At 39.5% G+C, this 72,089-nt stretch overlaps 2 protein-coding genes across 6 annotated transcripts in view; one reads left to right on the forward strand and one right to left on the reverse strand.

The window, feature by feature from the left end:
• The first annotated feature begins 2,354 nt into the window (after positions 1-2,354).
• On the forward strand, positions 2,355-57,931 carry tcea3 (transcription elongation factor A (SII), 3). Of its 5 annotated transcripts, none has more exons than XM_039739415.1 (16): positions 2,355-2,602; positions 6,638-6,700; positions 7,790-7,895; positions 15,152-15,266; positions 15,674-15,745; positions 20,371-20,433; positions 20,563-20,619; positions 26,118-26,186; positions 31,344-31,421; positions 39,917-39,991; positions 41,185-41,357; positions 44,201-44,262; positions 45,285-45,434; positions 48,753-48,899; positions 52,552-52,623; positions 55,947-57,931. In XM_039739415.1, the coding sequence occupies exons 1-16, from the start codon at positions 2,534-2,536 to the stop codon at positions 55,953-55,955; spliced, it is 1,380 nt and encodes a 459-aa protein (XP_039595349.1). In that variant the 5' UTR covers positions 2,355-2,533; the 3' UTR covers positions 55,956-57,931. The 5 variants fall into 5 exon arrangements, with proteins under 5 accessions (XP_039595349.1, XP_039595348.1, XP_039595350.1 ...); XM_039739414.1 differs by having other exon boundaries at positions 2,356-2,602; positions 44,201-44,257; positions 45,280-45,434; XM_039739417.1 differs by lacking the exon at positions 2,355-2,602 and adding an exon at positions 2,664-3,037 and having other exon boundaries at positions 44,201-44,257; positions 45,280-45,434.
• Positions 57,932-61,164: 3,233 nt separating this feature from the next.
• LOC120517916 (regulator of G-protein signaling 20-like) overlaps positions 61,165-72,089 on the reverse strand; it is an 18,452-nt gene continuing 7,527 nt past the window's right edge. The window contains exons 3-5 of the mRNA XM_039740428.1: positions 70,574-70,663; positions 65,654-65,888; positions 61,165-61,356 (exon numbers count right to left, since the gene is read on the reverse strand). Of these exons, the coding sequence (XP_039596362.1) occupies positions 61,165-61,356; positions 65,654-65,888; positions 70,574-70,663 (517 nt within the window). The remainder of the gene's footprint in view (positions 61,357-65,653; positions 65,889-70,573; positions 70,664-72,089) is intronic.

Raw genomic sequence — 72,089 nt, forward strand, 5'->3', positions numbered from 1 at the left:
GGACACACCGCCAGTCTACCGCAGTGTCCACTGACTTTGGACCAGTTTATAGTCACCAATTATCCTAAACTGTTTGCTTGGGGGAGGAAAGCCAGAATATCCAGGGGAAAGTCCATCTATGAACTGGGAGGAATTGTGAACTCCATATGGATAACCACAGGGCATGGAATATGACCCAGGATGCTGGATCCTTGAAGCAACAGCACTAAGCATTGTGCTACCACGTCAGTCCCTAAACCCTTCATGATTACACTAGCTGTGGTATCCTTCTAAGACAGGCAGACATCTAATAATCAACGTAGACCTCAGCATTAATGTATGCAGTGCACCATCCACTGGAATGTGTTTTGAAACACATGTAGTGATAAAAGGCATTGCATTTGTCATTCCAACAGATGGTGTGTCACAAACATTTATAGTGATTAAATGCATTACTATAAATATTTGTCATGCACCATCTGCTGGAGTGACAAATGCAATGCATATGTCTCTGTTTTATGCCATTTGGTATGGAATTCTTAAAAACAGTGTTAATATTTGTGCTGTGCCATCAGTTGGAATGGTAAATGCAACACATTTTATTACTACAAATGTTGATGATGCACCATCTGTTGGAATGAGAGACATAGCAACTGGGGGAGTACACAGATCCACAGACCGTTATCCTTTTATTATGGTGGATAAGTACAATACAAGCTTATTGTGTAAGCTAAGAACAAATGACTTGATTATCTGGCAGTATTTACTCACCCATCTATTTAGTTTCTGAATTTAATTTTCCCTTATTAATTTCTGAGAAGAAATTGCCTTTCCTGGGCACAAACCAGGAACCAGCCCTGGACTTGGTATCAGTCTATTGTGCCAAACACGGCTGCACAATAAACAAATTTAGGTTTGGCAATGAACTTAGCTGCATGACTTTTGGCTGTAAGAGGAAACCACATAAACGCAGGGAGAGCAAATATTATAAACAAGACATGCCAGCTAAGAATCGATCCAGTGCCAAAGTTCTATAATGTGGCCGGGCTTACCACAGCACTCCAACAGTCCAAATGCAGAGCAGCTGGCACCTTGGTACACTTCTCACTATTTACAGGTCTTAAAACCACCTCCAAAAGTCAGTGTCATTCCTAGGTTTTAAATGATGAAGGTCGAAAAGCTTAGGTGTTGGGTTAAGTACAACTTCTGCACAAAACCAAAACACAGCCACGTCTTGAATAACTCACTATCTATCATTAGACGTGTCTATTGTTTAGTTCTGGCTGGCTGCAGGGGTTGGTGGGGTGGGGGCCGACGTCTTGTCAGGTCCAGGAACCGTTGACATGCGATTGGCCCCTGCCTATGGCAGCAAAAATGTTAGAGTGGCTCTGATTATGAATTTATTTCACAATGTAATTACTCATTCATACACTATATATATATATATATATATATATATATATATATATATATATATAGCTGTACCTTTTCATATGATTAACCTTTTCATAATTGCCGTTTTATGTATTGAATTTTGGCACAAATGATATTCCATTTACTATAACGTATCATGTGATGTATATCAACAAATCCATAAGGCATGAGAGGCTCTAATCCAATGGCGTTGATTTTTTTTTTTGGCTTCCAGAGTCTTAGCCATAGTTCTCAGGCATCCACCTCCTGAATTCCCAAGCTCTGACCCACTTCACCCCGTGCTGCGTTTTGACATCCAAGGACAACTCCAAGGGGAGTCCACTCTTCCAACTGGTATAAATGTGGGACTAACGGTATTACCGGGGTTAGGTGGTGGGGGGCTAATCCACTAATGAGTGGTAAAGCTGGAGACCCATGAGCACACTCACGCACAGTCACTTGATCAGTTTAGATTAACCTGACATACACGTATTTGTGAAGAAAACTGGAAACTCTGAGAACCGCCCACGGAGCCGCTCTAAACACTGAGCCACTATTACAGTGCCACAATTAAAGTGCTCGTAGTTTACGTCAGCTGCAGAATTTGTTTCTCTCTCGCAACACCCTCAAATGCATATTCAACTTAAACCTCAGTAAAGCTCTATGGCAGTTATTCCTTTCGTGCATGTTTGAGGTGGAGACGTGCTCTTTACCTCCTGCTTCGAAATCCAACGGTAAGCCAGCATTTCACCTTATTTCTCGCTCTTGACCCGACCAAGACATTTTCACACTTGCTAAATGACTGACCGGCTTGAGGCAGGTGTCCATAAAGGCGAGAGCCGACTTGTGTACGAACGCTTTATTCACCCAAAATCCAAGTGCTCCGCAGCGCTGCTCTCGGCTGCTAATATTAGCTCGTGGCTGGGCGAAGCGGAGCAGATGGTCCCGTGTTCGCGCTCCTATTGACTGCCGCCGAGAGACACGCCCCCCTCCTGTCAGCACGAGCTACACACAACACAAACAAACCGGGAGCAAACTTCTACACATATCGGGAAAAAAAGTTTAATTTGTTTTTTTGTTTGTCTTTTAACATTTACTCACGTCCCTTTTCAAGAGTCCGATTAATGCCAGAGAAAGCAACATGACCAAAGAAGAGGAGCTGATCCGGATCGCTAAAAAACTGGACAAGATGGTGTCTAGGAGTAACATGGTGAGCGCTGTGGACCAGCTGTCACTAAAGTGACACGTATCAAGGGCTCGAGCGTGCGGGACTGGCATTGTCGATGCGTCTATCTGAAAACTGAAAATCGAAGTTTCTCCGTCGCCGTTCTCGGTGTTCCGATCGTCCATCGCCTTGTATGGGAATGAAGAAGGAAAAAAAAGTTTTACACTCGAGCAGCTTTTCGAGAAGCAAATGCTTCAACAGGTGTTTGGCAGGACCCCGTACCCGGGCTGCAGGGCATGGCGCGCAACCTTCGGACTTTTAAAGGCACAGCGACACTTGACACTGCTCCGTACTCCCGACGCCAACGAGCTGCAAGCGCGGTAGGGCTGTGCTGTGCTGTGCTTTGACCGTCCTCTGTGCAAAGCAAAATCAGTGCCATGCTCTTGTTTTCAGCTAAACTAGGATATGAAAAAGCAGTAGGTGGGTGCGGATTTTCCAGTCGGCGACCTTGGGCTCGCGGCTTTTACTTTCTGTCTGCTTCTGCGCTGAAATAAAAATGGATCTGCCGAGGGGTATAATCTCGGAACTTCGTGCAAACCGATTGACAGCGCTCGAGCACCGGAGGAAAAGCAAAGAAAGAAAGCAATTCATGTCAGGTTGTTATGCCTATGTAAACTTGCTTTAGTTTTCTCTTTCAGTTATACTTCTGCAGCTCGAGTTTTCAATCACGCTGCACCGAAGCGTCAGTTTCGTTCTTTGAGGCTTGCATGTGACGTCACTTTGACGTAGTCGCAGAAAACTGCGCAGATCTGCCTGAGGTGTTGTTACTGTGATTGAAATAAAAAGCAGGCACAATGACACGGATTGAACTAACTGCTTACGTTTTATGAAAGTTACAATGATCTGATCACGTTCGTTTGTAAGTTAAGTGTTACGTTCTAGTAGATAATCAGCTGCACTAGCCGACACTACGTGGCTTGCAAATGCAGAAACACATACTTCCTTGTCTCAGTAGCGCAGAAAATTCTAATTTGTAGCCTGCTCTTTGCTTTTAAATTAAATTCGATAGCTTGTGGAGGTGTCTGAGCTGACATCTGAAACTTGCTATAGTGTAATAAATGAAATGTGCAACCTAGCGCTGCAGTCGCTTGTCGCTATAGCCTTGAGCACGGGAAAGGCGCAATACAAATACAATATATTATTATTATTAGTCCGTGTACCACCCATTTGTGTGCATTTTGGTATTCTCAAGATTCAGCAGCTTGTTTCAATTCTCATTAGATTTTGGCTTTTGATGGGTGTCTGTATGTGTTCGTGTGCTATAAAGTTACCAGCGTTAAATTAACTTTAAAATAGGGTTAATGTAACTTATGGAAGTGTATACTGTATATTGCAGCAATGCGCATTCTACGTTAATTTAACACTGCATGGGATTGCCTGCTTCACTTCACTTTCTGTTCTGTTTTCACGGTCACGGAAGCAACTTGCAGAGCTGTGCAGATCAGGCCAGGCCAGGCCACTTTATCTTAAGCGGCTGTTTAAGTTAGTGTGAAGCGCGCAGAGCGTGTAAAGCTCTGCGAGTATTTATTTTTTACACTCTTTTTTTTGTTTTTGCTGTTTTGTTTGCATCATCTTGTCAAACTGCCTGTTTTAATATTGCTTTATTTCAGTGTAGACCTTCATGGGATTAATGCTGTTGCTGTCTTGACTCTTGTGTTTGCTACTACATCCAGCATGGTGTTTCTCTGGAGATGGCAAAACTGTTTTAGGTCCTGCACATGTAGTAATTAAATTAGCATAAACTGTTGTATTTCGATGAGTCCCTGTTTATCAGCTTTTCTTTTTCTAGCTAATTTTAGACAACCTGGTGCTTGCCAGAATTCTGAAATTATGTTCAAACATGTTTATGAGGACCTGGAATTTCCTTGCACACTAGTGGTGATCTATCTATCTATCTATCTATCTATCTATCTATCTATCTATCTATCTATCTATCTATCTATCTATCTATCTATCTATCTTATTGTGCCTTTCATATCTATCTATCTATCTATCTATCTATCTATCTATCTATCTATCTATCTATCTATCTATCTATCTATCTATCTATCTATCTATTGTGAAAGAATTCACTCGATACACTTAAAAAGGTTTGGGACAGCCACCTGTATATTATTCCTGGCTGCAAAAGAGTCTTTATAAAATACAGTGATGTTCTCTATATCAAGTCCAAAACAAAACTGAAGAAGGGTTGGCAAGATGGTGGCTTTAAGGGATAGGACAGGAAGTGATGTAAGGGGACTGGAAGTGATGATTCTTCATTAGTCAGTCATAAGTGGAAGTGATATTCTTCTAGGCTCCGGAACCGGAAGTGACATCATCTGTTTTAAATCAGACAGGTTTTCCCGCGGCTGGTCTGTAGAGATAACAAGAGAAGGTTTAGTGCACCCCGCCACCCCCTGGCCTGGCGTGGAATTACCTTTGCTTGGTCCATACAACATCTTCCTAGTCGCACGTGTGACACTATCTATCATAAAGAAAGATCACAGAGCAGTGCAAATGTTTGGAATCCAACTTGTGGCTCTGTTTATTGTCATCTGTATACAAAACAAAAAGAAACAAAAATGAAAGTTAACTTAGGACTCTTCTTCTTCTTCTTTCGGCTGCTCCCGTTAGAGGTTGCCACAGCAGATCAAACTTTATCATATCTTCCTGTCTTCTGTATTTTGCTCTGTTTCACCATCACCTGCATGTCCTCTCTCACCACATCCATAAATCTTCTCTTAGGCCTTCCTCTTTTCTTCTTGCCTAGCAGCTCTATCTTTAACATCCTTCTCCCAATATACCCAGTATCTCTCCTCTACACATGTTCAAACCAGCGTAATCTTGCCTCTCTGACTTTGTCTCCCAACCGTCCAACTTGAGCTGATCCTCTAATGTACTCATTTCTAATCCTAGGTCTAACTATAACTTATCTTTAAGTGCTTCCATCACCATCAGTTGCTGTTTTGGCAGTGAACATCAGCTTCTGTGTCCTTAGTTGTTTATCTAGGTCTCTCTGTAAAAGGGTAAGAGCTTCTATAACTGGACCAGAAATTATAGCATTGTTCCTGCCTGAAATCATCCTCCTCTCTGTGTGTGTAAAAAGAAAAAGTGTTTGTCAACTGTGCATCTCCCCTCTCTATTGCTGCACTGCTTACATGTTTAGAGCCTTTAATGTGCTACCGTAGTGCATGCACATCTATCTATCTATCTATCTATCTATCTATCTATCTATCTATCTATCTATCTATCTATCTATCTATCTATTATATAGTGCCTTTCACATTTATATATCTATCTATCTATCTATCTATCTATCTATCTATCTATCTATCTACCTATTATATAGTGCCTTTCACATTTATATATCTATCTATCTATCTATCTATCTATCTATCTATTATATAGTGCCTTTCACATTTATATATCTATCTATCTATCTATCTATCTATCTATCTATCTATCTATCTATTATATAGTGCCTTTCACATCTATCTATCTATCTATCTATCTATCTATCTATCTATCTATCTATCTATCTATCTATCTATCTATTATATAGTGCCTTTCACATTTATATATCTATCTATCTATCTATCTATCTATCTATCTATCTATCTATCTATCTATCTATCTATTATATAGTGCCTTTCACATTTATCTATCTATCTATCTATCTATCTATCTATCTATCTATCTATCTATCTATCTATCTATCTATCTATCTATCTATCTATCTATCTGCCCATCACAAGGGTCATCCTGAAGGTAAGTCATTTATTTAAAAATGTAAGGCTACACAAAATGGTTTATTTCTGCTCTTCTGCTCTCTTGGGTCACTGACAACAGCTAGCTTTTCTTTCAAGATAATTGTTATGTCTAGTCTTCTCCAAGCACAATCAGAGACCTTCATTTTGGCTGGCTCTAGTGTATAATTGTAGACTACACATTCATATTTGTTTTGGTTTGTTTTTTTATTTTTCTGCATATTCTCTGCTTTTCAGTTTTTATGTAAATTTACAGTGTTTCTACTTGCAGGATGGGGCCCTAGATCTTTTAAAAGAGCTCAAAGGATACAATATGACATTAAAGCTGTTACAGGTACACATTTAGCTTATTTTTATTGTTGTATGTTTTTAACTGGATGGCTCCATTGTAAAGTGGTCACTTAGCACTGCTGCCTTCACACCTTGGATTCAGTTCTCGGTGCACCCGCTGTCAGTGTGGAGTTTGCTTGCTGTCCCTGTATCAGAGTGGATGTTCCTGCTTTTTCTGGTTAACTTCATATTTTTTGAAGATGTTTATGAATTATTGATTGTAAATTGGAGTGTTGCAGTATAATATGTCAGGTAGTAATACCCTGCAGTGTAAGGGTGTCCGTCCATGGTTGGTTCCCCCATTGTGTTTAATGCTGCTAGGATTCTGGTCCTCACAACCTGAGAATGAAAAAGCTTGTTAAAAATGTACGTATGCATGAGTGGATATTGTTAGCCTTACTTAGTTAAAGAGCAGACAGTAAAATGTTAATGTTGTCTTAGATTTTAGCAACTAAGTGAGGCTTCAAGAAGAAACATGTTCATGTGTATGGGCCTAACCAAGGGCATATCCCAGGGTTTCATTGAATGGTGTGTTTCATTTATTGCATGTTTAAACACCGTTGTAAGCAAAACTCCTTTTAACTTACATGGAAAATCGTTACCAAATCTGAAGGGCACATCTTCTAAGGAGAATCTGAGAATGCTGCTTCCTCCATAAGGACTTCAAAGAATAGAGGCCTTTAGTAAATCCGGCAACACAGCTCAGTCACAGAAAATTAAACTCTTTGTTTCAAAAAACACTTTTAAGTAAAGTTAGTAATGAGAAGTCAAGCAAAATGACACCTTGTGTTGGCTAATTAAAAAGATTACAATATGCAAACATTCAAGGCAACTCAGGCCTGTAGAGAAGGGGCCTGAGTTGCCTCAAAAGCTTGCATATTGTAATCTGTTCAGGTAGCCCATAAAAGGTGTCATTTTGCTTGTCTTCTCATTACATTCATACACCCTAGTACTATAGTGAAGTTAGTGAAACGCCATCTTGTTAAATGAATTGAAATATAGTGTAAAGTATATACTGACAAGCCCAGCTTTTATTCTGTATTTGTTGTCATGGATGTATAACGATGGTTATTTATTTCGCTGTTGTTTGTAGAGTACTCGGATCGGCATGTCTGTGAATGCAGTCCGAAAGCACTGCACAGATGAAGAAGTCATCACCTTGGCCAAAATGCTCATCAAGAACTGGAAGAGGCTCATAGGTGAGGTTTAGTACACTGTAGATTTGTAAAATGAAGTGGAGTCTTTCACTACTGGAGACATTTGTTTGTCTTTTTCCCTACTAGCAACAACAACATTTATTTCGAAAGCCCGCTTTCATACTTATGATGCAGCTCAAACTTGGCTAAGGTTCAGATCCTTCTTTTTCTTTTTGTTCATTTTTTGAGTTATTTATTTCTGTTAATGTTGGGTTTTTTTTTTTGCATTATTCCTTGTTTTTTATTTTATCTCACAACCTTTGTTATGCACCTTGTGTTTTCATGTGTGGTTCCTAAAGAGGCAGGACCACCTGGCCATTCTTCCCAGGAACTACCCTCTGCCCTATAAAGGCAAGGGTTTCCCACAGTTTCTGGCGGTTCATTCGATTGCACCAGTGCAGAGCTCCTTAAACTATGGCTGCCACTGTCTGAACTTGGGTCACACTGAGTCATGACTTACAATAGCACAGAATGAGAAACGGTCGCAAACAATTTGTGGAATGCCTTGTGATGGATCACCACTTGCAAGGGGAAAATAATCCCAAAAAACATTAAAGTTGGTGATTTTCCAAAGGGAACACCCCCCTCCCCCCATTTATGACAATCAGTGGTGATTCTCCAAGGGGGATGGACAATAATCTGTGCCAGTTCCACAACAGGGACAGATGAATCCCCTGGAGGGGGATGTCCTGTGCCTGTTTTCTCTTTGCCTTTCTCACTTAAAGCCGTGATTGGTGAAGCACTCAGAGACACACTGTTGTCTGCACAGTCTCACCAATCTGTGTCACTGTAGCTTGCAAAGTTCTCAGAGGTCTTCCTCACCAGTCTTCTTGGACAACCACTCAGTTTTTAAGGATGGCCTGCTCTTGCAGATTTACAGCTTTGTCATACTCTTTCTATTTCTTAAAGATTCATTTATATCTATCTATCTATCTATCTATCTATCTATCTATCTATCTATCTATCTAGTGCCTTTCCTATCTATCTATCTTATAGTGCATTTCATGTCATTCTATCCATCTATTATATAGTGCCTTTCATATCTATCTCTCTATCTATCTATCTATCTATCTATCTATCTATCTATCTATCTATCTATCTATCTATCTATCTATCTATCTATCTATCTATCTATCTATCTATCTATCTATCTAACTTGATTCCAAAGGGTATTCGGTCACTTGGATATTTTCTCTTCTCCATCCCCTGACTTGTGCTTTTCAATCACCTTTTCATGGATTTGTTTGGAATGTTATTTTGTCCTACTGTGGCCCTGGATGGTCAAATCTATGCTAAGGGACATAGGGGCAGCAACCAATTTTGGTCAGTGCACTCGCCCTCAGATAAACTGAGCACACACTCTCCCAGAACCATTTAGAGGTACCAGCAAACCTAACCTGCACATCTTTGGGATGTGAGAGGAGACCAGAGCATCTGGAGAAAAGCCCATATGGACACAGGGAGAACATGCAAACTTTACAGTGGTCAGTGAAGCTGTAACTCTGGAGGTGTGAGGCAGGAGCAATAATGACTGGGTCACTTCACACCTTAGTTTTAGGCTGTTATTAAAGTATCAGTCTTCATCCATCCATTATCCAATCTGCTATATCCTAATTTCAGGGTCAAGGGGGTCTGCTGGAGCCAATCCCAGCCAACACAGCATGCAAGGCAGGAAACAAACCCCGGGCAGGGGGCCAGCCCACCCCAGGGCACACACACACACACCCCCACACACCAAGCACACACTTTTGCTTCTATAATTTCTTACAATCGAGAGTCACCTAGAAAATAATGTAGTGGGCATTTCCTTCATGTCTTAGGCAGTGGCAGACACTTTCTTTCATCTGCTATTCTTTCATGCTAATCAATGCTGCTGTCTAAATTTTCAGCAGATAAAATGCATATTTGTTTTTATGTTGTAAAGAAGTGGATTAGAAAGAGTGGACATTGGACTCTCTTAGAGTGGCACTGGTACGTTGAGTTTCCATGGTTGCAGGACATTTGGGTCAGGGTCTTTGTTAGGCTAATTTCTAAGCACAGAGCGGCCTTTTCTTATTGATGCTTGATTGTTTGTTGAAAACAATGAATTTTAATGTTTCTGCCCTAAGGCGATACGGTTTCACAAGCTTTTCTAAAAAGAAAAATAAAAGAAAAGAGATGTATTTTAAGTGAGTAAGAAATAAGCAAAGTTGGTTTTACCAGTTTTAAATCAAATGAGTCATCTTTAGGAATTATAGAAACTTCATTACAATTCATCCATTTTCAATGTCTATTTTATCTATCTGTAGGACTGTGGTGGTGTTTTATCTTACCGCCGACAGCTCTGGGCATAAGGCATAAAACACCCTTGGGCACAGGGCACAATAGCACACACACACCCACAGTCCCTCACAGTTTAGAATTGTCAATTATTCAAACACATGTATCTTTATTTTCTATCTATATAAATGAACCCATTTCCTATTAAAAAATTACTAGGGGGCTCTGCCCCCTGCTCGCTTCACTCACCAACCCCCAGCCAAGCCACTTCATGGTTCTGCCGATCGCATATGGGTCAGCAGATGTACAATTTAAACAGATTGTTATTTTCATGAACTGTTACATACAGTATGCATAATAGAACTATTTTACATTATAGAGAGTAATTAGCAATAGTAAAAAATAGTCAAACATCATAAATTGAAAGAAAACGTATATGCTTTTGCATTTACATCATTTTTATTAAGTTCAAAATAAGCCAATTATTTTTTTTTTTTTTCCGCTACCTGTAAAGCTTGTGCTTTTACGCCTTCTTTAAATTGAATCATATTCTGATCTGGTAAATGATTAGGTAATAATTCAACAGAATGACTTCGACCATGCATTGGCAATTCCATTAAATGCCACCCGCTTTCCATTGCACTGACATAGCGAGTGTCTAAATATACTTCAGCTTTATCCTGAGACTGTTCTTTCGATAAAGTTACACGTACTCTGTCATGCCCTTTATGAATTTACTTGTAGATGTACTTAATATGGGAGGCATGGTGGCGCAGTGGTAGGCCTGGGTTCGCTTCCCTGCGTGGAGTTTGCATGTTCTCCCCGTGTCTGCGTGGGTTTCCTCCGGGCGCTCCGGTTTCCTCCCACAGTCCAAAGACATGCAGGTTAGGTGGATTGGCGATTCTAAATTGGCCCTAGTGTATGCTTGGTGTGTGTTTGTGTGTGTCCTGCGGTGGGTTGGCACCCTGCCCAGGATTGGTTCCTGCCTTGTGCCCTGTGTTGGCTGAGATTGGCTCCAGCAGACCCCCGTGACCCTGTGTTCGGATTCAGCAGGTTGGAAAATGGATGGATGGATGGATGTACTTAAAACTGATGCACAATACTTGACATTAATATGACCATCGGTACAATCATTGAATTATCGATCATCACAATTATAACAACTTTCTTTCCAGATAAGTGTGTTGTTCGTGACGATTATCTCTGCATCGATAATCAGGAAAAACAGCCTTAGTCATATCTATTGAATTAATGAAAGCTTTAAGATCTTTTTTAAACACTTTGTTATTTTTGGAGTCCCAACATACTGAATCTTTTTAATGAGGTCAGTGAGACATGTGTTTAATAACTTTGTACCATAATTCAGGATAAGTTTATCTGTTTGGAATATCAGCACAGACAAAACAATCTACATCATCAGCAGTTAATAATTTATTTTGCAAAGTAACCAATAAATGCATGTGAGGGTTTTTCAGATAAATTTTGTGTAAAGTGCAATGCTTTTTGGACTTATGGATTTGTATCCATTATTGGCTGTAGAATTTCCAATACGTCCGGTCATTTAACTTTTTCGATTCTATTTTGCATCGCGTCTCCGTGATCATAATGTTAAAATTTATAAGAGCTGAGAGAGAAGAAAGTGTGTCTGTCAAAAGCATTCCCACAAATGAGATGAGAGGACCGTGTGCGTGGTTGTATATGATTGAGAAGAGTGCGTGACTTGAAAAAAATCTCAAGGCCAAGGTCTCAACTCGCAGGACTTGAGAAAATCTTCCAAAAAGTGTTGTCTTGTCTTCCACACAGTCTCATCTTGTCACAGGTTAATTTTATTATAATAGAGAAATTTGTGCCAAAATTAAGTGCAATCCAACATGTTGACTGCATTGTAATACAGTGCATATGCACATGGTGCATTTCATTTTGGCCCAGTTTTATCGTGTCGTAATTAAAAACATTGATCCAAATGATTGTTTGGTTTCACTGTGGTCCACAATTTATGTGTCAGTTTAAAATGCAACACAAAAACATATTGCATTTTAATTCATTCATGACCATAGATTGGGTGTCCTAACTAAAAGCAAAGTAAATGTATTGCATTTCACTCAGTGGCTTCTCCGAGTGCATTCCATTTCGATTCATGACCACACATCAATCAGCTAAAACTGAATGGAATCAAATGACCAATCGGTGTCAAAAGGTGGGGCGGGGTGCGTCCACCGTTGGGTTACGAGGTGTTCCAGTCATGAGTGTATTCATCCAGTGCTAAAGATGGTGAACAGGGAATTGACAAGGCAGCAAATTCACCTTGTCATTAAACAGATGGAAGCTGCCGATGTAAATGGTGATCTCATTCTCTTCTCTGTCGACTGGTTGCTCAAAAGGGCTGAAGTAATAGAAGCAGAAACAGAAGAATTTCCAAATGCTACAGTAACATCCATAGAATGCATTCCAAAACTAACGAGTCAAAGATTTATAGCATACAATCATGTAGGTCATCAACTAGGGTGTCCATACACCAAATCCCCTAAATATGGGGTGTATTGCACGTAGGAAGTAAAAATGTTGGGTTTGAATAAAAAATGGGAGGTCTGAAAAATGAGAGTACACCTTATGAGAAAGTCTAAGAAGTCATAGTGGACTTGACATAATCAACTGCCTGATAGTGTTCAGAAGCCATTAAGAAGGCTAATAGAATTATAGGTTAGATAGCACCTTGATGTGTAGCGTACAAGTCTGAGGAGGTTCTGCTAAAGCTTTATAACTCACTGGTGAGGCCTTATCTGGAGTACTGTGTGCAGTTTTGGTCTCCAGACTACAAAAAAAGGACATAACAGCGCTAGAAAAGTCAAGAGGAGAGCGACTAGGCTGATTCCAGGACTACAGAAGATGAGTTACGAGGAAAGATTAAAAGAGCTGAGCCTTTACAGTTTGAGCAAAAGTAGATGAAGAGGAGACCTGATTGAAGTATTTAAATTATGAAGGGAATTAGTGCAGTGGATCGAGACTGTCATTTTAAAATGAGCTCATCAAGAACACATTTGTAAACTTGTTAAGAGTAAATTCTGCACAGACCTTAGGAGGGTTTTCTTTACCCAGAGAACCATAAACACTTGGAAGAAGCTACCAGGTAGTGTGGTAGACATTAGGACTTTAGGGGCTTTCAAAACTCAACTTGATGTTATTTCAGGAGAATTAAGTGAATAGGACTGACGAGCCTTGTTGGGCTGAATGGCCCGTTCTTGTCTGGAGTGTTCTAATGTTCTAAAATACCTGCAGATGGAGATGACATTATGGGCTTTTGCTAAACTTCTTGATGTATTAGTCAGGACTATCACAAGAAGAATGGAACAATGTGATAGAAAGCAAGCATAGCACATTATTTCAATAACGTAAGACTAAACTTTTTCAGTGAGATCTTAAAAGTACTTTTCACCATTTTGATTAATCAGTCCACATTAAGGACAAAACACAGAAATGTTTAGAAGTGGAATGCCTCTTACCACAACTGCTGATGTCCCCTGCCCCGCCTTTTGACACTGATTGGTCATTTGTGCTACACTACATTCAGTGCTTTACTTTTAGTTCTGACACTCAAACTGAATTACATGAATGTAATGCAATATGAAAACGGACATGAACATTATATACCATAGTGGAAATCAATCAAACTTTTGGTTGATATATTTTTAATCATGACATGATATAACCATGCCAAAATTAATCTTCCATAGTTTCAAACCTGCTTATCAAATTCAGGCTCAGAGAGGGTGGTGGGTATTCTAACAGAAATGGGTGTAAGACCAACCGTGGATGGGGCACTAGTCCAGTGCAAGACACCCTCACACTCACTCTGGTCCATTTTAGAATTGCTACTTAACCTACCACACACATTTTTGTGTTGTTGGAGACACAACCAGCATACCTGGAGGAAAAAAAAAAAATAACCAAACATGTGAAGGAAAGGTGAATGTGCAGATGTCACATAGACATTGCCCAGGCTGATGCCCAAACCCAGGACTCCAGAGCTATGAGACAGCAGCATTAGCTACCATGCCATTCTTTTATAGAGTACAGAAACCTAATTGTTAGCCACCAGTTTAAAATCTTCCTAATCGATTTATAAGGCCACTGGCTGTGCTATCCATCTGGGTTTAACTCTAAGTAATCAACGTAGACTTCAGCATTAGCGTTTACAGTGCAGCAAGCAATGACCAGATGTTTCTATTATATGCTACATGGTATGGAATTTGTGAAAAGCAGTGCCATTTATTGGAATGCTAAATACAATTTATTACTGAAAATGTTTTGTAGGGTGCCATCTGTTGGTAAGGCAGAGACATAGCAGCCAGATGGACACACAATAACATCCAACTGCAGAACAGCAGAGTCATACATCACTGCAGGTTATGACCACAGTTTATTGGTGGAAATCACGAAATATGGAGAGTGTAGAGTAGCATTTATAGACCAGCAGATTTTGGACGGAAGTTAAGGTTAGAGGTTAGTGTGGTTAGTGTCTAGTATAGACTACCAAGATTAGGGTTAACTTAAGGTTAGAGGTTAGTGTAGTTAGTGTGTACTAGGAATGTGATATAACTGCACTTTCATCCTGAAACTGCTGATCAAGCACTGCTGGTGTAGACCTGTGGTGGCGTATGGCTCTACGGCTCTGCAGTTAGTTGCTTCCCCACAGACAGACACCCAGATGCTTATTATTTTATTAAGATGTATGATGGTCATAGCCTCTTCTTGTAGCATGATGACCATAGGTCATGAGCCCTATATATGATACTAGCAAGTTGGTGGGCACATTCAGTTGCACAATCACACATTCACTTAATTTAGAGCAGCAAATTTCAGAGGTTGGGGGATAATTCTTAATGGAATTTCTGATAGAACTATAACAAATGAAATAGCTGTTATCCTGGTGACACTTGCAATGAACATTTCATTCAGGTAACACGAACCAGAGTGTCAGCTGAATTCTGATTGAATTACAGAGTTAACACATCCACCAAAGGAGGAACGAGAAAAAGACAAAGAGGAAGAAGAAAAGAGGAATGAATCGCACGCTCCTCACAAGCTGCCACCTCATTCTTCGGATAAAGAGACAAGGTAAGGTATGGGCTCCACCTAAAGCATGAATACTATTTTTCACCAATGATTACCAAAGGAGTATTCTTAGAGGCAGCAGGATTGTTCCTGGAAGCACCAGGGAATGACAGACCCCATTTCTGGAGTAGTGTTGGGTATTGTTTGGTTGCTAACACTATTTGGCCAGTATTGTGATGGAGTGGCACTCTTTCCTGTCCTGTGCTCACTGCTTCTCGAATAGGCTTTAGACCCCTGTGATCCTAAATTGGATTAAGCAGGTTGAATGATGCACTGTTCTTTTTATTGACTCGCATGTCATATATATTTATATATATATATATATTTTCTTATTTTTATTTTGTTTGACTAATGTGTTCTCCAGAAAATGAAATATATTCATAATATCTGCATTTTCTCATGTACTGTAGGCGAGAGTCTTCTCAGATTAAATTGGACTCGGATTCCCCCAAGAAGCATGCAGGCCATCATGAGAGTAAAAGGTAAAAATCTGAAATTTGTTCTTTGATTTACAAGTGTATTGTGGATCACTACATTTATTTTAGTTTCATCTTTGCTTTTTGTCAAAAATAAATAAATTGATAAATAGTTGGGCCCAGAAGCATTGATTCAGTTTGCATCAAAACCAGCACACCAAACTGGTGACATGTGAGTCGGAAATGATTACAAGAGCTGAGCAAAGCAACGTTGTATTGATATGTTAATAGGGGCTACAGCTGCCATTGTTGTTGATGCCAGTATCTTTACATTATGGCCTCAAGTCCCAAAGGTGGTGAATGTGGTCCACACAAGAGTGGTGTTTGGGGACGGCAAGTGGGGCGACCACCCCAGGCCCCAACCTCTTTTGAGGTCTGCATGTCCATTTCGAGCTGATTTGTCAAGTTATATTCTCCAGTTATGTTTTGATAAAGTCCACATATTATCTTGCAAAAATTTAGCTGAATTCTGTAATGAGAAAATCCGGTGAATGTTAACATTATTTTTATTAAATTTGTGCGCAAGTTTATACAGTCCACACACACCAGTAACAGCATTTGACGTAACCAGCCCCGGATGGGGTTGGTCAGCCCCAGGCCCCCACACACCCCTAAGGCCGCTTTTGGGTCCACATCTGTCCAAGCATTGCAGACAAGAGTTTATTTTCAGTTCAGCATAAATACTGAGCATATAATTGTTCACTCCCTGCGGTTGGCTGGCGCCCTGCCCGGGGTTTGTTTCCTGCCTTGCGCCCTGTGTTGGCTGGAATTGGCTCCAGCAGACCCCCGTGACCCTGTAGTTAGGATATAGCGGGTTGGGTAATGGATGGATATTTGTTCACTGTATTCTCACAGAGTGATTCCTACATTCCTTTCCTCTGACATTAATTTGTAGATAACTAACTTTGTGCATTTTTCTGGTGTTTTTTTACATTTATGGTTAACTTACCTCAAGCCATTAGGGCAAGTGAGGTGGTGTGGCTTACGTGCGTAATCCATTGTGCTGTCAGAAGTGGCTGCCAGCTGAGTAAAAGAGGAAAATATGCAAAATGTACTGTACACGCTGATGTGCCCTGTCTCAAGATAAATTCAAAATGGCAAACTAATGCATAATTAGGCACACAGATTCTGAAATTTCAAATGTTTGCCCAAAATGTTGTATTTGAGATATCCTAACAAAAATGCAACTTGTACAACAAATATCCTTAAAGAAGGTGCCAGAATTGTTTCATTTAGACAAGCAGATATATGCGAATGCACCCAAAAATTGATTTTAAGCCTTGGTTTAAGTGTTAAATGTTGTCGCTTGATCTTGTTTTCTCTATGAACTGCAGGAGCAATTTAGCAGAAAAGTATATTTTCTTGTGTACCTGTAAGCAGGATTAAGTATAAAAACACCAAAAGCTTAAACCTTACATATGTAAGCTTCATCTTTAGTCATGATCTCCCATGACAGTTCTCATGAAGAATGAACAGTTAGTTAATTTTGAGTACAGCCTTTCTTTCTTTTTTTTCTTTCTTTCTTTTAAAAAACAATCAATTAAAAAATTGCAAATATTACTTTTTTATGATTTCTGCCAAAACTCTTCAAGTTAGTGCGATCACTTTGAAGTTTCCCACATAATATACCACACTTTTCAGAAAGTTTTCAGACCCCTTCAACTTCTGCACATGTCATCATGTTCGTTGTAAGTAGACACATTTGTCATTTTACCCAGTGGCTCGTCCACTGAGGGCATTCCGGGATTTGTCCTGAAGCCACTCCAGTCTTTTCTTGGCTGCACGTTTTGCGTCATTGTCGTACTGAAAGGTGAATTCTCACTCCAGCTGGATGTCAGGTGCACTCTGGATGATGTGATCTTCAAGCACCTTTCTGTATTTGCCTGCTGTCTTCATATTATTATAAGCGTCCTGACTTACTATGCACTAATACCTGGTCCATTTCAAATTATCAAAAGGATGCTGGAGAATCAGCCCAGTTGGAGACAACAGAGGACTTTATTTTATTTGGCTCTGATTTTAACAGTCAGGAGTCTGCTGAGTTGAAAGGACAGAATACTCCACTAGATGGAGCTCTGGATCAAGGGATAAATTAGCTCCTGGGCCTGAAGAAGATTTTCCAAGAAGATTGTAATTGAGTCTGCAAACATTGAAGATTGTGGCTAAAACAAGCCAAGAGCTTGGAGTAGGGTAGAAGAATATTAGCAGAGCTTGGCTGGTAGTGAAATAGGGTTAGGGAGGCCTAAAGGGTTTGAATTCAGACTATATAGGCACCCCTAGGGGTTAGCTGGGAGCACTAGTCTCTCTAGAAAGCCATTTTTAGACCGTAGATTATTGGCTTTCTTCTTACCTTTGTACTTTGTATTTGTTCTTTATTTGTTTATCCTCCCTTGCATGCCTTATGTTTATAATGAAAAATCTTCTACTTAATCTTATGGAATCTCTGATCCTGTTTGGATTTGGGGACACCTCATTTGACTACATTGGCCAAAACTAGATTTGAATGTTAAATATTTTACTAATTTCTTTGATATTTAACCCTTTAAATCCTTTAAACTCAGCCTGATTGTTTTGGACCCACTGGTGGGACTGAACAATAATACAATTAAAAAAAAAAAAAAATTACATAAAATCATTCACTTCCTCATTGCTGTAATTTATGTAGTGTATTTGCTGTTAAAATGCTGTATTGTATACCCAATACCATGTTGCAATGTTCTTCTGTCAAAGATATCCGAATTGCTCTGTCACAGGAACACCAGCCTCCAAACCCAAAAACATGGCTTTCGTGATTTAATTGTGTACAATTTGACGCATCGATTATTATCTAATAAACTAGGGGGCTTTGCCCCCTGCTTGCCTCGCTCGTCAACCCCTGGGCCTGTGCTACGCGCTAGCCTCTTTGCGGTTCTGCTGCTTGTGTATGGGGAAGCAGATGTACAATTTTAAACAGATTTTTATTTTCATTGGAATTGTTACATATGCATCATAAAACTAACTATTTTACATTACAGCAAGTAATTAACCATAGTAAAAAATAGCAAAATGTAATAATTTGAAAGTAATTTTGTAAAACTGTAAAATTTCAGTAAACATTTTTTTTAATTAAATTTTCGTCAATATCGCATTGAATTTTGATTCTGTGTTTGGACTTACATCGTGACAGTGCAACGTATAACTTCCCGTGAGAGAATTTTGTTTCTTTCCCTCTAATAAATAAATAATAGTTTTTCAAATATTTGTCTTTGTGATTTATTAATTGTCTTTGCAAAAGCAATTATAATGGGAAATGGTTAACATTTTAACGCGAATGACATATCAAGATCTCCTTTGTTGTCTAATGTTATCTGCGGAAGATGTACTACATTACTTTTCTTGGATACATCCTTCTTTCAACAGTAATTCGGGTGGTCGATGACCAGACAGTGTTAATGGTTGTAGATATTCTTCAGAATATTGTAAGTTGATGTTTTCATCTTCTGCACAATCACCACCAACTGTTCTATAGTCTATTGATACGCATTTAACTAATTTGCCGTGTAACCGATCGACAGTTTTCGTGTTAATTCGTTTGACTTCGTTTCTTGGTGCTAGGATTGCCCGTGTACTCATTTCTTCTGTTGATAACCCTTCAGGATGAAATTCATTAATAAGATTTGGATATAATATATCTTCTTTAATTGGGAACTTAAAGTGAGAAAAACATTAAAATTTATAAGAGCTGAGAGAGCAGGAACTGTGTCTGTCAAACGCATTCACGCAAATGAGATGTGAGTGGACCGTGTGTGTGTTTGAATATGGTTGAGAGGAGGGCGGGACTTGAAACAATCTCATAACAAAAGTCTTGTCTCGCGGGACTTGAAAAAATCTCTTTAAAAAAGTCTCGTCTCGCAGGATTTTTTTATATAATAGAGAGATGGGAGAGATGTTTCAACTTCAAAATTACATCACATTCCAATTTCTGTGATTTCCACCTTCTATATTCCAGTTTCTGCTTCTTTTTTTTTGTAAAGATGTTTTTGAATCTTGTGTAATTTGATTACACAGTACCATTTCTTTTCTAACTATATACATTCTGACAGAGTAAGATCTGCCCTTCAAAATGATATGTAGGCCATGGGTGTTCAATAATGGATATGTATGCTATGGATACTTATTTGAAAAAAGTAAAAGAGGAGAAAAAGAACCCTGTTCTTTGTACTTTTTCAAAACAGTAAAACTAGAAAAATTACTTGCAATATATTTTCTTGATAATATAGGTGTTCTTGATGCATTCCGTGACACTTTTGTAGTGTTTGAAAGCTTATTGCAAGTAAAAATACTGTTAAAAGTACATTTCTTGGTATAAACGTTACTGAATTTTGCATCTTATTCTTCTTCAAAATGTGCGTACAACACAAATAATTCAAACCAGATGTAAAGATTCCGAAAGAGAAAGTGCCTGACCTTTATTCTGAGGGTTGGAGCACATATATTGAGTGTGAGATAATGATGTTATGGCCACGTAAATCAAATTATCAAAAAACAGATGTGAATGGGGCTGAGTTTAAAGGGTACAACTGAGTTCTTTAAATGTTCATATTCTGCCCAACAATTCTAAATGAATCTGTTTCTGTTCTGTTTTGTTTCAGAAAACCGTCACATGATTCCAAGTCCTCCTCAAAGTGTCCTCAGACAGATACCAAAAAGCAAAGGTTGGAAGGACAACAGAAATCTTGTTGCATGTTTTATTGACGTTTATGAATGTCAAAAATCTTGGATCTTGATTGTCTCCCTTCAGATCTGTAGTTTTCTCAGTGATGTTTTACATTCCTTATTTACAGAAAAGACGTGGATTCCAAATCATTGTCTTCAAAACTCCCCAGTACCAAAAAGGAAAGGTTAGGAAATGAAAGAAACGGTTTGGTAGTGCATGTGCTTGATCATGTATGGCTATCACCGTTAGTGATCTGCTTGAAACACTGAACACAAGCACACAGCTTTTCTCTTATGTAACATTTTTTTATGATGAGTACCATCACAAAGAACTGCAGACGTGTACAAAAGTATACAACTGAAGGACCAAGATAGATGCATTTAAATATTGGCTAAGTTCCACAGAGTCATTTAGTCGGTCAAGCCCCTGTTCCAGGGTTACCAGGAATTGAACACTGCATGCATTAACATATGTTTATCATCCACATAGGTGTGCCCACTTATCTTTTGGGAAATACTCTGGCCACCCTGATATGTCTGACGTTAGCTCAGCTGGGAGTAAAGGACTTGTTCTGAGAAGGTGGATCTGATTCAGTGGCCCATCCCATAGAGTTTGTTCTTGCAGGATCACATTTTGATTTCACCTCTGGTTATGTTTGTCTTAGTGAGGACAAACTGAACTGGTGAAGCAATTCTCCTGTTGATACAGAGAAGGTTCTGGAATCGGCACCCATGGAATATGTATAAAGATTTTTTCAATGATACTGACTTTATGTTCTTTTGTAATGGGCTGATGGCAAATGGAATGGGACTACGAATCCCAAAGTCCCTAGTCAGAAATCTATATTTAAGCAGCAGCTACTCTTTGGTTGCTCTACACTCTTAAAAATAAAAGGTTCCAAAATGTTTCTTCAGAGCAATGATTCCCAAACTAATCATCCATATGAATCGTCCAGAAAGATCATTTATTTATTTAGATCCATAACATGTTCCACAGATAGCCATGATGACAGCTTGTTTTCACTCTTGCTGCATACAACAACACATTCTAAGTTCACGTTTTCTTGCTCTGTCACTCACCTGATAGTTGCGTTAAAGATTTTTGTTTTGTCCGTATATTAAAAATCTTTTTAAAACACAAAGAACCAATTTCATGTTACCAGAATGAAATGGCTCTTTGTCAAGCAATAGCTGTATAAGGAAGCACATGACCCAGTAAAGTACCGTTAAGGAATCATTATTTTTAAGAGTGTAGCCATGTGCTGGATGGAACGAGCCCACTTATTGTGAGGATGTATTGAACCCAAAAAATGAGTATCACTTGATGCATTACTATAACTTGATCTCAGCACGCCATCGGTAAGAAGCATGGGTGTAATGAGCCCTGCCACACATTTGAAGCTAAATGAGAAGTAGGCAGCCATGAAGAAATTAGCAGACCAACAAAACAGAAGGTGGCACCCGATGGCCTGCGGTGTGGGGTGACTATTAGTATATCTTGAATTCTTAAAGCAAAAATATGATTCTTCTAACAATTCATGTGCAATTATTAAAAAATATTATTGAAAATCCTCTTTTCCACTGGAACCCTGAGACAGTGTTGGGCACAGTTCATTGACACACTCATTATGTCCTTTTCAAGAAAAGAAAAGCAGAGATTAGGTGATGATCCACTGCCCTTTCAAAGCTGTTTAAGGCTTTCACATCGGGAGAAATGGCAGCCACCATTCTTTTTAAAGTCTCGGGGGATAAGTCAAAACTTTCCTTTAATCAGTAACGAATCTTTGAATTAAAGGTCAAGATGTGGAGATGAGATACCATGACTGGTCATTTATCCTTTAAATAGCCACAGTACAATCGCAGGTGATGAAACTTTAAAGCAAACCTCAAGGACTGGTAAGGTTTAGTCCTATCCTCAGAAAGATTTTAAAGTTTACGAAACAAATCAGCAAAGTTATGTGAATTAAAAAAAGGAAAAAATGAGATACTTGTTTCCTTACTGATGAATTTAACTTCCATGGCCATGTGTGTGGCACAGTGGTTAGCGTTGTTGTATCACAGTACCAGTGACCTGAGTCCAAGTCCATGCCCAGTCACTGTGTTCACCCTCAGGTCCCTCTGACATGCAGGGTACGTTAACTGGCTCTGTGGAAGTGATGGTGCCTTGTGAAGGACTGGTATCCTATTCAGGGTCGGTTGGTTCTTGAAGTAAGAATAGAGTCCTGCCGCACTCAATGTATATGGAAAAGAGATGGTTAATATAAATTTTCTTGTCACTTTAGATGATGTGTAATTTACTTTTCTGCTAATGTTATATTAGTGAACACAGGGAAGGGACTGACAAGGTGTTGTAGTGGTGCCTCACAGTAAACAGACCAGGGCTTGAGCAGGTCCTCCATGCATGGAGCTTGTACTTGTCCGACCTATAATGGATTGGCATCCTGTTCAGAGTTTGTTCCTGCCTTGTGCCCTTTGCCAGCTGGTATTGAACTCCATGCCCCACCAACAACCCAACCCCCGGCAAACCTGGCCTAGCCTAAGTGGATTAGAAAATGATATGGCATAGAGAAGGCATTTTTAGAAGCGCACAATGGATCCTGTTTAAATAAATGGGGGAAAGTGTCAGGAAGGGTCTGTGAAAAAATTTCTGAAAGCACCCAAAGCAAGGGTCTCACACATAAATCAACATAAATTATCAGTTGCTGGGTGCTGTGGCCACCAGTTCATAGTCTCTTATGGCTCGAGACACTAACGGGCGGCATGAAGGCTGGTAGGAACGCGTGGAAGGATGGCTACCAGGCTGTCTTCACATGATGGGGTTGGGGACGACAGCAGCAGTTGCGGTCACAGCACAACGCTATCTAGTTTGTACCTCATGTTATTATGAGTGGCGGTCTTCATCTACACAAACTTGTTCGGCACCACGATTAGCTGGAGATCGATCAACGAATGCCAGTACCTCACTTTCGTTTTCGATCTCGATCTCCAGATCACTTGCAACAGGTCAGAGTCCAATTCAGCGATAATATACAAAACATCATCCTCGGAGTAGTTTGCTTTGTGCTTTCTCTTCGATCTCTCACCAGATGTTGATGCCATTTTTGTCTTTGTTTGCTCTTCACTGCTCCCTCAAGCGCAAGGAATCTTGGTCAAACCAATGAAGCTAACTTTCCTTCTAGAAAAGAGAGTCGAAATAAAACATAATGGCAGGTTTTGTCACCATTTGCAGTTGCTTACTGCTCTCAACCCTTCCCTGCTGCGAAAAGTCAACATCCGCCCTGAAAGAGTTAATTTTGAGGAGTTGAAATTGCTGGGCATGGCCAAAGACGGTGAAAAATGTGTTGCATGTCTGTCTGGGACATAACAGACATTTTCAAACTGAAAGAACTGGGAGTTCAGGGTGTTGTGGGTAGATGGGCGGAGATTTTGGCTCAGACACAGGAAGCAGTGGATTATAATGAGGAGACCCTTATCAGAATCAGGGTAAATTAAGAGTGGTATCCTTCAGGGGTCATTGCTAGGGCTACTGCAATTTTTAATATATATAAATGATCTAGCTAGGAATATAAGTAACAAGCTGGTTAAGTTTGCAGATGATACCAAGCTATATGGATTGGCAGATAATCGTGAATCCATTAAATCAGCACAGAGGGACTTGGACGGCATACAGCCTTGAGCAGATTTGTGGCAGATGAAATTTAATGTCAATAAATATATACGGTATTACACGTAGGAAGTAAAAATATTAGATTTCAATACCCAGTGGGATGTCCGAAAATCGAAAGTACACCTTATGAGAAGGAATAAAGAATATTAGTAGACTAACGACTATCAGCTTCCAGGCAGAAGCTATTCAGAAGGCTTACAGAATGTCAAAACCGTTAGCTCTCATAACATTAAGGCCCTGCTACACTACATGATTCTTCCAGCAGCATTCATTTGCAGATTTTTTGAACCAGTTGTTCAGCCTGACATCCCCAACGACTCAGTCAAACTTGTCTGTCATGTGCGCTGTCTTAAGTCATAGGGACAGACTTGGTGTAGGCTAAAGCTGAAAACCAATATGCACTCACCCAGAAATACAATACATATAATGCAGCAACAAAGAACTAGGAATAACCAACATGGGTATTTTAGACGTCGCAAACAGAACAGAGGCTTGTCTGCCTGTTGTCTCGTGTTTTATGTTAGAATGGAAACAGATAGAAGGATTGAGACTGTGGATAAATTCGCCATACCTGCAAAGTCTTCTCGTGGGCACCAGCACTGTCAGGCAACACGTTATTGGCTGTCAGAAGAAGGGGTGATTTAGAAATGTGAAACAGTGCTGCAAAGTTGTCGTGCAGTCACATAATTTGACATCGTCAGTGATTTCTAGTCTTGTAAATTGATGTGAACTGGACAGGAGAATAGCAACTGCAGTCATCAGGTTTGACATTCTTTCGACTAGTAGTCCTGTTCTGTCATGTGACATCATGGCCGTCGAGTAGACGTGTCTTGAAGTTGGTGTATTGTAGTGCTGGGTGTTTGCTGTGTAAATCCTGTGACATAAACGTCCAATCCAATTGCATGTTCAGTGGCTCTCCTGTATTGCAGAGCTCTGGAAATCTACAGTTAGACAGACCCTGTGACAGTTGATGGTGCTATACCAGCGCTTAACCTGACACAGACACGGGAGGCACACTTAGAAAAACACAAGCTGTTTGTTATTTTTCTTCACTCATGGTGAATGTCTTCCCCATCCCCAAGAGCCCACAACACTGTCCAAGCACTAAACACAATAATTTACTTTCTCTTTGTTTCTTATTCTTTCTCCTCCACTCCTCCTCGGCAAGCTTTGTCTCCATCTTCTCGACTCTCGCTTCTGGAGTGGTGACTGCTACCTCCTTTTATAACACCCCTGGAAGTGTTCCAGGTGCTCCGGGTGTGGTGGAAAACCCACCCAAGAGGGCTCAGCAGCTTTTGCAGCACCCCCAGACCACACCAGGGCTGTAGATAACTCCAACTCCCATGAAACCCTGCGGGAATCCGAGGCTCCACTGCAACTCATGTGGGCTGCTATTTAATGTCCTGGGGGAGGTACTGTTCTGCCCACGCTTGCTACCCCGGTCCTCTCAGTGAAGAGGTGTCCCGGCCGTCTGTGACAACCCTTAATTGTCACTAAAACCCATCCTTTTATGTTTGCGTTGGTTAGCTGAAGCCCTGGTGAAAGTCTTATTTTATTTATGTATTTATTTCAACTCAATTGCTTGCATCGTAATTGTAGTAATAATAAATAGTGCTGTGACATATACAGGGTACACTGGAATTCTTACCTGCTTGTCTGACCAACATGCAACACATCATCACTTTCCAGCACCATGACAGACAAGAAGTTATTAAAGTACATAACTGCATTTTTTATGTTGTTGCATGGAATTCCTGAGGAACAGAAAAATATTTCTACTTTGCATAATGTGAATATCATGAAGCCAACAGAGGCCCTGGTTAAAGTGAGCCATATGTATAATCTATCAGTCCATGCATGCAGAGTAACAAGGCCTTGGCTACTGTGCTGAGCTCTTATTTGCACTTTTATTTGCATGTCTGACCAATCAGCACAGCTTCTGAGACATTTTGTAAAGGATTTAGGACATGTTGTTACATTATTTTTACAATGTGGTATTTATTTCTTCTTCTGTAGAAAGGAATCTTCTGATAGCAAATCCAGTTCCAGCTCCAGGAGGCTGTCTTTGGACACCAAGGCAGAAAAGTAAGTGTCAGTGTTGAAGGTTAACGGTGTGAATTAATCCTGTGTAAAAAAAAAAAGAAGATGAAGATGACTGGGGATCCAATGTGGAAAACATTTTACTGAAATTGGCAAAAAGAAAAATAATGAGACAAGCAAACATCCTCAGCAAGTTCAGGTGGTCAAATGACTCTTGACTTCCTGGGATGAGTATTTATGCATGAGTTAACTGGAAAGAGCGTAGCTCCATGATCTTTAGTCAGTGGATGATCCTGTGAGCTGTAGGAAAATAATTCCCTGATTCCAAGTGTAGCTGCATTTTCCCTAAAATTACCAAAGTTCTGCAGCTTCAGTTTGCTTCATGATATTCTGGCAAAAGCTTGATGTGTTGAAATGATTCCACAGACAAAATATCTTCATTTTAAAAACCTTTAGTAAAAATTCAGAGTAAAACAGTTGACACAAAAATAGAGAAAAAATGGATATAACAAGGAAAAGTTTTTAAGAAAAGTTCTGTTTAAAGCTTATTTATCTTGTTTCAATTCTTTAAGTTTGCTTATACAGTTGAATCATTTCTAAACTGTCAGAAAACTGTATGCCTATCCCATCATCATGCTGTAAATGGCTATTTCAGTTCCTGCTAGCACTATTCTACATAACAATTGACTCAATTAACACACCGTCTCTCAGATATAGAAAGAAAGTTCTGTCTCATATTAACTTACAGGGGTAGAAGACCATATCATTGTCAATGGCTATGAAAGAAAATTATATTCCGTTCAAATTGAGCCCCTATTAAAATGAGTTTAACTTTCTAAGATTGGCTCTTACACCAACATTCTAATGTTTAAAAAAAATCATAAAATGACAATTCAAAAAAGACAAAACCAGTCCAAAAACAGAGCTAACATTCTTCTTCTTCTTCTTCTTTCGGCTGCTCCCATTAGGGGTAGCCACAGCGGATCATCTTCTTCCATATGTTTCTGTCCTCTGCATCTTGTTCTGTTACACCCATCACCTGCATGTCCTCTCCCACCACATCCACAAACCTTCGCTTAGGATTCCTCTTTTCCTCTTCCCTGGCAGCTCTATCCTTAGCATCCTTCTCCCAATATACCCAGCATCTCTTCTCTGCACATGTCCAAACCAATGTAATTTCGCCTCTCTGACGTTGTCTCCCAACCGTTCAACCTGAGCTGACCTTCTAATGTCCACCTTTCTAGTCCTGTCCATCCTTGTCATACCCAATGCAAATCTTAGCATGTTTAACTCTGCCACCTCCAGCTCTGTCTCCAGCTTTCTAGTCAGTGCCACCGTCTCCAACCCATATAACATAGCTGGTCTCACTACCGTCCTGTAGACCTTCCCTTTCACTCATGCTGATGCCCGTTTGTCACAAATCACTCCTGACATTCATCTCCACCAATTCCCCCCTTCCTGTACTCTCTTCTTCACTTCTCTTCCACAATATCCGTTACTCTGTACTGTTGATCCCAAGAATTTAAACTCATCCACCATCACCATTCCTCTGACCTCCCTCTCATTCACACACACTTGTATTCTGTGTTCTTCCTGCTGACCTTCATTCCTCTCCTCTCTAGAGCATATCTCCACCTCTCCAGGGTCTCCTCAACCCACTCCCTACTCTCCCTACAGATCACAATGTCATCAGCAAACATCATGGTCCATGGGAACTCCTGTCTAATCTCATCTGTTAACCTGTCCATCACCATTGCAAATAAGAAAAACAGAGCTAACATAAAATGAACAGTTAATATGGAATGGTTCATGCAGTACTTTCACACCTATTTCACTTAAGTGATACTGCAGAAAATCGCTCAGTGGAAGATGTTGCAATATAATGCAACCAACTGTACTCTACAATGATATAGAATTAAGTATTTTAAATTTTATTATGTACACAAATAAATGGAGAGTATAATGAACAGGAAATTTGAAACTAAAAACCAAATTGATTAAAATGAAGTAAACAAGCTACATAGATAGTTTGGTACAGGGGGTCTTAATGCCTCTGTGCACTTTGACCTTTACAGATCTAGGTGTGTGTTTGTGTGTTCATTTCTTTCTATTTGACATCCAGCAGAAGTTCTGGTATCGTGTTGTCCGGTTCATTGTTTTCTTGCCCAATTGGGCATCGTCTGTGGGAAAAATTGGACTTTCACGGGTTGTGTTTGTTTAGGACCCTTTTTTAAAAACATTGCTATTTTTCATATTACAACCACCTCCATGTTCTTTATCCATCTGGTCCACCTTCTCCTGCTATTCATACTTGTTTTTTTTTTAAATTGTGTGATGGTATGTACCCATTCTATCACTCAGACGTATCTTTGAGGAGACCCCTCCACCCCCTTATGCTTTGATGGTATGTACCTGACCCTCTTACTCTGACAGTGCCCCCCTTTTCTGGTGTGTCAGTTTATCTACCTTAGGCACTGAGCTAATTTTCTGGGCAAATTTGCAATTTTTAAGCTGTCCTTGGGCTATACATATTTCAAGCACCTGATAACCCTGCTCTGGTTGGCCAAACAAGCCATAACAACATAAGAAATTTGACAAAAGAGAGGAGACCATCTAGTCCATCGAGCCCGTTTGTTAAGCTGGTAGCTGAGCTGTCCTAATTAGACATTTAGATTCTTCTTAAAGGTTGGCAAGGTTTCTACTTCAACTCCATGTCTCAGTAGTTTGTTCCAGATTCCCACAAGTCTTTGCGTTAAAAAGTGCCTCCAGGCTTTTGTTTTAAATGCACTTCCCCATAATTTCCATTGATAGTCCTCAATTATGTGATTCCTCCTTAAGTTGAAAGAATTCTGCTGGATTTCCTTGATTTTGAAGACTTGGATTAGGTCCTCATATGGTTTCCTCTACTTGAGACTAAAAGGTTTAATTCCCTGAGTGCGTCAGAGCCGTCAGCTATCTTCACTTACATAATTCTTTGAGTGTGGAGAGTGTGTGTGCCTCAGTGTGAGCATACATGTAAAATTTAAATAAATAATGTATCTCCAAAACTATCTGTGCAAAAATTTTGCCTGGTCCTATGATTAAGCAGAGCAGACTGCAAAACTAATGGTTAAATGAAATGATTTCTGTGGCATTTTTCCATTGGTAACAAACCAAATTGTTCGTGGAGGATGTGGGAATATGAACTGCACCAAAGTGGATCAAAAACAATAAGTCGGAACCTGTAAAAAAGACAAAACGATGCAACTGCTCTGAAGAACATAGCTCAGTTTTTTCCAATATTATCGTGGTACAAAAGTTTTCACTGACACACAGAGACAATCAACTTTTCTCAACGTTTTGATCATAGAATCAAAATCTGAACTTAACTCGATAATGAATTTTGGAACCTGTCACTACATTTACATTTACATGGAAGTAAACATTGGAAAAAGCTTGTAGAATTGTAGAATGTTTGCCATATGGTATTTAATTTCTTTAAAAAAATTGACATTTTCTTTTACTTTTTTATGAGATACCAAAATGATTCACCATTTGCTCTCTTTTTGCTTGTGATGCACTTTATATTTTTATTTGATAGATAAAAAATAACACATTCATGCAAACGTATACAACCTTTAAAAATGTTTCCCAATTTTTTTTTTATCCTAGTGGCACGCTGTTTAGCCTTATAGATTGAGACGTGTCCAGCTGCAGTTGGGCCAGTTTTAGGCCTCGGACAGATCCGAGCACTATGAGGTCCATAAACTGACATCCCCTTCTGGAGTCACTACTCCCCTGTGTCGCCGGTGAACTGACGCCTCATGACGATTTCAATTCCCTTTAGTTCCTGCACTCAAATTTGGATTCAGCATTTATTAAACTTTTAAACTATCGCAGTCTTTCAGTTCTGCATCCGAAGCAGTTGTTTTGGTGTCATATATTAGAAACAAAATGAACAAAAAGTCTTTACATTTTGTATTTTATAGTATACGTTTTACATCTGCGTTTTCCATGTCTCATTCATGAAACTGCACTTTTTAATACATTAGTTATACAGTATGTTGCAACTCAATAGAGTAGTGGCTCGGTGGCTAAGGATCTACACTGGTAATCAGAAGGCTGACCCCGTAAAAAAATGGGAAATGCTAAGGAAGAAGACCAAGAAGAAAAAAGGATTTGCTGCACTTAGTTACGATTAACACTACATATTCTTATAGACTCTGAATTGAATAAATCATATAATTTGTGTAAACACTCAAAATATGTAGTACTACATGCCAGATGTCTAGGAGCTCTTTAGAGTTCTGTCTTAGTGGTCCTCTATGTGTTATATCATTATTACTATATTATTACTGCGGTGGGCTGGCGCCCTGCCCAGGGTTTGTTTACTGCCTTGCGCCCTGTGCTGGCTGGGATTGGCTCCAGCAGACCCCCGTGACCCTGTGTTAGGATATACCGGGTTGGAAAATGACTGACTGACTGACTGTATTATTACTGGTGTACAAAATGTTAATATTAGAATGACGCACTCGCCCTCAGAAGCACGAAGAGGTATAAAGTAGTCTTCTGAGTTGCCCAGCTAAGACCATCTCTGTTAGCCGAGCAGCTTTGCAAAGAGACGTTTATTACATTAGCATGACAGTTTATCCTGGTGAAGCTTTTTTATTAATAATAAATATTTTTTTGCACACACGTTCAGTTTGTCACCATTACTATAATAGTACATTTAGCACAAACGTGTACCGCTAACAAGGGGGTGGGGTGGAGGCGTGGAAAGTGGGCGGAGTCAAAAGAGATGCAGCTAAACAAGGGCGTCGTCGTCTTACGGACCTCAGAATGCCTTAGGTCGCTGAATCTGTCCGAGGCCTAAAACTGTCCTGACTGCAGCTGGACTCTGTTGTATGGATCTGCTACCTTAAGTGCTAATCCTGTGCTCATCTGCCGTCTCCAGACACCGGCTGGATTAGCAAATCCAAACTGGGCCCAGTGTGTGTGTGTGTGTGTGTGTGTGTGTGTGTGTGTGTGTGTGCCCTAAGGTAGACTGGCATTCCAGTCTTGTGCCCTGTGCTGCCAGTGTAGGCCACCCTGAAATGGATTGTGAATGTATGCTTGTATGTCTTTTAGTCTGCTAGTCTATAAAGCATTGTATTGCATTTTATTATCCAACTAACTATTTCCCCTTACTTTCTGTTTTATTAAAGCTCCTTTTTTTATTTACAGGATGGACTCCCCTGAACCAAAGACCAGCAGTAGCCCTATTTTGCCCAAAAAGCTGTTTGTTGATTGCAAAGCAGAAAGGTAAATTTTATTAAGATGCCACTGCTGAGTTAGTTGGTTAGCCTTCTTTACATTTTAACCTGAGAGAACAGAAAGTTGAAATCCAAATTATTTTATCACACCATTTCTTTACTGATGAGGAGTAGAGTTAGGAGGAAGCCAATGTTCAGTCCCCAAATATCTGTTCTGAGGGAACCATGGTAAAACTAGTACTAGAACTAAGTAAACCTTAATATTGTCAAGTATAAACTTGAATAAGAAAGTAGTACAAGAGCCTGCAATACATGTATGCATAGCCAGACAAAAACATAAAAACAGTTCTGAGATTATCAGCAATTTATAAATTGTGACCACTAGAGGGCCTTGCAGCACCCCAAACTCCACACACAACTGCACAGACTCCATTCTTGGTACAGGACGAAGGTTTATTTGTTTAAATACCTTATAAAGACGGCTTTTAATTTACAAATAATACAATTCTTTCTCGCCCTCTCTTTCTTTCTTCTCCTCCACACCTCTCAGGGAAGCTTTGTCCTTCCTTTACATCTGACTCCAACTGGCCTGGATGAAGTCAAATGGCTTCTTTTATGCTGAATGCAGGAGTACTTCCGGTGCAAGGGCATAGCCTGCTGGAAGCGCTTCCGGGTCAAACAGAAGCCCCATAAAGTAGGGATTACTAATCCCGACAGCTCCCCCAGAGTGTCCATGTGGGGAGCCTAGCCCAGGGATATAGTGATAAATAATCAAGTCTTGACACACAAAGAGGTTTGGGTCAGCCTCCCGTATACTTGAAAATTGGCTGCAAAATTTGAAAAGTGATAGAGAAAATGGTTTTTACAGACAAGAGTCCAAAACAGAACTGCCCAGGTTACTAAACATGGTGGATATATAGTGGAATGGCAGGAAGAGGAGGGATCTTGGGACTGGAACCAGAAATGAGGTCATCTGGTTGCAACTTCTTGGAAGACGTCTACTGGGGTGGAACCAGGCAGAATTTCCTGCATTTGTTCTGTGGGGAGATAAGAGAAAGGATTAATGTACTCTGCCACCCCATGATCTAATTGGGAATTACCTTCTTTTGGGCCATTTAGCTGCCTCCCATGTGCACGTATGTGACAATAAATATAAATAGAGAAAGAATGTAGTGTCAATACGTACAAGTTTACCTGCTAACCATCAGTGTATGGCACGTCACATATTAAAAACATAGAGAATATCATTCTTAATTAAACTATTTTGAGAGAGAAAGAGAAAAACTTTAAAAACATTATTTTGGCACCAAATAATTTTCAATATATCAGGTATTTTCTGCTGCTAAGATAAAACTAAGTGAAAAAAGAAAAATTAAAATAAAAACACATCGGTAAGTTAACAATTTGCAGACTCTGGAGACTAATGTCAAGCTACCAGTAAACTTTTTCTGTTGTTCAATAGACATATTGCTAACTTGGTAACTGTACGATGTTTGCCTGGCTTTATTACCAAGCAACCTTTTCAAGTCATAAGTGAGAAGCCACAATCCAAAAACCAGATCCTTAATACAAAATACAAAATACAGTAATCCCTCCTCGATCGCGGGGGTTGCGTTCCAGACCCCCCCGCGATAGGTGAAAATCCGCGAAGTAGAAACCATATGTTTGTATGGTTATTTTTAAATATTTTAAGCCCTTATAAACTCTCCCACCCTGTTAACATTATTAGAGCCCTCTAGACATGACGTAACACCCTTTAGTCAAAAGTTTAAACTGTGCTCCATGACAAAACAGAGATGACAGTTCTTTCTCACAATTACAAGAATGCAAACATATCTTCTCTTCAAACAAGCACCGTCGGGAGCAGAGAATGTCCGAGAGATAGAGAGAGCGTGACAGAAAAACAAACAATCAAAAAATCAATACGTGCTGTTGGGCTTTTAAGTATGAGCACCGCGATAAAGCAGCCGCAAAGAAGGGAGCAATGTGAAGGTAATCTTTCAGCATTTTTTAAGAGTAGCCTCCGTATCTTCTAAACAAACAGCCTCTGTGCAAACAGCCCCTCTGCTCACACCCCCTCCGTCAGGAGCAGAGAACGTCAGAGAGAGAGCGAGATTAAAGCAAACAATCAAAAAATCAATACGTGCTTTTGGGCCACCGCGATAAAGCGGCATTTCTTAGAGTAGCGTCCATATCTTCTAGGCAAACAGCCCCTCTGCTCACACACCCTCCGTCAGGCGCAGAGAATGTCAGAGAAAGACAGAGAAAAGCAAACAATCCTCTCGGGGAAGCACATCGTATATCATTGAGGAGTTTTAGTTAATATGTAATACATGCTCTGATTGGGTAGCTTCTAAGCCATCCGCCAATAGCGTCCCTTGTATGAAATCAACTGGGCAAACAAACTGAGGAAGCATGTACCATAAATTAAAAGACCCATTGTCTGCAGAAATCCGCGAATCAGCGAAAAATCCATTATATATATTTAGATATGCTTACATTTAAAATCTGCGATGGAGTGAAGCCACGAAAGTCGAAGCGCGATATAGCGAGGGATTACTGTATTCAACAACTTAAAGGAACAGGACTAAAATATCTTGTGGTGAAAAACCACAAAACTATTAACAATACCAGGGGCAAAAGAGAGCAGACAAACACTTACACAAGGTTAATGCCACCGCAATTAGACAGTGGCAAGAGGCGCCCATCAGTTCCTACATAAAGCCTAAAGACAGCACCTTAGCTACGTAAAGGTCTCACTCCATATCCAATCAAGAAGACATCATTGGCTACATATATTAGAGAGTTAATACAGCTAAGAAAAGTAACTAGGTGGAGGTAAGGCACAAATATAAAACATTCTGCACAGATAAAAGTAAGACAAAACATGACAGAACAGAACAAAAAGTAAAATAAAACGTGAGAAATAAATAAAACCTCAGGGTTAGGCTCAGGGCAGACCACAACAGTAGCATCTTCAGGGAGATGTCTGAACTTTGAATTTTCAAAAGCAAGATTTTGCAAAAAAAAACTTACAGTATTTGTTGCTTTGAAAGACATATTAGGGTTTTGACAAGTTTTTGCTATACTTTTATATTTTAAAAATGATTTTTGGAACTAGTTTGCTTTTGCTTAATAGGCATTTGATGTACCCATGTTTCGAACTCTGCCAAACCCCTGCCTATCCTTCTGACCCTGGCTTTAAACTTAGACCTTTATCTCTGATGCTCTATTATGGCTACTGGCGCACGTAACATTGAATTGAATACTACTTAAGGATGTAGCAGGTTTATTTTTTTATTGCAGGATGTAGCAGGTTTATTTTTTTTCCTTTGAGTATGTTTTATAATGCACTTTGCACATTTTGAGTTCTGCATAAAATGTTTTAAGTGAATATTCCTGTTGTGTTTCTAAGCATTTTCTTCCATCCCATTGCATTAGTTGAACTCCCAGTGTTTTTCCTGCCATGAGCCCACAGCTTTTAAGGTGTGATTCAGCGCCTCACAATCCGGTAACAGAAAAACAGATTGATAAGGTGGTTTAAATGGTAGGATTGACCAGAGGTTTACTTATCAGCATCAGTTATGCATATATCTACAATCTTACAAAGAAAAGAAAAATTACAATCTAAACCTTAATAAAAGTACAAAAAAACACTACTAACTATAAAATTTACACCCCTGGCCTAGAAAAGGAGGATAAAGTGATTAGCTTATATAGAATCCACCTTTAAAAATGGACAAGTATCTGTGTGTCCGTCTAGTTACTATGCTTCTGTCATTCCAACAGGTAATGACACAGATGATGACACATCCCAAACATTTGTAATAATGCATTTTATTACTACAAACGTTTGTGATGCGCCATCTGTTGGAATGACACATGCAATGCATTTTATGGCTACATGAATTACAAAATGTATTCCAATATGTGGTGCACTGCAATTGTTAACATTGAAGTCTGTGTTGATTACTTAGATTTAAACCTGTCCTAGTCAGGCAGCACAGCTAGTACTGTTACTTCTTCTACTTCTTTTGACTGCTGCTGTTAGAGGTTGCCACAGCAGATCATCTTTCTCCATATCTTCCTGTGTTCTGCATCTTGTTCTGTCACACCCATCACCTGCATGTCCTGTCTCACCACATCCATAAAATTCCGCTTAGGTCTTCCTCTTTTCCTTTTGCCTGACAGCTCTATCTTTAACATCCTTCTCCCAATATACCCAGCATCTCTCATCAAATCAACGCAATCTCGCCCCTCTGACTTTGTCTCCCAACCATCAGGTATCATATCATTATCAAGCCCCCTTAATTCAAAACAGAGCCTCTCCTAGTAGCAATGTGTGCAATGCAGATGGCAACCCTGATTCCAAGTCTACCAGCAAGCCTAGCAGCACTCACATCTACACTCACACTTGAGCCAATTTGGAATCACCACTCAGCCTAAACAACATGTCTATAGGGATATGAAAAGAAAGCCCTAATGCAAACTGTGCAAACTCTACCTGGGCAATGTCGGGGCATGAGATTCAAATCCAGGATGCTGAGCGGAGAGCAGTAAAACATTCCAGTCCTGTGTCACCCAGCACCGTGTGTTTAATTCAAATATTCTTTACAATGATGGGCCTAGTGATCTCCCTTGAATGTATATACTGTACATACTTTCAGCGGAATTGGTCTTATGTCCTAAACAGACACATACATTTAAACTAATAAAAAGTATTTTCCTACATAAGTTACACAGGACAGTAAAACAAATCTATTCTGCTTTTCTGCATCACACATGATAAGCATCTTTTGGAAGTGTATGTCTGCTTTCAGTGGTTCCAGTCCAGGTTTTTCAACCATTATTGCACTTTTACCCAGAAATGACTTCTCTTTCATCCATTTGTGAGCCATTTTCCTTATGTCTGTTGTTGATGGGCACAAGATATTCAGCCAGCACAGCTCAACAATTGAAGTGGGCCACTACTTCCCTATTTTTTTATTTCTTTTTTTTGCTTTTGATCACAGGCGCTCTTAGATGCATACCACCTCTTATCAATGTTATCCATTCCACTCTGTTTACCTCAAGACCCCAGATGTACTGTTGGTAACTCTAAAGGGGACATTCTTTCCAATCTCTCTTCAATCTCAATGCTTACCTTACACAACATCCCAGCAGCAGTCTTAGATTGTGACACTTGAATTTCTAATGGGGAAGCTAAAGAAATTGTGCCGTACTGCTCTGTGCTGTTCATGTTAATAAATCATGTAACACAAAGGGTACCGGCCCTTACTGTATGTATATCCACTTCAAGTACTACTTTGCATATACATTCACATCTGGGCACATTAGAGGGGGACTACATGCAGCTAAATCAAAACACAAAAACAAATACTGTACTTGAGTGAACGATGTAAGCAAATGAAAATCGAAAACATCTAACAATGATAATAATATCAATTCCAATTTCACATTTCAATTCAAAAGAATACACTTCTCTGTAAAATTGTGTTTTGTAATGACCATCAACAAAATCCAATGTCACTAGGAAAAGCAGGAACTGATCTAATGTAGCATGTACCCCATGACCCTACTCAGGATTAAGTGGGCTTAGAAAATATTATGGCAAGTTCAAGAGTAAGGCGATCCAGTGGCCTAATAATATCATTATTATTTATTTCACTGAGGCCATTATCCAAGGCAACTTACAACATCTCTCGCTCTCTCTCTCTCTATATATATATATATATATATACAGTGGTGTGAAAAACTATTTGCCCCCTTCCTGATTTCTTATTCTTTTGCATGTTTGTCACACAAAATGTTTCTGATCATCAAACACATTTAACCACACAACACAAAATGCAGTTTTTAAATGATGGTTTTTATTATTTAGGGAGAAAAAAAATCCAAACCTACATGGCCCGTGTGAAAAAGGAATTGCCCCCTGAACCTAATAACTGGTTGGGCCACCCTTAGCAGCAATAACTGCAATCAAGCGTTTGCAATAACTTGCAATGAGTCTTTACAGCTCTGAAGGAATTTTGGCCCACTCATCTTTGCAGAATTGTTGTAATTCAGCTTTATTTGAGGGTTTTCTAGCATGAACCGCCTTTTTAAGGTCATGCCATAGCATCTCAATTGGATTCAGGTCAGGACTGACTAGGCCACTCCAAAGTCCTTATTTTGTTTTTCTTCAGCCATTCAGAGGTGGATTTGCTGGTGTGTTTTGGGTCATTGTCCTGTTGCAGCACCCAAGATCACTTCAGCTTGAGTTGATGAACAGATGGCCGGACATTCTCCTTCAGGATTTTTTGGTAGACAGTAGAATTCATGGTTCCATCTATCACAGCAAGCCTTCCAGGTCCTGAAGCAGCAAAACAACCCCAGACCATCACACTACCACCACCATATTTTACTGTTGGTATGATGTTCTTTTTCTGAAATGCTGTGTTCCTTTTACGCCAGATGTAACGGGACATTTGCCTTCCAAAAAGTTCAACTTTTGTCTCATCAGTCCACAAGGTATTTTCCCAAAAGTCTTGGCAATCATTTAGATGTTTCTTAGCAAAATTGAGACGAGCCCTAATGTTCTTTTTGCTTAACAGTGGTTTGCGTCTTGGAAATCTGCCATGCAGGCCGTTTTGCCCAGTCTCTCTCTTATGGTGGAGTCGTGAACACTGACCTTAATTGAGGCAAGTGAGGCCTGCAGTTCTTTAGACGTTGTCCTGGGGTCTTTTGTGACCTCTCGGGTGAGTCGTCTCTGCGCTCTTGGGGTAATTTTGGTCGGCCGGCCACTCCTGGGAAGGTTCACCACTGTTCCATGTTTTTTGCCATTTGTGGATAATGGCTCTCACTGTGGTTCGCTGGAGTCCCAAAGCTTTAGAAATGGCTTTATAACCTTTACCAGACTGATAGATCTCAATTACTTCTGTTCTCATTTGTTCCTGAATTTCTTTGGATCTTGGCATGATGTCTAGCTTTTGAGGTGCTTTTGGTCTACTTCTCTGTGTCAGGCAGCTCCTATTTAAGTGATTTCTTGATTGAAACAGGTGTGGCAGTAATCAGGCCTGGGGGTGGCTACGGAAATTGAACTCAGGTGTGATACACCACAGTTAGGTGATTTTTTAACAAGGGGCAATTACTTTTTCACACAGGGCCATGTAGGTTTGGATTTTTTTCTCCTAAATAATAAAAACCATCATTTAAAAACTGCATTTTGCGTTTACTTGTGTTATATTTGACTAATGGTTAAATGTGTTTGATGATCAGAAACATTTTGTGTGACAAACATGCAAAAGAATAAGAAATCAGGAAGGGGGCAAATAGTTTTTCACACCACTGTATATATATATATATATATATATATAATCTGTCTGCCTGTCCACTTTTCACGAGAGAACAGATTTAGATTTTTGTGTTTAACTATAATTTGCTTGAACATTCCGGTTGATTTTGTGACCTCTCTCTCTCATTGCACTAAGTATCATAGTTTGCTTGCAGTACGGATTTATTTGCGCAAATACAAGAGAGACGCAGCGGGCCGAGGGGAGGGGAGCGGATTCCTCCTCACTCACACGCCAGCCTCAGGGCGTTCCTTACCCCGGTTACCTAGTGAACGAGAGAACTACTTATTGGATTTACATCGGGCTTTCTTCTATAATTTGCTTGAACATTCCGGTTGATTTTGTGACTCTCTCTCATCACGGTAAGTATCATAGTTTGCTTGCGGTACCGAGTCATTTGTGTAAATCCAAGAGAGACACAGCGGGCCAAGGGGAGGGGGACGGATCCCTCCTTACTCACACATCAGCTTTAGGGCGTTCCTTATCCCCGCTTACCTAGCGAATGAGAGAACTACTTAACAGATTTAGATCGGGCTTTTTTGTTAGAATTTGCTTGAACATTCCGGTTGATTTTGTGTCTTCTCTCATCGCGCTAAGAATCATAGTTCACTTGTAGGAGTGATATATTCACGCTAATCCAAGACAGAGGCTGCGGGCTGAGGGGAGGGGGAAGCGTGACATCAGGAATAGGGAGCCGGGCAGGGTCTTCCTCACTGTCTTGTTTTACTTCCGTGGGGGATAACTAGTCTGAGGTACACCTAGTTACATTTCTTTTGTGTTTCCATTTGAAACACAGGGAGGTAAATTGATTTGCTTATGGTCACATGGTGTCAGTAGTGGGATTTTAATCCACAACCTCAGGATTTAAAGTCAAAGCCTTAATGACTACACCAAACTGAAAACTACAAATTTTGTATACAAAAAGTGCTTAATACTTCTGAAGCACCCAATTAACCAATGGCACTACAACTGACATCAATTGTCTTACAGAATTTCCTGGGTGAAGCCAGGTAACACTGCTAGTTATGACATAAATGCTTATGAACAGAGCTTACAGTTAAGTTAGTGCTGAATGTATCTAATATTTAACTAGGTTACTGGGTAAGTGTATTTCTGCATTTGATCTAGTCTATAAATACCTTATATTATTATATTATACAGCACCATTATGAATACCCCTCAATATTCATTAGTGCACTTGTCTTTTGCTTAGGAGAGATTCCCAGAGCTCTCAATCAGAAGCCCAATCTCCTCAGCCAAGGAAGCTGTCTACAGAGAGCAAAGAACGGTATGTATGAGTGGGTGGGCAATCCCTTCAAAGGATATCATCATGCACGGTAAATAAGAGGAATGGACAAAAACTGAATTCCCACTTACCACAGGTAGGAGAAAAGAAAAGATATAGAATTAAGAGAAGTATTGTCCTTAAATATATATATATTTTTATAAGTTTCTAAATGACAGTCCACCGATAAGGTCAGGTGACCAATGAAAAAAGAACACAAAAAACAAAATCTGTAGGGGTTCCAGGCCAAAAGTCCACCCAGTCCCCAGTGGGCAATCTACCTAACATAAATGCTCCTAAGTTGTAGTTTATTGGTTTTTTGATGCTTCGTCTTAAAGCAGTGATTCTTGACCCTTTTTTGAGTCACGGACCCCTTAAAGAATCTGTTGAAAGCTATGGACCTCTTTCCCCAGACATATTCACATAAACACAACTTTGCATGCAATGAATATAATGTACTTTATTTATCAAGATTTGAATGTCTCAGGCATATATGAGAGACACAAAGTATTATTAAACTTTAAAGTAAACAATCTAAAAGTAAATGCTCCTTTTTTATGCAAAAAGTAAAGGCCACTCATTATAATTATTAAATACAATCCTCTTGTGCAAATTCAAACAGATCTACTACTACTGCCATTACTGCTACTCTGAGGTGGGCTGGCACCTTGCCCGGGGATTTGTTCCTGCCTTGCGCCCTGTGTTGGCTGGCAGCAGACCCCCGTGACCCTGTGTTAGGATATAGTGGGTTGGATGATGACTGACGAACTGATTATTTCTACTACTACTACATCTATTCTAACGGGCTGTTTAGTGAATACAAATATTAACATTAATTAATTAATTATTTAATATTGACACTCATTGACCCCCTAAAACCCATCCATGGACCCCCCCTAGGGGTCCACGGACCTCAGATTAAGAACCCCTGTCTAAGAAGATTCAACGCACTGTGTCTTGTGATAAATTGTATCAGATAAGTATCTGCTTTACAAGACATCAATATTTATGCAAAAAGTCTAAGATTCTGTTTATGCTTTGTCACTCTGAGATATTGAGAGTTGCTTGATGTGGGAAAAACATTCATTTCAACCTATTTAAAATATGGCTGGAACATAATAAAATGAGAAAAAATAAGTGAGGGGGTCTGACTATTTTCTGAATCCACTGTATGTTTAACTTTTTAACTTCTGCAGAACAAGCAATGAAAAGAGCAAACCAGAGACCCCAAAGTCACCCACAACACCTACCAGCCCTGGTTCACCACCATTCAGCCCTCTTGGAGGAGCCATCTCACCTCACTTGCTCACTGGAAACAGTATCCGTGACAAATGCATCGAGATGTTGGCTGCCGCTCTGAAAACTGAAGGTGAGAAAAAACTCTGTCCTGGTATTAAAGATATAATAAAAATGGGAGCGATCTGGTACAAATTCGTGCAAAGAAAACTTTACAAGAAAAATGTGATTAAGCATTAATGGAAAAATAATATGATATTTTAAAAGAAGGTAACTTGAGATACATGCAGTCCTTCTTATTTTAGAGGTTTAAGTCTCACTTTGTCATTTCTGCATCCATCCATTTTCCAGCCCGCTTCTCACTCCCTTCATTGGGAGTGGTGCCTATCCCAGCAGCTTTGGGTGCAAGGCTGGACCTGTTTAGAACTGTCATCAGGAACTTAGTAAATATTGTCCTTTATTATTATTATTTTTAAAAAGTTATTATTGTTATTCTAAATGTTTATAAGACAGAACAGATCAAAAAGGAGTTTAGCTTCTTGATGGTAACCCCACTTTATTTATGGCAAGCAGGAATGATTCTACAGACAAGACAGGTTTGACCAATGGTGGTCTAAGGCAGACTGATGCAATGTGTAGGTTTGGATTTTTTTTCTCCCTAAATAATAAAAACCATCATTTAAAAACTGCATTTTGTGTTTACTTGTGTTATATTTGACTAATGGTAAAATGTGTTTGATGATCAGAAACATTTTGTGTGACAAACATGCAAAAGAATAAGGAATCAGGAAGGGGGCAAATAGTTTTTCACACCACTGTAGATGCCTCGCAGTTAGGAGACCCGGGCTCGCTTCCCGGGTACTCCCTGTGTGGAGTTAGCATGTTCTCCCCATGTCTGTGTGGTTTTCCTCCAGGTACTCCGGTTTCCTCCCACAGTTCAAAGACATGCAGGTTAGGTTCATTGGCAATTCCAAATTGTCCCTAGTGTCTGCTTGGTCTATGTGCGTGCGCTCTGCGGTGGGCTGGCGCCCTGCCTGGGGTTTGTTTCCTGCCTTGTGCCCTGTGTTGGCTGCGATTGTCTCCAGCAGACCCCCAGACCCTGTAGTTAGGATATAGCGGGTTGGATAATGGATGGATGGATGGACATGCCCAGCAATTTTCATCAGTCATTTCAACTGACCTTGTCATGATCAGGGATGAATTTTTTGGTCTTCTTGCCTTTTTCTTTATTAGACACCATTTTTCGTACCATCACTAGGGTCGCATCCTGTGTTTCTAGTGGTGTGGTCTCCAGGGTTGTGAACTCAAGTTTATCGCACAATATGTTAAAAGGTCAGCATCTGCAGCAGCAATTTTGACATTTTTGTGTTTGCCCGTTTATCTACCCTGAGTTTGGTGGTTTATCCCCCTCTCCTGGACTTCATTGGAAGTGCTTTTGTAATTTTTGGGACTTAACGTTCTTTGGAGCTCCTAGTTCACGACAGAAATAATATGTTTTTTGCATTTGGTTTGTCATCATTAAAACTGATGGACAAGTTGGCAGTTGTTTGAAATCTCTACTTGTAGATGATCTTCCAAACCAGTGTTTCTTAAAATATGGGTTTTGATCCAGCTTTTGTCAAAAGATATCTATAATTGTGTTGCACTTTAATTAGAATTAAAGTTAATGAGAAAGGGTTACTACAAATGGTTTGTGGCAAACCTTTCTAATTCTGCAGCGTTTCACCAGGGTGAATATCGTAGGTCGTGGGAATTCTAAAGAGGGACCCTTAGCGTCTGTTCCACAGCGATTAAAGGGCACAAAAACGTGCAGTAGGCAAAATTATGTTACATGACTAAAAAGCTTAAGAACCAATGTTCCAGAGAGTAGAATGGTTGATTTCCATTTATGTAGAGATATTTTTAAATTCCTTCCCGGACTCATAATCATCATTAAACTTCTTTCTGAAGGCTTCAGAGAGCTCATTCAAACTAGGAATGCTTATAAGACACATTTCAGCAAACCATACTACATGTCTGAGGTTTAAATATGACAGTCTTCCTAATGACGTGCTAATCATTCGCACCGCATCTGGTGCACCTGTTTCTAATTATAGGTATTTGGGGTACTGATAAATGTAGGAGCGCAATTACTATTTCCATATGTAAAATTTGCATTCAGTTTATTTAAATTATACTATAGACTACAAAATATAAATGTGTTATATTATGCTATGTTTGCCTAAAGATTCTTTTAAATGAAGATCAGATCTTGATATCTCCACATGTACTGAAGAAAAAAAAACATTTCACAGGGTGTGTTTACTTTTCATATGACTATCTATCTATCTATCTATCTATCTATCTATCTATCTATCTATCTATCTATCTATCTATCTATCTATCTATCTATCTATCTATCAAATAGTGCCTTTAATATCTATCTATCTATTTACGGAAAATTTTAAATTGTTCAGCGAAATGTGGGGGACACGACAGGTACTGTGTGCTGTGGAGGGACATGAACTGGTGCTCAACTGGGAATGAAAAGTATTGGTGGGCATCAACAACATGTTCTTATTATTGTGTGAAGTAGGAGGAGTGTAAAGGGAGAGTAGTGGTGGTCTTTGTGTTATATTGAATTGTTAACTTTTTGATTTTCTTATTTATGTGCAGAGTAGGAGGAATGTAAAGAGGAAGTAGTGGTAGTCTGATATACAGTATCTATCTATCTATCTATCTATCTATCTATCTATCTATCTATCTATCTATCTATCTATCAAATAGTGTCTTTCATATCTATCTATCTATCTATCTATCTATCTATCTATCTATCTATCTATCTATCTATCTATCTATCTAAACAAATATTGGATATAAAAACTAGAATTATCTGTTTATTTATCTCTCTATCTTCCTCCACAAATCCATAATTTCACATTAATTACTTGGATAGTCTTTCTTTTATTAAGCCATTGTTTTCTTTTTTCTTACCAGATACCTACAAGGAATATGGAAGCAATTGTGATTCTATGGCATCTGAAATTGAAGATTATATCCTTTCTGATTTGGCCAATGTTACTGGCACATACTTCAGCTTCTGTGACCTTGAACTGGAATAGTTCAATTGTAAATAAATTCATCAGGAAAAAAAAAAGAAAATGAAAAAAACAGGTGTAGCTGTGTGTATCCAAAGTTACCAAAGTTCTGCAGCTTTTAGTTTGTTTCATAGGCAGTTTCAAGCTGCAGTGTGACACGTGATCAAATAATTCCACAGACAAAATGTTGTCATTTTAAAAGTCAAAACAGGTCACGAAGAAATAGAGAAATATTTGATTTAGCAAAGAAATGAAAAGTTCTTTTAGAAAGTTCTGTTAAAGGCTTATAAATGAATTTCTCTAAGTTTGGCCATACAGTCGTACATGAGGCACTTTAGACACGGTCAGAAAACTGAATTCCAATCTCCTTCTTGCAAACATATCTAACAGTCCATGCTAGCAGTAAGACTACAGTATATCCTAACAGGCCTAAGTAACACTCTGCTCTACAGACATAGCTAAGAAAGTTCTATCTCATTTTAACTTACAGGGGTAAAAGGCAATACCATATTCTAGGAAGCTATAAGAAACTAATGTTATATAGGAATCAAGTGAACACTATACGAATTTAACATCAAACATAAACTTTCTAAGATTGGCTCTTACAAAAGAGAAACTGTCCTTTTCCCCTGATATAAATGCTTGTTCTTTTATTTTATTAATTAAATCTTGCCACATTTAAAAAAAAAAAGTTTTAAACAGTTTCTTTAAAAATTTGGCCCATCCAATCACAATTTTTTCCTTAGTGGAGTAGTTCAGTTCCAAATTAATTCATAGAGCAATGTAGTGATGTTCCTTGAAAGGGAATCCTTTCAAAGTGTGTTGTTTCTAGAAGTCACCAGAGGCAATAATCCAAATGTCCAGTTGCTCGATCTTGATGCCTTTAAATAGTATTAAAAATCTGTCTAATATCTGATTGCCTATTCGTCCTTTGAAATTATTTTTATTGGCTGATTGGCCTTCCTTAACCAAACTTACATATCTACCAGGAAATTAAAGCAATTGACATGAAGTATAAGAATCGAGTCAGAAGTCGGATCAGCAATTTGAAGGACGCCAAGAACCCAAATTTACGTAGGAATGTGCTTAGTGGAGCCATTGAGCTCAGCAAGTTTGCCAACATGACAGCTGAGGTGAGACATAGAAAAGCTTTGATATCCTTCAACATGAATGTAAACCTTGATCTACCTCTTTCCCAAAATATCCTAAATAAAAATGCACCCTTCCTTTAAAATCAGACAGCTTACTAAAGATTACCAGTTAAGGAAACATGACTGTCAAAAGAATGTGTCGTCCCGGGTGGCCTGTTTAAATTCAGCATGATCAGCAGCTTCGATATGCAGGAGAGTGGAGTTCCTCTCATAGAATGGAGTCTCTCTCTGTCTGTCCGACGTCCCTTCTCCCTCTGATATATCTTCTCGTCTCATGTTATGTCATAAAGCCACATGGGCTTCTGGACGTCATGATGTTACACACAAAAGATTGGTTAGCTGTTCTGCTGATCGACAGCTCTGCTGGAAAGCTTAGATACTTGGTGCATTATCTGTGCTGCTGTCTCCTGCTTCTTTCACTGGTAGGTTGTATACTGTCTGGACTTTCTAAAATAAGATTACATACTTAAAAAAAATTAAAGAAAGTTTGCATAGATTTAGATAAAATTCAACAGCATTACTCTGTATAACACAATCCCAAAGAGAGCATTTATAGGTCATCACAGTCCATCTGAGAAAGCACTTGTATCCGAGGCAGCTTGCAGTTTGATTTTTTAATATAGTGCCTGCCATTCCAAAATGATGATTTTTATCCCACTAGGACACCATGTCTACATAGGGTTCCTCTAGCTATTCCAGTCCATACACCCCAGTGACGTGCATGTTAGGTTAATTAGCAATGCCAGCCTAGCCCTGTGTGTAGGTCTGTGCGTAGTACATGAACCTTGCAGTGGATTATCTTCTTGTCCAAGTATGTTTCATGCCTTGGGCCCGGTGCTACTAAGAAAAGTTGTCCATGACTCTGAATTGGATTGAATGTTGTCTGAATATGCTCCATTTACATTTTCAACTAGTAATACAGTAATCCCTCCACGATCGCGGGGGTTGCGTTCCAGACCCCCCCGCGATAGGTGAAAATCCGCGAAGTAGAAACCATATGTTTGTATGGTTGTTTTTAAATATTTTAAGCCCTTATAAACTCTCCCACCCTGTTAACATTATTAGAGCCCTCTAGACATGAAATAACACCCTTTAGTCAAAAGTTTAAACTGTGCTCCATGACAAGACAGAGATGACAGTTCTTTCTCACAATTAAAAGAATGCAAACATATCTTCTCTTCAAAGGAGCGCCGTCAGGAGCAGAGAATGTCAGAGAGAGAGAGAGAGAGAGAGAGAAAAGCAAACAATCAAAAAATCAATACGTGCTGTTGGGCTTTTAAGTATGCCGAAGCACCGCGATAAAGCAGCCGCAAAGAAGGGAGCAATGTGAAGGTAGTCCTTCAGCATTTTTTAGAGTAGCCTCCGTATCTTCTAAACAAACAGCCTTTGTGCAAACAGCCCCTCTGCTCACACCCCCTCCGTCAGGCGCAGAGAATGTCAGAGAGAGACCGAGAAAAGCAAACAATCCGCTCGGTATGGGGGGGAAAGCACATCGTATATCATTGAGGAGTTTTAGTTAATACGTAATACATGCTCTGATTGGGTAGCTTCTAAGCCATCCGCCAATAGCGTCCCTTGTATGAAATCAACTGGGCAAACAAACTGAGGAAGCATGTACTTTAAATTAAAAGACCCATTGTCCGCAGAAATCCGTGAACCAGCGAAAAATCCGTGATATATATATAGATATGCTTACATTTAAAATCCGTGATGGAGTGAAGCCGCGAAAGTCGAAGCGCGATATAGCGAGGGATTACTGTAATCACACCAAAACTTTCCTGGCTACATTACTAAAACTGAGCAAGTATCAAGAACTCCTGCCACATCACTCCAAGAGACTGGGTTACAATGTTGGCCTGATCAACATCAGTGTGGAGTTTGCTTAGTCTCCCCCATGTTTTACATGGGATTTGCATAAATGTTCTGATTTTTCTCCAAAATCCCAAAGATTTGTGAGTAATTTATGTGTAGTGTTGATCGGCGAAATTCATGAAAGCGTTTCTCGCAATAAATATGCTGTGTTCACCGGAGACCTCGTTTACCGAATATTTTCCTAGGAAATTTGTCATGCGGCTGGTTTAGGCAAACGTTTTTTCCAAGCACTCCATGATGCTTTGCAAGGCCAGGGTGACATCACAGAATGAACAAGGGGAAAAAAAAAGACTTGGATCTTTTCTTCTCCCTATCCACTGACTTGTGTTTTTCAATCACCTTTTTACGGAGTTGAATGGAGTTTTCTTTTGTTTTCCATATGTAGATTAGGCCGCCACAAGTTGAACCTTCCACGTTTAGATGCATTTATACTACAATCAGTTGAAACCCTAGACAGGTGGTCTCCTCTGATCTAAGTCTGTGACTTTAAAAAACGTCTTTAAAAAAAGACTTTAAAAAGACTAGTCAATACTTATGCCATCAATAATTTTGTTTTTAACATTTGTTTGCAGGGATCTGTTTTCATTTTGACATTAAAGAGATTTTTTTGTGTTGGTCAGTGTCAAAAAAAGTCAAATTAATTCCATTGTGGTTCAATGTTGTGTAACAATAAAATATGAAAACATCCAAGGAGGTGAATACTTTATATAGGCACTGTATATTGTGATATTTTCCATACAATCACAAATTTCTCTATCTTTTCGTTAATTGTAATTTTTTATTGTATCAGTAGCATCCTTAGAAATGGAATTTTAAATGTGTTGGTAGAATTAGAAGAAATCTTCTATGTAATAACAGGGTAAGATCTGTGTGCGTATCCAGTAACTCAGAGAAACCTGATTGGTCAGTTTGGCTTCGGTGACACAATCGAAACAGGAAGTGCAAGTGTGAGACACACAAGGAGGAATAAAGACGTACAAAGCATGCTGAGAGTCACCTTTAAATACGGGAAGTATAAAAGTGGACAGAAGGCAAACAAGATGCCTTGAAATGACAGAATTTGAAAAGGAGGCTTTATGGGAAAGCGCTCAAGAAAGGGAGTATGGATCAAGATAAGTTCAGGCACACAATGATGCAGTGGAACGGACCTGAAGGTACATGTAGGGCAAGAGATACACATTTTTAAAAATGTATTCTCTTACCTTTCTTTAACTAATCTGGCTAATCAGAGGATAACACACCAACATGTGTCAGATCTTTCCTGCTCTTGAATCTTGAGTTGAATTTCCCTTTTCTCACTGCATAGCAAAACCTAAAATACTGTGACATAACATTTTCAAACCTGCTTAATACAGACATCTCTTTGGAGTTCTGTTTATTTGCGGAAGTGTTTAGTTTACATCCATTGTGGGTTGCTGTTCTTCACAGGAAATGGCCAGTGATGAGATGAAGAATCTCCGTAACATGCTGACCCAAGAAGCAATTCGAGAGCATCAGATGGCCAAAACGGGTGGAACGGCCACTGACCTTTTCCAGTGTGCCAAATGCAAGAAGAAAAACTGTACATATAATCAGGTGAGTCCCTTTGGAAGAGTTTGGCCTCTTTAGTGCAAATGTCTTGGGGGATAATGACGATTTTAAAGCAGGTGGGATCTTAAAAGATGTTGATCAGGTACAATCAAATGACCCATGTATGATTCATGACGTTATTGGCATTGTCTGTTTGAATATATAGATTTTTTTATTTATTAATTTTATTTCACGAAAAAAATAATATTGTATACCAGGGGTGTCGAACTCCAGTCCTGGAGGGCCGCAGTAACTGCAGGTTTTCATTCTAACCCTTTTCCTAATCAGTGACCAGTTTTCACTGCTAATTAACTTCTTTTTCCTTCATCTTAATAGCCCTGTTTTTAAGGATTCAGTCCTCTAAATTGATTAATTTTCTCCTTTAAATGGCAGCCAAACAGAAATGAGACATGAAATGAGCCGACAGATGACCGGGTAAATGGAGGCATTAAACTCCAACCAGTTTCACTTCAACCAGTTTCACTCCAATCAGTTTCTTAATGAAAAGCCAATTTTTGCTGGTAATTAAAGCCGTTATTTAATTCCATAGCTTGATGCTGCTCGCATTCCACCACAGCAGACATTTCCAAAACTGTGGATGTTCTGTTTTTTCTAAGAACATCGTCAAAATGTTTTGGTGACCTGAGCAGATTAACCTTACTGAGACCTTCACCTTTCTTTATTTTCAGATACTGTGGTTAGCTGGTTACACGGCAGCTTGTTTTGCGTCTCATAATCGTTAGGCTGCTAATTAAGGGAAAATGAGCAACTAGGAGGTCCAAGTTAAGTTAATTAAAACTAAGGTGAAAGAAGTTAATTAGCACCAAAAACTGGTCACTAATTAAGAAGAAGATTAGAATGAAAACCTGTAGCCACTGTGGCCCTCCAGGACTGGAGTTCGACACCCATATTGTATACAATCAAGGCAAACTTGTACAATAAATGAGTTTATAGTCAAACTAGACAAATAAAATCAGAAAATTAGAAAAAGAAAGCAGGAACAAATAAAAAGACAAAGCCTAACAAAACAGCATTTAGCCCCAACCCAAGAGAAAAGAGGACAGCCAAGAGAATGGGCAAAAATAATCCATCCATCCATCCATCCATCCATTATCCAACCCGCTATATCCTAACTACAGGGTCACGAGGGTCTGCTGGAGCCAATCCCAGCCAACACAGGGCGCAAGGCAGGAAACAAACCCCGGGCAGGGCGCCAGCCCACCACAGGGCACAAACACACACACACACATACCAAGCACACACTAGGGACGATTTAGGATCGCCAATGCACCTAACCAGCATGTCTTTGGACTGCGGGAGCAAACCGATGGAAACCCATGCAGACACGGGGAGAACATGCAAACTCCACGCAGGGAGGACCTGGGAAGCGAACCCGGGTCTCCTAACTGTGAGGTAGCAGCGCTACCCACTGGGCAAAAATAATCAGAAAACAAAAAATCTGGACGTGAGCATAAGCAGGTTTTGCAACGCTGGAACCAAATTACCTGAACTATTCTATAACATGTCAGTAATTATTTCCACTGTGATACTAATCTTTCTGATCATAAAATAAGTCATTATGATAGCAATTGATTAGAAGAATTCATCATTAATTGCATAATTACGGTACTTGAGGGTTCCTCTAGAGTGCCTCTGTCTTTTGTACGATTTGACTCAAAAACTAATCAGCACATCGTCATCTCATAACAGGCTTAAGTTTCTCATAACAGGTATTTTTCCGTCATGCCGTTTTAGCTCAAGGAATTGTGACACACAGACACACACACACAGACAGACACACGCCCATCCTTGATGTTTTCTATATCAGGGGACCCTAAAACTTCTGGATCTGTTGAAAACCGGAGATCAAAATTTTTGATAAATCTAAAGCTTTCGCTCCTCCCCCATAGACTATGGGTTATTATGGGGGAGGGCATAAAGCAAAGAAAAAAAATGTTCTTTTCCCCTGATATTACTGCTTTTTCTATCATTTTCTTAATTAAATCTTGCCATATTTTAAGAAGATTTGTAAGTTATTCTAAAAATTTGGCTGACTGAATCTCTTTTCAATTGAAAACTGTTCTTTACTTGTTAAGTGAGTCTTAGCATTTAGGCCTCTGAGGTGGAAGAATACATTATTTTCTCTTTAGATCATGATTGAGACCATTCACATTCCATCTTACAAAGTTCAGTGTTTTGTCAGAGAGATACTGCTTCTGAATGTTTGAGGATATTTTGTAGTCTTAAGTAAAAGTAGTGTTGTTTCATAATTATCAATGTAGTAATGTGGCATGGTGGTGCAGTGGTTAGCAATGCCATCTCATAGCATCCTGCATTTGAATCTTTGTCTCCAGAAATGCTGTATGGAGTTTGCATGTGTTTTTCTCAGGTACTCCAGTTTCCCTTGTATATCACCAATGATGTGTGTGTGTGTGTGTGTGTTAGGCTAATTGTCGATGGTGAATTGGCATCTTATGAGAGTGAGCGCATGTGATGGGTTGGTACCTTATTCAGTAGTGTTTCCTGCCAGGATAGACCCCCGTCATACTCAGCAAGACTGAGCTTTTTTGAAAATGTACGCATGTATACATTTGGCAGATGACCCAAGCACAATATCTCTCCATTTGTTCTCTGCTACCTCCTGGCCAGTATTATATGTTGCTGGAGCCCAGCAGCACCAAATAGCTTAAGGCAGGAGCCAGCCATGCATAGGATGCCAAAAAGGTACACATGAACATAAACTTGTAAATTGATGATGAGTGAAATAGCCAAGTTTTGTTTCAAATGCATTTTTAGTAACATTGACACTAAACGTCATTTTATATGTGACTTCACAATCACAAAACACAACTCAGCTCAAAGGAACGTTTGGGGTTTTGCAATATTGCCCCCCAAAAGCTCATTCAAACTTTTGCTTTTACATTCATGTTTTCTGCAGCTGCCAAAAAATCTGAATGCAGAAATGTCAGGTTTCCAGGAAAAAGAATAAACCACTGGAGTCATTTCTAGTCACGAGCAGTCAGTGTGTTGGGCCGTGTGATTGGAGTTGTGCCCCTTTGCCAGTTATGATGGCAGTCATGGTGATTGCAGTCTAAAAGATGCACAGAAAGCAGAGAGATATTGAGAAAATTCCTCTGTGGCAGTTGGAGTGTGCATGTGCTCAGCCTCATCTGCAGGGAACAGGAAACACGACAGAGCAGTTGTTAGGGAATGGCAAGGAGCGGGTATTAGTGCTATGCATGTTCCACAACAAAAATACACTAATGTGCACAATGCCACATCTTTGTGTAGGAAATATGCTGATATGGAAGTGGGAACATGAAATCTAATTGATATTACCATTTTGCTACAGGATTACGCAGCTGAAGAAGTCTTGTATACTCGTACATCTGTGTGTGTTTTGGCTGATTTATTTTTTGACTTTTGTGTCTAGTTCAGTACCCTGAGCCACCTAACAATGCAAAGAGTGCTACATAAATGAAATATTATTACAGATTTTTTTCATGGCCAGACCCATTAACCTTAGCCATTTGCCCGAATTTTTACCTTTGAATGTGGCAATAACATAAAGCTTAATGTGATGAAGAGCTCTGGATTTTTGAATGACTACAGATAGTGACGGATGACCTCATTTTCTTTTTTCTGTTCCTATAAATAGGTGCAGACCCGCAGTGCTGATGAGCCAATGACCACCTTTGTACTCTGCAACGAGTGTGGGAACCGCTGGAAGGTATGTCAGTTAGACTGTACAGTAGTTTTGAGATACTGGGAGCCAGAAAATTTTCAGATTCACAAGTGACATCACCAATTGCCACTCTGGCTGGAATGAATGTCCTTTAAGAACTGCAGACAAATTCTATGGTGCTTCCTGTGTGATATGCCTGTTTGCATACCAAGGTTATTATAGTTAATGAAAACTAAAATCAAAACTGAAACTATTATTAAAAAAACATTTTCATAAACTGAAATAAAATAATTAACAAAACCGAAATGAAAAACTAAAACTAAACGAAACTATTAAAGTAGATGGAAAGACTAACTGAAATAAAATAATAATTTACTAAAAAATAATTTTAGATTTCATTTTCGAATGACTGCGTTGGGCTGGCACCCTGCCCAGGGTTTGTTTCCTGCCTTGCGCCCTGTGTTGGCTGGGATTGGCTCCAGCAGACCCCCGTGACCCTGTAGTTAGGATATAGCGGGTTGGATAATGGATGGATGGATTTTTGAATTAATATTCTTGCCGTTACTTTTTAACACTTTTAACTTTTAACTCTAAAACTGAAAGTCATCCACCATGAGTCGTCCGCACATATTTATCCAGTGATTTTCATGGTCACACCCGTCAGTACACAGTAGATTCTGTTTTCTAATTTTTTATATCTTTTCAGGCCTGCAGGTGGCAAAATTGTGTCTATAAATTGTTTGTACCTGAGATGGAATCAGAGATCAATATGGCTGGTTGAAAAAAAAAGCCCAACATTTGACATTTTTGAATGCAATGTTGAAGGCATTCATTATAAGCACATTGTCGTTGGAGCAGGATATTGTTCTGTTCAGTTATAGTTTCAGCTAGAACACTAGGGGGAGTTTTTAAAAAATGTGTTACCTGTTAAAAGGATAGCAAAGGAGTCTTGAATAAAAGAATGTTCTTCTTGATTGAAGATCAGTGAGTGCCTGTCGTAAAATAAAGAAGTTAACGTTCCATGGCTGGCTAATTATTTTACCCTGCTCTGGTCACAACAGATATGTTGTTTGCTGTAGACATTTAGAGTAAAAAACCTCACACCTTAAAATTCACCTAAATTTCATTACAAATTGGCCCATTCTAGGCAATTAAAGCAAAAGAAAAAAAAAGTGCCAACAGTCAGCTCAGATTTGTTCAGCACAAATAATGTAGAAAATATTTAAAAAAATGGAAAATTGTGTAAAATTGTTCATATTCGGTATCTGGTTTTGATTATGGTTGTTTTTATCAGACAAAACCAAAACTAAATAGTAAACTGTGTCAAGTAGTGTAGTAAGCTTCCACTGACATTAAACTCATATTATACCCAAACCCATTAAGTGTACAGTTCTGTGTCATTGTGTCAAAAACTAAACTCCATAGTAGCTCTTTAACCATACCATAATTACTAAAACTAAAACTGAAACTAATATATATAAAAATAGAATAGAAATATCTTTGTAAAATAAAAACTAAATTAAAACTACAAATACACAATGAAGGAAAACTAAAACTAAACTGAATTTCCAAGTAAGGTCAGAAAAAATATAGAAATAAAAACTAATATAAAAAGGCAAAACTATAATAACCTTGTTGCATACTCAGCCCAATGATAAGCATCTAGGAAGTTCCTGAAAAAGCCCACCATAATATTGCAGGGTGAATTTCTTATAGTTATACAATACTGATGTTAAAAGATTTAAAATCCACTGCCCCTTCACTTTTGACGAGTTCTGTTGTATTACAGCCTTGTGTTAAAATGATGTAAATTTTTTTTCCCTCATCAAGCAACATTCAATACCTGAGAATGACCAAGCAAAAAACGGAATTTGAGGATTGCTTGCTCATTTATTAAAAATAAAAAGCTGAAATATTCCACTGTCAAAGGCCTTCAAACCCTTTGCTCAATGCATAGATGAAAGATCTTTGGCAGCCACTCGGGCCTCCTTGGGTATGACAAGCCTCGCACACCTAGATTTGGGGATTTTCTAGCCATTCTTCTGTACAGATCCCCTCAAGCTCTGTTGGATGAAGGCCATCAGTAAACAGCTATTTTCAGGTCTCTCCAGAAATGTGCAATTGTGTTCAAGTCTGGGCACTGGCCGGACAACTCAAGAACATTCCCAGTGTTGACACTAAGCCACTCCTGTGTTGTCTTTACTTTGTGCTTAGTGTCATTGATCTGTTGGAAGGTGAACCATTAGCCCAGTTGGAGGTCCAGAGTGTTCTGGAGCAGATTTTCATTAATGATATCGCTGTACTCTACTTCATTCTAGTCTCCAAGTCTCTGTCGCTGAAAAACAACCCCATAGCATGATGCTTCCACCATCATGCTTCAGTGTTGGAATGGTATTAATCAAGTGATAAGCAGTGCCTGGTTTTCTCCAGACATGAAGCTTTCATCAGACTAGAGAATCATGTTTATCTCAGTCTGAGAGCTCTTTAAGTGTCTTTTTGTAAACTGCTAAGCTTTCAGGTTTTGTTTGCACATTCTGCTATAAAGCCCAGATTAGTGGAATGGTGAAGAGGAGGCTATTCTTCTGGAAACTCTTCCCATCTCGACATAGCTTTTCCGCAGCTCACCAGAGTGACCTTTGGGTTCTTGGCCACCTGTCTTACCATGGTCTTTCTCCCATGATTGCTCCAGCTCTTAGAAGAGTCTTAGTGGTTCCAAATGTCTTCCACTTAAGAATTCTGGAGGCTTCTGTACTGCTGGGAACCTTTGATGTGGCAGTAATTTTTTAGTAGCCTTCTCCAGATCTGTGTGGGACACAATCCCATATTTAAGCTTTACAGACAATTCCTTCAACCTCGTGGCTTCATTTTTGCTCAGCTGTGGGACCTTCTGTGGACAGGTGTGTGCCTGTTCCCTGATCAGGTCCAATCTATTGCATTGAGTGCAGGTGGACTCCAGACAAGGTGTTGAAACATCTCAACAACGCTCAATGTAATCGGAGATGCACTAAAGTCAATTTCATGTGTCATAGCAAAGGGTTTGAATACTTGTGTCAATGTGATTTTTCAATTGTCTTATTTTTTTTAATAAATTTACTAAATCATCTAACATCCTGTTTTTCACTTTGTCATTCTGGGGTATTGAATATTGCTTGATGAAGGGATAAAATGAATTTAACTGACTTTAAAACAAGGCTCCAACATAACAAAATACAACAAAGTAAAGGGGTCTGCACACTTTCTGAATGCACTGTTCAGTATATCTGTATATCCATTTATAACGTACAGTATGTTGAATCCTGAAAAATTGAAAGTAGTCTTTCATGTAGTTGGTACAATGATGGTGAAGGCCTTCTCTGTTTTCATTTCAGTTTTGCTAAGAAGAAACTGAAGGCTGGATCCCAGTGAATCATTTCAGAACAAAATACTTCCAGTATCACTTTTATATAAAAAGAATTGAAAGAAAAAAGAAGTTTTAATTTATACTTGTTATTTTGTTTCCTTTTTCTAAAACAAAGGAGAGCTTTCGTAACACTGCCACTTTCAGTTCAATGTTTTCAATATAATGAAAAAGAAAAAAAATTTTTAGCCAGCATTTTTATAGTTTAAATTTCATATTCAAATTGTATCTGACAGTAATGGTTTGATAAATTTAGATTTTAAATCTTAATAAAGTTGAAAAGATAAAAGTAATGGAGGAAGAAAGTAAAGTGTACAGTAGAGTTCTCTCAGAACAGGTTGATCTTTTTGTGCCGAGCCTCCTTTGGCCCCATAGTGCCCCCTGCACATGTTGTTCAGGACCCTAACAGCAGCCCTGCTTGTGTGTTCAAGGTAATTGTCAAAATGAATGATGTACGATTTAATTTTTAATTTTTGTGTTAATAGCAACAGTACTTTTTCACATTTTGGTATTTTTATTTTCTTAGCTTTAACATCTGATGACTATTTTAGACATTCTACCCAAAAATGGAAATTGTGTATGTGTACTTAGAGATTTCTGGAATACAGGGGCTTATGTGTGCATTTTGAGTACTAAAGTGTGAAGAGAACAGGTGGGATTTGCATGTAAATACTGAAATAGTCCATGGACAATGAATGAATAATTAAACAGAAAGTCTTACAAACCAATGCAGTTTAAATACAAATATTCAAGAAAGAAAAGGATGAATCTCTTCTTTTTAATACTTAATGCTCACAATAAACACTTAAATGAGATTTGCGTCTGGAAATACCGTCTATAGTCATCATATTGGTAAGAATGCAAGGCGGCTGTACACGTTAGCTCTGGTGCTCATGTCAGATGATGCTTGGGTTGGAATCCCAGAATCTCAGTTCTCTCCTTGTCATCCAGGCTCCACCCACAGGCCCATGATGTGCAGGTTAATCCTATATTGCCCCAAATTAGTGTGTTTACCCTATTAATGGGCTGGCACACTGTGCTCAGTTGGTTTCTGACTTGTGTCAGATGCTTCTAGGACACAATTCTGTACTCCAAGACCATAATTTGAAAAAGTGGGGTTAGAAAAATCATAATGTGAAGAAACTTGAACATTTTTTTATGAGAAGTAACTAAAAATGTATAGCAATGTAGTTCTTAGTGTGTATCAAGTAAACTTTCATTTTCCAAAGTTCGATTGGTAACTCGCACGGTGTCTGTGTGGACTTTACACATTCTGCCTGTGTCCATTAGAGTGTTCTACCTGCAACATCCCAAGGACAGGATTAGGTTATCTGGTGTCGGGGGCAGGTCTCCATCAGGACTTTCTGGGTGAATGCCCAGGGCTTAGTCTCCATGCACTAAGTGCAAGAGTGGCAAACTACCAGGTGTCCACATGCTACTTTGTTAAAAGTATGATCAGCTCTCTGTTAAGGAGCTATGTTACTTAGACGCCTGAGGGGATCTTGTGCTGCATTCGACTAAAACTCTGAGCTCGGAATTTCTGATCTCTGACTTGAAAGATGGAGAGAAAATGTGCCCCAAACTTGGAAGTCCTATCTGCAAGATCGGGCCTGGTCTCTCAAGTTGGCCTGAATTCAGATTATAACGTCAGTCTAAAATGGCGACATACACCTTGATCAGCAAGTATAGTAAAAAGATTAATTTGTTTATTAGAAGAATTTTCTTTAAATGATTCACCTCAATTTATAATACTGAATATTGAGAGGGTAAGCCTTAACTTTACCAGAACGAGAAATAACAAACAATCCGATGTTAGCTTGATACACACTCGCTACTGTTCATACATTGCATTCAATGGTTGCTTTGTGCTGTTTTTTAACTGTAGCTTCTAAGCAGAAATAGTGCAATTCATCATGGCCAAGACAATAAAAATCTTTTTTTTTAGACATGACAACATACTTTTTGCAACTGTCTTGCTCATCAGTTTGTTGTTAGAAATATTAGTTAATGTTGATTGCTGAAACACCAGCTTCATGGGGGCATCCATGTTTAATTTCTCACTTGGTTAGCACAAACACACAGAAAGTGCAATTGGGACCTTCAGTTTCTCAGGTCCGCCATATGATGAATGCATTGTTAACCCGGACTTGTCTTCTGTCTTTAAAGGAACAATCCAGCAAAAAATTATATATTGTTAAAAAAAATGTTTAATCTCATTTTTGCAGAGAAATTACTTATTCAATATTAACACTCAACAGAGACCTGTGGTAATCATTTCTGGACAACAGCAAATGATGTGAAAAATGTCAATGGAAAACTGAAAAACTCTGAAATCTGTTCATATGGTCAATACATGCAAAATGTGTGGATTGTTTCTAAAATATTATTAATATTTACTTCCTGAAAAAGAGGTGTTCATATTAAACAGGATAGATGTCTTTCCCATAATGCTGTGCAACTGAACTGAAGATCTGCCTGTCCCACTCATTCATTGGTCAGAAGTCCTGTATTTAATTCAAACATGATTTATAGAAGTCCCTTTAGCAGCAATAACAGCTTTGAGTTATTAGGATAAGTCTCTGCCAGCTTTGCTCACCTGGAAATTAGTCAGGTGATTCAGTTCTTACTGGGAGATTCTCTCAAGCTCTAATAGACTGGATTGGAAGTGTCTGCAAACTGTCATCTTCAGCTCTCTCAGCAGATGTTCTATGACATTTTAGTCTGGGCCACTTGACGACAGACTTGTCCCAAAGCCATTTCAGTGTCATCTTGCCTGTATGCTTTGGGTTGTTGTTGTGCTAAAAGATGAACCATCTCCGAAGTCTGCACTCTGGAGTAGCTTTTCTTCAATAACTTCCCTGTGTTTGGCTGAATTCATCATTCCCTCAGTTCTGACTAGTCTCCCTGTGCCTGGCACCGATAAACACCCCAATAGGATGATACTCTCACCACCATGCTTCACTGTAGGAATTGATTAGGCAGGAGATGAGCAGCATCTGATCTTCACCAGACATGGTGCTTAGAGTTTTACCCAAAGGGTTCAATTTTGTTTTCATCAGACCAGAGGATTTTTCTCGTTATGCTCTGAGAGTCCAAGCGGGCTGTCATATGTCTTTTTCTCAAGAATGGCTACTCTTTCATGAACCCCTGATTGATGAAGTGCTGCTGAGATGGTCATCCATCTGACAGGTTCTCACATCTCAGCAGAGGACTGCTGAAGCTCCGTTACAGTGACTGTGTCTATATAATCAATGGAGACATCAGCCTTAACATTTGCAATCCACCACACAATGCTCAAGTCTCTGTTTTGTGCCATTTAGTATGGGATTCATAAAAGCAGTGTTAATGTTTGTGATGAACCATCGGTTGGAATTTCAAATGGTCACCTCCCTGACTAAGGTCCTTTTTGCTTGATTATTCAGTTTGGCCAGACAGTTAACTTTTGGATAAGTCCTGATGGTTCCAAGCTTCTTCTATTCCACAATTATCATGGCCATAATGTTTCTGGAAATACTCAAAGCTTTAGAAATGTTTTTTCCCCATCATCTGAACCTCACCACAATTTGATCAAATGGGGCTACAGAGAGTTCCTTGGACTTCATGTCTCTGTTTTTGTATTGACATGCAGTGTGCATTGTGGGACCTTTTGTTCATGGGTGTATACTTTTCTAAATAACATCCAATCCATCAGATGTGCCATCGGTGGACTCCCATCAAGTTCTAAATACATCTCAAGGAGGCATCTGAATGCAATCTGGAGTGCCACAGCAAACGGCCTGAATACTTACAGGAATCAGAAAGTTCAGGTTTTCATTTTCCATAAATTTGCAGACCTTTTTAAAAGCATGTTATCACTTTGTAATTTTGGGAAATTGAATGAAGATTGATGGGTACAAATGGCAAAAGTTATCTATTAATTATTAAATCTACAACATAAGAGTGTGCAGAAAGTGAAAGGGTCTGAGTACTTTCTGAACCTATTGTATCTGTCTATCACATAGATAGATAGATAGATAGATAGATAGATAGATAGATATGAGACACTATGTAATACAGAAATAAATAGATATGAAAAACACTATGTAATACTGAAATAGATAGATGATAGATATATAGATTAATAGATAGATAGTGTTTTTCATATCTATCTATCTATCTATCTATCTATCTATCTATCTATCTATCTATCTATCTATCTATCTATCTATCCTGTTTATACATGTACAGTAATCTGTCATCATTCATAATGTGTTGCTTCTGAAGTACACAGAACCTGCCCCATATCCATCAATGTTTTCTCTTCATTCATCCATTTTCTGGACCTACTAAATCTCATTTTTGGCTCACAGGGAGGCACGGCCCGTCATTGTGGTGTTACTGCTGGAAATGTCTGAAGTTAAACAAACATGGACACAAGAAGAATGTTAAAATTCTGCAGAGGCAGTGTCTGAGCCTGGAATAATGGAATTAATGTCAGACTCATGGAGGTGTAAGGCAGCAGCACTATAAGTTTACTTAATGGGACAAATTCAAAACAGTTAAAAAAGTTGCTTTGATGGAACATTGTAAGGCAGACTTTAGAGCTCACATTGTCCAGCTTTCATACTTAACCTTTAAAAATGAGTGACAACTGGCACCGCCTTTGCTTTTAACTGAGCGGGGGACTGTGCACTTTGCGGTTTATGTCAGTGAGTGCAGAATAAAATAATTAGTTTCATCTATATGATAAACTATTAATAACTATTCTGTGATGTGTACTGTTTGACTGAAAATTCAAAAGGCAGGTAAAATAATGATGCAAGGAAAAAGACAGAAATAAATGATACAGCAGATGAATCGTCCAATAATTTCTTTTTTTATAGATGTTCCAGTGAGGTCTCTGCACAGATCACATCCGAGTTATAAAAACCCCAAGTCAACCTTCTCAGCCATCTTTTGAAATGAAGCCACCATTGATCCATGTAAACGTTCTAGCTTATGGCTGACAGGCCAGAGAGCTCCTTTGCTGAAGCTCAACCAGGTCCTAAAGCCCTGCAATCAGCCATTGGCATCTTCTCTGAATTCTCCACCATTAGCAGTGAAACATTTGTGACCCCCAGTATTGTGACACAGTTCAAAACTTCAAGAATCCGACAAGTGATGCAGCATTTGAAAATGGAGTCAAGTCTGTGGCTGTCAGGTAGCACCTTCTAGCTTTGGGAAGCGTTCCCTGCATTTAGACTCTGCAGCAGGGATTGATAAATGGCAGAGTTCAAAAATCGAGGATATGAGTCCCTATGCATCAAAGCGTAGATTTGTGCCTGAGCTTCATCAAAAATATCAGCTGTGGGCATCGCCATGTTACTGTTGATGGTGTCCCTCACTGTTGCATCGATGCTCACCTGTGGAAAATTTAAACCCAAAAAAGTGATAAATTAGGGGTCCATTCTTTATTTGACAGAAACAATTTAGCAATTACTCTTTTTGAAATAATTATTTCAGCTCAACACATTGCACTGACACAACAATTTGATCACATAGCTACAAAATCCTGTTTCTGTTACTAAATGCATGGATGCATTGAGGTCTCAAATCATTGCTGATCCTGCCTTTATAATGACACTTTAATACATCATTCTTGAGTATTGAGACCCGATTAGCTATTTGTAGAGTAAAATACAGTTTAAGAGTTTTTGAAGATGCATAATCCAATTCAGTTTTAACGTATAATATTCTTTTGACTTTATTATTTTTTAACACCATTTTTATTGCTCTGCCATTTATAGGTGCATTTCCATATAATATCTGAAGCACCTATTGCAATAGCCACATCTGTCTGTCTGTCAATCCTCGTGAAACAACTTGGCCTTTTCAAAGAACAATTTTTGAAAGTACAAATTATTTTCCTCTTTAAATTTTACCTGACTGTGGTTACACCAACTTGTATATTTTCCACTTTTACTCATCTGATAGCCACTCAAATAACCCCAGTATAAGTTAATAAAATCTCTAAGGATGGCACACACAACTGCTCGTGTAGGAAGACGCACACACAAAAAATAGTCACCTATATGGAAATTTATGGAAGTCCATCCATCCATTATCCATCCAACCATCCATTATCCAACCCGCTATATCCTAATTACAGGGAGCCAATCCCAGCCAACACAGGGCGCATGGGAGGAAACAAACCCCGGGCAGGGTGCCAGCCCACCACAGGGCGCACACACACACACACACACCAAGCACACACTAGGGACAATTTAGGATCGTCAGTGCACCTAACTTGCATGTCTTTGGACTGCGGGAGGAAACCGGAGCACCTGGAGGAAACCCACACAGACACAGGAAGAACATGCAAACTCCACGCAGGGAGGACCCGGGAAGTGAACCTGGGTCTCCTAACTGCGAGGCAGCAGCGCTTGTGATGCACCAATCATTGGAATTTCAAATGTATTGCATTTTATTATAAAAAATGTTAGTAAAGCACCGTCAGTTGGAATGGCAGAGACACAGCGACCGGACAGACACTCAGACTCTTATCCTTTTATTAAGGTAATTTTTTTCAATGGCTGTGGCCATGTTCTGATCAGGCTTTTGTTTATAGTTTTTCAGAAATACTCATTGACCTTGAAAATTTATTTAGATTTTGTTTTAGAGTTTTTTTAGCTCAATCTTATTTTTATGTCTGGATCAGTTTTTTTTTTTATGTTTGCTATGCTTGTCGCTAGGCAGGGTCAATTGGTAATGTGCAGCAAGTATCACATCCAGGTCAAGGGTTTAAAGATTCCTAGTTGCCCTTCTGTAACTCAGACCTTAGAACTTTTATTTCCTTGTTGTTCTGAAAAATATCTGGTTAACAAAGTCCAGCCTTGTTTTTGACTAAGATTCAAGATTAACATTTTTGCTCTAGTTTGTGATGCCCAGGGTGCCCACAGCCTTGGCATCTTCTGTCTTCCAGAATATCGATAGTCATGACCCAAAGATGGACTTGTGCACTGAGGACATAAACAACAACATTGGTGCATAGTGCTTAGTGCATTTCATTCCAAACAATCCAGGTTCAAGTAAGTGTAGAGCAAGAAATAAATGATCCATAAAAATAAGTGTCTTTATGGAAAAGACAATCAATAAATAAATAGATCAGCATAAATCTGTTGAAATCATGACTAAAACAGAGAGTCAGAATTGGGTTCCTTCTCTGTATTCTCAGAGCCCCAGTGCAGCTCTCTTTCCTGTTTCCCCTGCTCACCCTCTGGGTCTTCTCAGTAGGTTTGAGATGGTGGCAGCTTTCATCCCAGCCACCTCAGACAGTACCAGCTGGGATGCCCAAAGCCCAGCTTTGTTGTCCCTCCCCCATCCCTTGGCATAAATGGAATAACTGTCAAAACCCCTGGTTACTCCTGCTCTTAACAAGACTTGAGTGACTCACACCTGGAGTGCCGCTCACCTTGTTCCCTGTGGGACCACCCAACTGCCTTGCCTTCTATCCACTATACTGACTCGATCTCAAAAATCCTACTCTTTGTTCTCTCCACAGCTGCCTTTCTTACTTTCTACGTTCTTTGTTTCATTGTACCTGACTGCCCTACTCAGAGCCTTTAACATTTTGTGCGTATAGGTGTTTTTCTTGGAGACAGTGTCAGTGAGGTTAGTGTGTAGGCTGAGCGTGATTACACATTGTGAGGGATGCCACAATGTAAACAATGCATATGCAAAAACTAGACAAAAAAAAACTTTAAATGGGAGTTGCTTTGCTTTTATTTAGCAAAAACATCTGCCAATGGGGTAAGCAAACTTTACTTGACAAAATTTTTTAAAGTAAGCTAAATAATCATAAATTATTTTTTTTGATAAGTCAATAATTCTTACAAGAAAAACAAGATTTAATCTTATGATATAAATATTTTTCACTTGCTTAGATTTCATTTTTAGCAGTGCACACAGGGATCGACATCCTAACCAGAGCCTAACCAAGATCCTTACCCGGCCAGGATACCCATAGCGTGGAAAGACAGGGGAAAACAGTTTGTGCAGGGCATTGTCCACCCTGAAATGCTAGATGGTAGCCTCACTAGCTTTTGGTACGCAGGAAGTACTCAGAGAAGCTGGAAGTACTTCCAAGCTGCAATCTAAGGATACCAGAAATACATCCGAGTTTTGCACAAGAGGAGCAGCCTGATTCAACTCAGGAAGCCAGAATTGGGAGGAGGAGGAGGAGGAGGAAAAAACTTGCTGAGAGAAGCAGAGGAAGAGTTACGGGGAGTGGAAGAATAAGAGTTGTGGTTGTGGTGTGGGAAACGTTTATTTTAAGAGTTTCAAACAATAAAAACGTTGTTGATCAATTGGAACTTGTAAACTGTGGACTGGTCTGCCTGCTACTATAAGAGATGCCCCTTCGGTCTCAGCTTTTAAATCCCGGCTGAAAACTCACTACTTCAGTTTAGCACACCCTGACTAGAGCTGCTGATTAACTGTACAGACTGCATCTCTGTTGTTAGTCATTAGCACTAAAACATAAGTAACATAATAGTTATTATTGGATACTAACCCTCACCTATTCTGTTTCTCTTCTCTGTACTCAAATGTGGCACTCGGTGACACGGCCCACCTGCCAAGTTGTTTTGCCTGCCTAAGGTAAAGTCATCCCTGATGGAGGATTGCAGGAATGGTGGGAAAGAGGGGTCCTTTCATCGGATTGGCTGGCCCAGCGCTGTTTCAGCCGTGGAATGCCCGCCCAAATGGGGGAGGCAGCTTGATGGATGAGGTCTCCAGGACTTTAATCAAATCCAAATCCTATTATGTGATATCATCTACTGTTAAATTCTGCTACGTACTTGTAAAATTTTTATTTGTATACTGTATTGAGGATTTGTTCTGTTCTGTGTATTGTACTGTATTGTATTGTATTGACCTCCTTTTTTTGACACCCACTACACGCCCAACCTACCTGGAAAGGGGGTCTCTCTTTGAACTGCCTTTCCCAAGGTTTCTTCCATTTTTTCCTTACAAGGGTTTTTTTGGGAGTTTTTCCTTGTCTTCTTAGAGAGTCAAGGCTGGGGGGCTGTCAAGAGGCAGGGCCTGTTAAAGCCCATTGCGGCACTTCTTGTTTGATTTTGGCTACACAAAAATAAATTGTATTGTATCTGAGACTGTTGTGTCGGAAGTTTAGAGAGCTGCAGTGTCCACTTGGGATCACTACATCAATAAACAATCAGTCAATTTCCCCACTGAACAATCCACCAGCATGCACTTACACCCCCAAAGCCTAAGTGGCGCTGTATTTACAAAAATCACATACTGCTATGTACCCTGACTTGTGTACCACAAGGTTATGTGTGTGTTTATTGGTTACTGCATTTTTGGCCTTTCTCCATCTCTGTAATTTTTGTTTCATGTATTGAGACTAAATTAATAAATTTAAATGCATGCACAAGCTTCTGTGTAACAATGCAGAGTTACTGCTAGTGGCAAAAAAACAATCTGGACATGAAAGGTAATCATGCTATTTACTAAAAACCCTAAAGAATCCCCAAATAAATTAAGGATAAATACTGTTCATAACATGGATAGTAAAGTAGATGAAAAATCATGCTGTTAATTCTAAATGGTGGGCACACTGGGATGGACATTATGGGAATGCCTAAAGCCTACAAATTAAATTAATTATGGCTGCCATGTAAAGTAATGAACTTTTACCTCTTTAGGAGAAAGAATGGAGATATAGTCTAGGTAGATCTGCTTTGTCTTTTCCGCAATAGCAGCTTTACGTTGCTCTGCTTTTAGTTCCTTGCAAGCCTGCCAGAAGAGCATGTTCTCATCGCTGTGCTCGGAGCGCAGGAATTCCATGAAAACGTCTCGTCCCGTTGGATTGTCCAGCAGTGTGTTGAAGGAGAGAGCCCATGATGAAGCCTCCTCCAGTGTTAGCCTACCACTAAAAAGTGAACGAAAACAAATAACAAGAAAGACAAGGTAATGTATAAGTCATTAACAATGTGTTTATCAGAGCTACCTTTATGGTGGCTCCTCAATAATGCATGTAGATCTAGGAAGTCAGCCAATTAGCACAGAAGGAAAACTAACAAAGAGTTGATACCATTTAGGCTTGTCTCCATTTTCAGATTTTCAAAACTAGTCTTCACCTCCTCCATTCAAATAAAAGTATTATTTTATACTAGCTGTGTAAGCCCGTGCTGTAAAAAGCCCGGACTCCTAAAAACTATTGAAATCATCAGAAATAAATTGAACTGCAGAGTTGGCAGTTTCGTTTTGAGGACGTGCTCGCCCCCCTTGTCTATCAGTGGCTAGGCGAGTTTCTCTCTCGTTTGTCTAACCTCGGTGTTTTTCATTTTGGCGACAGAGTTGCTTTCTTTCAGCTTCATGCTGTAGGCTCATACTTCTTTTTTCTTCCGACTCGTTAACTTGGGGCCACCTTGCTGGCTCTTTGAGCTTCATACTGTAGCCTCGTACTTCTGGGTCGGGCAAACAGACACACACACTTCCACACGTAGATGTTTATATATAAAATACACTTTATGTTTATTCATGATATTTAGTTGTAGAGAGAGGCTTAGCTCAGTGGTTAGCACGGCTGCTGTTTGGACCTAGCATTTAGATGATTTAGGTATGTCATATTAAATAAGGGGGTGGCACAGGGGCGCAGTGGGTAGCGCTGGTGCCTCGCAGTTAAGAGACCCAGGTTCTCTTCCCGGGTCCTCAATGCGTGGAGTTTGCAAATGTATTGCATTTTATTATAAAAAATGTTAGTAAAGCACCGTCAGTTGGAATGGCAGAGACACAGCGACCAGACAGAAACTCAGACTGGGTAATGAATGGATATTAAACAAGGTGAAAATGCATGCGATCAATTATTTTGTGTTTTACAAATGTGGGCAAATTTGCTGGTACTCCTCCATGAAAGATAAGAACTCACAATTGTCTCATCAATAAAATATTTCAAATAATAACACAAAGGAAAATACCATGGACAAAAACGATGGCATCCACAGCATAATATTTTGTTGCACAACCTTTAGGGGTCATCACGTCAAAAACAAGTGACTCTTGAAGCTCTCAATGAGACTTCTGCACCTGTCCACAGTTAGTTCGGCCCACTCTTCCTGAGCAAACTGCTCCAGCTGAGTCAGATTTGAAGGGGGGCCTTCTCTAGAATGAATGTTTCACTTCTTTCCATAGATGTTTGATAGAATTCAAATCAGGGTTTGTAGAAGGCCACTTCAGAATAGTCCAATGCTTTATTCTTAGCCATTCTTGGGTGCCTTTAGCTGTGTGTTTTGTCTCATTACTCCTGTTCGAGGATCCATGACCTGTGACTGGGAAATAGCTTTCTGACACCCAGGCAATAAGTTTTGCTTCAGAATGTCTCACTAGTCTTGAGATTTCATTGTTCCCTGCACAGACTCAAGGAACCTCGTGTCGGACACAGCAATGCATCCCCAAAACTAACCAAACCTCCTCCATATTTTATAGTAAGTATGGTGTTCTTTTCTTTGAAAACTTAATTATTTTTGTCAGTGGACATTGAAATGATGTGACTTGCCAAAAAACTCCAGTTGTGTCTTATCTGTCTGAAGGATATTCTCCTAGAAGCATTGTGGCTTCTTTACCAAATTCCAGTCTGACTTTTTTTTGTTTTCTTTCAACAGTGGAAACAGCCCTCCTGGGTCTTCCTCCATTGAGTTCACTGTCACTCCAAAACCAACGGATGGCATGATCAGACACTGGTGGACCTCGACCTTGTAGTTCAGCTTGTATTTCTTTGGAAATTGACTTTGACTTTTTTTCTACCATTCTCACTATTCTTCTGGCCATTCTGGGGTCGAGTTTCATCTTTCGGCCACATCCAGGTAGGATGGTTACAGTCCCATAGACCTTAAACTTCTTAATGATAATTGCAACTGTTGTCACAGGAACATCAAGCTGCTTGTAGGAGGTCTTTGCCTTTAACATGTGTGTCTATATTTTACTTTCTGATCTTCTTAGACAGCTCTCTCCTCTGCTTTCTCTGGTCCATGTTCAGTGTCGGACACATGATGACTTTTCTCCATTTAAATCTGACAAATGGCTGATTACGCAATTGTGTGATGCTAATTAAAGAAAACAGTAAGTTTGAAAATCATTCAAATCTAGTTATTAGGGTCTTTTCTACGGGTGCTAACAAAGGTGTCCAAGCCATTTCAGAATATCTTTGTGGAATAAGCAACACTTGATCACTTTTCATGCTTGCTTTCCTTTACTTAATGACATCTGTAAGGCTCGCAAGTAGACAGGAGACAACTGCTTTGCATTTCATTTCTTTTCAGGAGGCATACAGCACTTTTCAAGAAGCTGTAAGGGTACCAACAAATTTGTTCACATCTGTATTTTTGTAATTAATTTAGACCACTTTGCAGGAAGCTGTGTTCACTTTGAAGTCTAGAGTCTTTTTTGTCCTGATCAGTGTTAAAAAAGCCAAATTAAATCCACTGTCATTTAATTTTGTACAACAAAGAGATGCAAAACTTTCAAGAGGGTGAATAATTTTTATAGGCACTGTAAATACACAAATAGATTGTTGTGGTATGCAGCTGATGCCTTTGACCAGCCAGGATGCCTACTTAATGTGCTGAGGGCATTATTTCCCTGGATCATTAGATGGTAGCCCCCCCTGGGTTGTTACAGCACCATAGATTCCCACAGGGCTTCAAGGGAGTTGGAATTCTGTGACTTAACCCTGTTGGGTCCCATGTGCGCTGCAGGGACTCCTGAGCCCTACTTAATTGGGCTCCTATATCACCTGGAAGTGCTTCCGGACCACTTTAATGGACCACAGGAAGTGCTGCTAGGTGCAGCATAAAAGGAGGCACCTCACTTAATTCAAGGAACCAGAGTCAGGAAGGAGAAGACGAAGCTTGCTGGAGGAGTACTGGAGGTGGAGAGAAAGGGACAGCTGAAGGGAAAGACAGGAAGAAAAAGAAGACAAAGTGTTGTGCAGTGTTGTGCATGAACTAGTTCAAAAGAGCGCCTTCATTGAACAAGCTCATTTTTCTAAGAACGGTGAACTTAGCGTAACGTATTTGCAAGTGAAGAACTTGAAGGTGAGCTAGTTCAGTTTTATGTGACATTCTGGCTCTGGTTTAGGTCCACATTAAATGTTTTACCTTCACCCTATAATGTAGGGATGGAGCCCAATCCGAATACGGTATTCGGATAAGCACAAATAGTGGATTTTTATGAATATTTATTTTGTATGCATTTTTTGCCATTTATTTGTATTCAGGAGAAATAACGTAAAATCAAATAGACACTGTCTGTGTCTGCTTGATTGTGCTTAAGCTGCACCCCCGCTAACAAAAGTACACAGTGAAGCTCAATTTTCGCTTTTAGGGAAACGTTGTACTTTGCGAGGCCACTTTATGTTTCTCCCCGTTGGACATGCAATACGTGACGTGAATTTTGACCAGCAGTCTAACATGTTAGTTCACCTACACGCTGGTTCCACAGTCACCATTTGTGTCACATGGTTGGAAATAGAGTGGTAATTCATATGTATACTTGTATTTATTTAATTTCTTTATTGACTGAGAGGATATTAGCATTTATGGTTATACGTGTTTGTTGCTGGGTTTAACTCAATAAAATGTATTTAAATAGAAAAGCCTTCATGATTATTGTATTTTATTCAAGAACACTGTAATAGCCTAATATCCATCCATTTTCTAACCCGCTGAATCCGAATACAGGGTCACGGGGGTCTTCTGGAGCCAATCCCAGCCAACACAGGGCACAAGGCAGGAACCAATCCTGGGCAGGGTGCCAACCCACCGCAGGACACACACAAACACACCCACACACCAAGCACACACTAGGGCCAATTTAGAATCGCCAATCCACCTAACCTGCATGTCTTTGGATTGTGGGAGGAAACCGGAGCGCAAGGAGGAAACCCACGCAGACACGGGGAGAACATGCAAACTCCACGCAGGGAGGACCCGGGAAGCGAACCCAGGTCTCCTAACTGCGAGGCAGCAGCGCTACCACTGCGCCACCGTGCCGCCCTAGCCTAATATAAGGAATGCAAAATTGAAAAAAGTAAACTCATGGGTCATTTATCCTCACTCCTTAGAAACTACAAAATGAACTTAACATGAACTAGTTCAAAATTGAAATGGTGAGCTATGAACATGAGTTTATTCATTTTAATCTGTGTTAACCGAACTTTGAGCTAGTTCTTGTGAGGTGTGAACTTGCATAACACAGGTGCTGTGTGCTTTCATTCCCGTGCTTTGTACTGTGCATTGCTGTTGTGGGAAGCTTTTGGGAAAGAGTTTCTCACAAATAAAAAGCATGTGTGTGTTGCTGAACTTGTGCCTGTGTCTGTCTGTGTCAGATTTGCTCTGCAGGCCACATCGTTTGTACAGCACATGGATGTTATGTGAGTCACCATTTGTGTACTAGCACATCAGCAAAAGGCAAAGACGAATCTATGTGGGGAATAAATTGAAGCCACCAAGTGGGAGAGTATGCTTCTTATTGTCAGACATACCTAGACATGAAATAACAACATTAACTTGCTGTCGACAGCGTTAGCATTATCACTGTAAAAGATACTGCACTTACCTTTCTTCGTTTCTCTGTAGGCTTTCCAGAGTAGAAAGGTTAGATGCTCTCCGGCTGCACACTTCCTTTTCTTTGTTCCGCACGGTCAGACTGTGGCATCAATTAGAGAAGGAGAAGATAAAGTGGCAGTTGTAAGACACCTAACATTACTTACCCTCTGTTTCTTAGGATTTATTAATTCAGTTGTTTGAAAACACAAGACTTCACCTTTGACCATCCCCTAGCTGCAAACATTCTATATTTGGCTGAGTGATACTTTAATGGAGAATACATTGAACAACACTGGGTTGCTATTCTTCAAAAAAAAAAAAAAAATGCGTTTGTTCCCTGTGTCCCCGCTTATGCGTTTGATGTTCACCTTCCAGGCTCGTCAAAGGTAAGCACTGCCACCCTAGGAAGAGAGGGAGCGTAATCACTGACTGTCTTGTCTCTTTGTCCAACCACAGCTCTGAGAAGATGCCCAATTAAGGCAACTGACTTCACCCCTTCCAGTCCATGGGCTATAAGAGCAGGGAGCACCCGAAAGCAGGTGTTTTATTTGGGAAAGTACAATGCGCCAGAATGAGCTCCATCCTGAAGCCTGACTGCTCTTCAGAGCCTTATTACTCCAGCAAATGACTGACTCTACCCTTTTGTTCCATCTTGTGTCATTGTGTGCCTGTTATTTTTGTTTACAATTATCACTTCAGTAAATGGGGTGGCCCAGTTGGCACCCTAACATTTCAATAGGATTTGTGTATTTCTCTTGGCCAATGACCCCTTTAATCACACTCAAGTATTTGGTGGTTATCTAGTGTTGGAAAAAAACAGGGTACATTACTACTGGACAAATATTACTAAGTATAGGTAACAGTTCAAAAAAAGATAGATTAACATAATGCACACCATATACCCAATTAATATTAATTCTGTTTTTTACATCATCAGAATGAAAACTATGTCACCCAATATCATATGTAAGACCAACTCATTGAATATTGTGAGAGCTGTGAAGCTTCAATTGACAACTACATGAGTAATCAGCTCGGCCCTGCAGGGTTTAAATGGTTTCTCCCTCCTTCTTACAGAAACCTAACAGGGCTGCTGGATATATTGACTGAGCAATGTACTCAGAATGAGTAAAAAATATGTCTGAGGGGCTTAGCTTTGCAAATAGAATATCAACGATCACGAAGAAGGGAGGGAAATGATCAGAAGCACTGTTATGATCTTGACACTAAACTCCATAAATATAAGAAAGGTGATCGAGTTTTAGTGTTTCTTCCATCAATCCATATTAAATCTTAGCCTACTATTGAAATACATGCAAAATCCAGGACGTGTAAGAAGCTGACACTGATACTGCATGTAAATGTACTCAGAGAATAACATGACTGACAGACCAAGAATAAATCTCTTGGTCTCCTCAGCCTCTTGAGAAATGACTAATGAAAGGGGTAGCTCATATCATAATATTAAAGATTACTGGTAAGAGAGATAATAATCAAACCATTTAGATATGGCTAAAAGATCGACA

Source organism: Polypterus senegalus, chromosome 17 (assembly GCF_016835505.1).
Source record: "Polypterus senegalus isolate Bchr_013 chromosome 17, ASM1683550v1, whole genome shotgun sequence".
Lineage (NCBI taxonomy): Eukaryota > Metazoa > Chordata > Cladistia > Polypteriformes > Polypteridae > Polypterus > Polypterus senegalus.

Excerpts from the sequence above, each read along its gene's own strand:
- tcea3 (XM_039739415.1), top strand. The coding sequence starts at position 2,534 with ATGACCAAAGAAGAGGAGCTGATCCGGATCGCTAAAAAACTGGACAAG. Across the intron at positions 7,896-15,151 it reads GAACTGGAAGAGGCTCATAG|AGTTAACACATCCACCAAAG; the intron begins GTGAGGTTTAGT and ends ATTGAATTACAG. Across the intron at positions 20,434-20,562 it reads ACAGATACCAAAAAGCAAAG|AAAAGACGTGGATTCCAAAT; the intron begins GTTGGAAGGACA and ends CCTTATTTACAG.